The sequence below is a fragment of the Oncorhynchus masou genome, chromosome 15 (assembly GCF_036934945.1).
Source record: "Oncorhynchus masou masou isolate Uvic2021 chromosome 15, UVic_Omas_1.1, whole genome shotgun sequence".
NCBI classification, from domain to species: Eukaryota; Metazoa; Chordata; class Actinopteri; order Salmoniformes; family Salmonidae; genus Oncorhynchus; species Oncorhynchus masou.
In genome coordinates, this window is record NC_088226.1 from 502,125 (window position 1) to 574,213 (window position 72,089).

Below are 72,089 nucleotides of genomic sequence, written 5' to 3' on the forward strand. Positions count from 1 at the left end.
GATTACATACTGTATAGTTGGTGTTTGAACCGTGATTTATTTGTTATTTTAGGCAGGCTAGTTAAAGTGCACTGTGCAAAAATGTTATCATATAATGCAGCGTTGCCTACAGAGCGTAGGCCTGGTCTCTTACCTATGATCATACACGACCCGACGACGAACTATTTGAGAGCGATGTCCCTAACCTTTCACCTAGTAACCGAGTATTCTTCAAAACGTTCAATAGCGCTTTAGCCACTACCAGGCTTGTATACAAATTAGAATCGCCACCACACGCTGTTGAGTTCGTTGCAAGGATAACATTTATCATTTGAAATATTGCTACATTAATACGTATCTAAATGTTACAACAGTTTAACTGTCACCGCACCAAATTGCTATTAGAACGACGCCTCTCATGTAACAATGCATCAATTTATGAACATCAAATACATAGCCTACGCGCTCTAAAGAATTCCGAAACAGATTCACTAAATGATGGAATGACTAGACAGTTATTGGATACTTATCTATTTGTAGTAGCCGAAATATAAGAACCACAGTACTATGTGCTCCATATTGAATGTTATTGCATTGCGACGAACCCCAACAGCACCGCCCAAATAGTATCGCCCTTTCTCAGTGAACTCAGCGATTAGCTCCTCATCGAATTACCGACCCAATCCCATTGGCCGATATTATGATGACGAAGGAGAATCCGCCTCTTGGCCCGCCTGTTTCAGGTTCACTTCATCGAGTTGACCAATGATTGCAAGTGTTGCTACATATTGAGACTATTAAATCATATTCAGACAAATACTGTGTACTGTATACAGATATCCTACTGAAACGATATATGTATGTGTATACAGATATCCTACTGAAACGATATATGTATGTGATGCAAAAAGCCCTGATCTATTCTCTACTTTGTCATACAGAGGCTCTCAGGTAGGCTATACTTTATTTATGAGTCAAATAGTTTTGACCTCTACAGTAGCCTAATTCGTTCTACAAATGTTGAAATTAAACTTTGTGAAGGAGCAGCTGTTTATTTTGAATCACAATGAAGCAATTCCATGCCGCAATTTAAAGTAAACATAAACATTACAACAGTCTGGTGGGTTACAACAAAGATAATCTATTATATTGACAAGAGAGTCAAGTGGTCGATCTCACAATGGAAATACATGTCCTCAAAGATGGAGAGCAGGTGCGGGAGGCGAGATCAGGTGGAACCATTCTAGCCAATGAGAGGGCAGAAAAAGCGTGCGAACAACAGGCATAACTGATATAAAGATATTGCTGTTCCAAAGTTGCCGAAATACCAGGTGTAACAACCTAACCATTACAAAACGTAAGCCTCATGTAACAAATTAGCAATTACATTTTTGTTGTTGACCATATTTGACACTGGCATTGACCATTCAAAAATGCATCACTTCGTGGTCTTATTTTCATGGAAAGATTTTGGACGGAGTAAACCCTGTCGCTTTGCCTCTTCTTCACTGTTTAGAAGCATTTCAACACAAATACTGTAGTACAAATTAGAGACTGATAAGCTTGCAGGTTTTTACAGGTCGCTAAACTAAGTGAAACATCTCTAATGTGTTTATGAGTTGACCAACTCATGACTGCCAACTGCCCTTCTGCTATGAGTACATGTCCACATTCTTGTACTGTAGGCCTATGCATTGATGTGCAGTATCTCAAACCTGTTTCACTTGGTGTTTTTTAGTTCTCTCTTCACTCAGTTCATCACAGAGAGTGTATCCACAAATGGGAATATCTTTACACACATTCATGGTTCAATGTAGTCCAATCCCCTGTCTGCGTGAGGCTGTAGTGCAGGAGCTGCTCTGTGTCAGGGTGGACCTGGAGTCTGGCTGGAGGACGCGGAAGACCCTGCGCAGCACAGCCCGTCTGAGCAGGATGTAGACCCAGGGGTCCAGGATCTGGTTCCAGGTGGCCATGCGGAGGCCCAACAGAACCAGCTTCTCTGACTGACGTACTGTGTGGCTGGAGCCTCGCCCGCCGCGGCAGAACTGACCCACCAGCAGAGAGATGGAGATCTGGTGATGGTGGACAGGAAAGCCACTATGTTAGGGACATAAAGACCACTGTGGGTCATTGAAAGGCACACTGTATATGAGACAGGCCTGAATAAATGAGGTGAATATGTTGTATCCTACTATTAATTTTAGAAACACTTATGTGTCTGTGTTTAAACAAGCAAAAGCCTTGTTTACAATATGCAGGTTACCAATGTTAAACCATCTACAGTATAAACAAGGTCAAATGTCAGTGGAGGCTCTAGCTACTCACTAGAAAGGGGCTCCAGCACACACAGGACACCATCGTGATCACTGTCAACTGGGCCATCATCTCTACATCCAGCGAGCGTAGCGGAGAGGAGGAGGTTCTTCCATATCGTCCTGGTGCTGCTGTAGTGTTTGTCCTGATACCCTGGGAGCTGAGCCTGGCCTGCAGCAGAGCCAGCCCGCTCAGGGTGTTACAAATCAGGGAGAGGCTGAGCGCCATGAGCCCCAGGCCGGAGAAGGTGAGGGCCAGGCTGGCGTCAGCCGTGGAGAGCGGCCCATGGACTGTCAGAAAGCACCAGGTACCAGGGAATTGGGTTGTGTAACTACCCACGTCCACCAGGGGGAGCCCGGCCAGCAGCAGGGCTAGGGAGGACAGCAGGAGGACAGCCAGACGCATGTGGGCCACCGTGATCAGGGCAGAGTGGAGGAGGGGCTGGGTAATGCCCATACACCGCTCCACGGCCATGGCACTGCCCAGTAATAGAGGGCACAGGCCGAAGAACACCAAGCTGGCACCGAACAGTTGGCAGAACATCCCGGCAGGCTCGGTGGTGTCACGCATTCCTGCAGCCACCCTGTGCCTCCGACTCTGACCAAGGTGCAGATGGAGGGCAAAGGCACCAGGGATCAAATTACCAGCCAGGTCGGTTAGCAGTAGAGCCCCCACTAACAACAGGAACGGAGCTTTGGCCCGATGTCTGAAGCGTACATAGGACTTGGCCAGGATGCCCAGGGCGCTTAGGTTGGAGAGGCCACCCAGGGTCATGGTGAAACAGGACAATCCAAAGGAGGGAGGGTTGATGAGGGGTGGCAGTGTGGTGGCATTCAGGGTCTGGATGGATGGACAGGGGCAGGAGGAGAAGTTGAGCTCTGGGAGGTGGTGGACAGAGGGAGAGGAGGGGGCAGAGACGGTAGCCATGACGTCATAGAGGAGCAAGGAATATTCAGCTTCAATACCATCTGCAAAGAATGAGCGATATTAAGTTGAAGACTGGTTCAAATGTTTGTAAGCAAACAGTACTTGAGTGTTAGATCTATGTAATCCAGCCATGTCTCATAGACTAGATGTAACATAGTACATGTAAATCCAGGGCACACAAATTTGTATCATATGTTACGTTTGGTATGGGTACATAAGACAGATGATTGCTTAAGTTGGGATGGATGGGTGCATGTATAACGCAAATGTCTAGCAACCCAAAGGTTCCGAGTTTGAATCTCATCACGGACAACTTGAGCATTTTAGCTAATTAGTAACTTTTCAACGACTTACTACTTTTTAGCTACTTTGCAACTACTTTGTTAGCTAACCATGCCCCTAACCATAGCCCTTTTAGCTAACCCTATCCCTAACCTTAACCCTTTAACCTAACTCCTACACTGAACCCTACCCCTAACCTAGCTAACGTTAGCCACCTAGCTAGATTTCACAAGCTAACATACTTTTAGCAAATTCATAACATATTGTATATTTTGTACATTTGTAACATAGTCCCTTTTGCAAATTTGTGACATAATAAGAATTGTAATTCGTAACATATATGAAATGGGTGATGGACATCAACAAATGAATGATACCATACGAAACTAAACATATACTAAATGGAGTGTCATGGATTTACGTGCAGAATTATACTAAATGCTCTGAGACCAGATTGTGTAATCAGTTGAAATAGGACAGGGATGAGTACTGGCGTGACTTTAGAGACAATTTGAGAATCTGAGAGTCAGACTTACATAAGGCCATTGATCAGTTAATTTATTTTTATGTTGAATTGTCAAAATGAAATGTCTCTTCAAAGGGAAATTCATTTTCTGCATGACTACAACTTAGTACTAATTTAATTTAACAAAACTCCTAGATATCTCAAGTGCACCTGTGTGATTACGAGCATTCCCTTTGAGGCACATTGAGTGATTATGTGTCACAGGTGGTCTGTGTAGGACTCTTGAGGATTTTAACTTTGCATTAGAACAGACCCTGATTGCACTGAAAAGTCTGTAATGAGACACTAATGGAAACTTGCCTGGTGCTTCTTTGCCTCTGTGCCCGTTCAGGAACCATATCCAAACATTTACAGTGCTTTCGGAGAGTACTCAGACCCCTTGACTTTTGATTACATTTTCCCCCTCATCAATCTACACACAATACCCCAAAATGACAAAGCAAGAACAGGTTTAGATTTTTTTGCTAATTTATTATAAATAAAAAACAATATGTTTACATAAGAATTCAGACCCTGTACTCAGTACTTTGTTGAAGCACCTTTGGCAGCGATTACAGCCTCAAGTCTTCTTGGGTATGACACTACAAGCTTGGCACACCTGTATTTGGGGAGTTTCTCTCATTATTTTCTGCAGATGCTCTCAAGCTCTGTCAGGCTGGATGGGGAACATCGCTGCACAGTTATTTTCAGGTCTCTCCAGAGATGTCTGATCAGGTTCAAGTCCGGTCTCTGGCTAGAGACTTGTCCCGAAGCCCTTCTCTCCCGATTGCTCAGTTTGTCCAGGTGGCCAGCTCTAAGAAAGATCTTGGTGGTTCCAAACTTTTTCCATTTAAGAATGATGGAGGCCGCTGTCTTCTTGAGGACCTTCAATGCGGCAGGCGGTTTTTTTTTTGTTGGTACGCTTCCCCAGATCTGTGCCTCGACACAATCCTGTCTCGGAGCTCTACGGACAATTCCTTCGACCTACTGGCTTGGTTCTTGCTCTGACATGCACTGTCATCTGTGGGACCTTATATAGACAGGTCTGTGCCTTTCCAAATAATGTCCAATCAATTGACTTTACCACAGGTGGACTTCAATCAAGTTGTAGAAACATCTCACAGATGATCAATGGAAGCAGGATGAAACTGAGCTAAATTTTGAGTCTCATAGCAAAGGGTTCGAATACTTCTGTAAATGGTATTTAGGTTTGTTTGTCTTTTGCAAAAAAAATCTATAAACCTGTTTTCACTGTGTCATTATGGGGTACTGTGTGTAGATTGATGAGGAAAAATTATAATTTTAGGATCTGGATGTAACTTAATTAACAAAATGTGGGAAAAGTTGAGGGGTCTGAGAGGGATCTGAATACACCTCTCTGGGAAGAGGAAGGGCGGGGGTGTATGCTTCATGATTAACGACTCATGGTGTATTCATCAACATACAGGAACTCAAGTCCTTCTGTTCACCGGACCTATAATTCCTTACAATCAAATGCCTGCCATTTTACCTACCAAAATAATTCTCGGCAGTAATAGTCACAGCTGTGTACATTCCCCTCAAGCAGACACCAAGACAGCCATCAAGAAACTCCATTGCAAACTGGAAACCATATATCCTGAGGCTGCATTTATTGTAGCTGGGGATTTTAACAAAGCAAATTTGAGAACAAGGCTACCTAAATTCTACCAGCATATTGATTGTGCTACATGCATGGGCAAAATCCTCGATCACTGCTACTCTAACTTCCGCGATGCATTCAAAGCCCTCCCCCACCCCCCCTTCGGCAAATCTGACCACGACGCCATCTTGCTCCTACTGTCTTATAGGCAGAAACTCAAACAGGATGAACCAGTGATGAGAACCATTCAACGCTGGTCCGACCAATTGGTAGCCACGCTTCAAGATTATTTTGATCACACGGACTGGAATACATTCCGGTCAGCCTCAGAGAACAACATCGACCTATACGCTGACTCGGTGAGTGCATTTATAAAGAAGTGCATTGGAGATTTGTACCCACTGTGACTATTAAACCCTACCCTAACCTCGGCCTCCCGGGTGACGCAGTGGTCTAGGGCACTGCATCTCAGTGCTAGCTGTGCCACCAGAGACTCTGGGTTCGCGCCCAGGCTCTGTCGCAGCCGGCCGCGACCGGGAGGTCCGTGGGGCGACGCACAATTGGCAGAGCGTCGTCCGGGTTAGGGAGGGTTTGGCCGGTAGGGATATCCTTGTCTCATCGCGCACTAGTGACTCCTGTGGCGGGCTGGGTGCAGTGCACACTAACCAGGTCGCCAGGTGCACGGTGTTTCCTCCGACACATTGGTACGGCTGGCTTCCGGGTTGGATGCGCGCTGTGTTAAGAAGCAGTGCAGCTTGGTTGGGTTGTGTTTCGGAGGACGCATGGCTTTTGACCTTCGTCTCTCCCAAGCCTGTACGGGAGTTGCAGCGATGAGACAAGATAGTAACTACTAACAATTGGATACCATGAAATTGTGGAGAAAAGGGGGTAAAATTAAAAAATTACAAAAAATAAAACCTACCCTAACCAGAAATTGTGGATGGATGGCGGCATTCGCGCAAAACTGAACCATGGAAAGAGGTCTGGGACTATGACTTCCCTCCGCAAGGAGATCAAACAAGTGAAATGCCAGTACAGGGACAGCAATTCATCGGCTTAGACACGAGACGTTTGTGGCAGGGTCTACAGGAAATCACTGACTACAAAAAAGCCAGCCACTACAAGAAAGCCAGCCACGTCTCGGACACCGACGTCTCGCTTCCAGACAAACTAAACACCTTCTTTGCCTGCTTTTAGGATAATACAGTGCCACCGTCGCGGCCCGCTAACAAGGACTGCCCCCCAATCCTTCTCCGTGGTTGATGTGAGTAAAACATTTAAATGTGTTAACCCTTGCAAGACTGTCTCTTATTCATCCATTTACATTTGCGTGTACAAGGTAGTCGTTGTGAATTTGTTAGATTACTTGTTAGATATTACTGAACTAGAAGCACTAGAAGCACAAGCATTTCGCTATACTCACATTAACATCTGCAAACCATGTGCGTGTGACGGCATCCCTAGCCTCGTCCTCAGAGCACGCACAAACCAGCTGGCTGGTGTGTTTATGGACATATTCAATCGCTCCCTATCCCAGTCTGTTGTCCCGACAACCGCCGAGACATCCATTCTACAACAACATGAATAAATGTCACTGAACTACCCACGACAGAGAGAAAGAGAGAGAGGACGGAAACTCTTCAACAGAAACTAACTTTTCAGCAGAGATCCCGACGACACACCTAGCGTAAATATATATATTGATTGCAGTTGTTCCCGAATGAGTGAGCGTTCTTGTGCAAAGGATTAGCATTTTAATTGTTATAATTATCAACTGTGCGTTGTCTTCTCAGTTGACCCCCACTTCCCTTTTGTACAACAAGCCGCCATGCCGGTTTAGCCCACTAGGGCACATTCTCCTATCATTTCTTGCAACCATTTTTACTTTGTTTGTTTGTTTATGCATTTCTGTGAATTACTTAGTTAGTATATATATGATTTAAGACAATTGATGTATGTATGACTCATGTTGAAGACTGGGTTCGTGCAGATAACCAACACTTTACGATGGTTGGAATGAGACTATTGTGAGGTAAAGTAAATAATTCATTAATTCGAAGACTAATTGATCAGATATAAAATATCTGAAAAGTTATATTAGGAAATTATAACTTTGTAATCTAAATATTTTCCTTGGTGCCCCGACTTCCTAGTTAATTACAGTTACATGATTAATCAGTTTAATCGCGTAAAACTAATTACAGAGAATCTTTGATAAAAACTAGAAGTCTTCATTTAATGATAGTAAAGACACGACACATGTATATACGGTATTTTATACCATCTATTACACCTTGTCTATGCTGCTCCACCATCGCTCATCCATATATTTATATGTACATATTCTCCTTCACCCCTTTTAGATTTGTGTGTATTAGGTAGTTGTTGGGGAATTGTTAGATTACTTGTTAGATATTACTGCACTCTCGGAACTAGCAGCACAAGCATTTCGCTACACTCACATTAACATCTGTTAACTATGTGTATGTGACAAATAAAATTTGATTTCATTTGAAAGCACTATGTATGCATAGTTACACACACCAGGCATGCACGCACACACATCGAACATGATAACTTCAAGCCTGCCCTCAAATCTTTGCCTTAGTGTCACTCTGCACTCTCCATGCATACATATCCTTTTTCCAAGGTCCTCTAAGAGCACAGCTTCTGTATTTGTTGTGACAGAAATGACACATGACAAGACCCATGGGGCACCCTGGGAGCAGATAGCCGTGCGAATGGGTGATGATTACTCATCATCACAGAACTGAGTACTAGTTTTATGGTTTGGCTGATAAAAAAGAAAGACAGAAAGTCTCACACTCTAAATACTGTATGCTCCCAACAATGGAATGGGTTAACCTGATAACCAAGGATGATTTTTGGGGTCTGATTTTAGTGACAGCTGTTTTTGCTGAATAGTTACAGGCCAACAGACTGGTTTGTGGAGGTTGTTTTCAGCCCTTGCTTTGTGTATGCTTAGTCCTTGAGTAATGTTAGTCTTTTCCTGCACATCCTAGTCTCTTGCAGGGAGCATCGGGCCACATTAATGAATTGACAGACAAGTTAGAGAGATTGTTTCCGTTCCATTTATTGTAAATATGGACAACCAAATACTTTACGAGTAACTTTGATGCCACCTCTATACATCAAAATAACAAAAATATATCTCTTTAAAAATAAAGTGGTTTATAAGGTCACAATCCTACAATGACGACCATGTATGGTAAAGAAGTAAGATAGAAGGTTATCTCTCCAAATAAATGTACATTTTTTATTTTATTTAACCTTTATTTAACTAGGCAAGTCATTTAAGAACAAATTCTTATTTACAATGATGGCCTAGGAACAGTGGGTTACGCCTTGTTCAGGGGCAGAACAACATATTTTTACCTTGTCACTTCAGGGATTCGATCCAGCAACCTTTAGGTTACTGGCCCAATGCTAGAAAGGACAACCAAATATGACTAAAAGTAAGTTAGATGTTCTCCATACATAGAAAACACACAAAATAGTTTATTATTTAAAAAACATATGCTTTTGGTGGAAAAATACAAAAATGTGGATCGTTCAAGTGAATCAATTTGGCTATTTCAGACAAAATATGACTTAATTTCAAATGTGTATACATGACATGATATTTTCCATCTCGTGTACATGCTTGTGATCCATTTTGATGTAATTCTCATTTTATTTCACAATTGTGTTAATACACATACCATTGAAGCACAGAAAAAAAATGTTCTACAAACTTGAAATTCAAAAAAATATATATTTTCATAATCAGAGGCCTATTAAAAGTATTTCTGAAGGGGAATCATTTGCATTTATAATTTTTAATTTTGATATATGCTTGGGTCTCAACAGGTTAAAGAAAGAGAGTGAAAAACAGATTGCTTACAGGGTACTTCTGAGCTGCTCAGAACAGAAAATTGATGCAGGGTTATTGCTCTGTGCCCGTAGTCAACACTTGAATGAGAAGATTACTGATCTCATCATTGAACATGGCCAGCACTCAAGTCTTCATTCATTTCCTCTACAGTCTGCTAGTATAGCTGCCCAATCCACTTCATCCATGCTAGCCTGACAGAGGATAATGATGTTTCACACTCATGAGCCAGCTCTTTTCAAACAGAAAATTACAAATTGCATCCTTCCTTACCTTTCCTTCCTTCCTTCTGCTGGGGTAAAATTACACCTGGCACAATACAACAAAATGACATCTCCAGGTGGGCATAGGAATAATCAGTAGCTTTGTTAACTTGCTGGATAGCTTTTTTTCACTGTATTCCTTTATCCCTCTTTCTTTCTGCTGCAGTTTTTTGCACCCTCTCTGTCACTCCCCTCCCCCTTCCTTTAGACGCTTCCTTGCCAATGAAGGTATATCCACGGAGGAACCAAGGTGAATATAAAGCTGAACATTTCAACTTGAGAGAGTAAAAGTAAAACTGACAAAGAACCTCCCTGATTATAAGACCACATGCTTCATGTTAGTAGAGGCAGGGCAGTGACAATGACCTAAGAAGAGCCGTTAGTCGTCATGTCATCTGAAGTGAATACATTACGTGATTCTCTTTACTGCGTTGTGCTCCTGTTTGAATCACAGTACACAAGTGCTCCCTATCAAACCCAACTGCAGATGCAACCATGCTATAACAACTGCAAACACATCTCCCCCCTCACAAACTTGAGAAGAGCTATAGTAGCTAAAATACATATGAAACAGATGGGGGTTCAAATATTATGTAGGGTATTTCGCTTACTTTCAAAGACATTTTGAAGTAACTATTTTTATAGTTTTTCTTTGAAAATAGAAGTAGTTGAATATTGGAATGTATTTAGAAATACACTATTTAATTAACATAATAGAAAAATCCACATAAAAATCATTACATTTAGAGATATCTGTTATTTTGTATGTCTCAATCCAACATATCTGCCTATGTTGTCCTTCCGCATCTGCAGTGGAAAGTGGCAGAGCTACAGTGCTGTTTGTCAGACCAGGAGACATCCCTAAAACGGGTCTTCTCAAGAAACTGTCTGTAGCTTCTGAACCGTTTGGGCTACAAACTAATATGACGCCACTGTGGAAAGGGTAGGCTCTTCTGAAGGTAACCCATACAAATTCATGGAAGTATGGAGGTAATTTTGTGCCAACAAAAATAAGGGGTTAAATATGTGTCAAAAAAACCCAGATATCTCCTAGATATAGGACAGACACTTCAAAACCGTATTTCTTATGATTTATTTTTTTGGCTCTCTTTTCTTTCATTTTTTGAATGTGTTATTCAATGCGTTTCCATGAGCTATAGTAGTAAAGGCCAAATTCAATATTTTATCAAATCATTTTTTAATATATATTTTATATATACTTTCAACAATTCTAAATCAAATAGCTAAATGATCCATAGTATGACCATCTTAAAACAATTCCATATTTTGGCTTAGTAACCCCCTCCCCCATTTTGATTGATGAGATGACAGTAAATTAGAACCTCATTGTGGCATAGCGAATTAAAATAATTGAACCAATGTTTTGAATATTTTATTAAGCAATTGCATGCCTAGTGCCAACATGATTATTATTATTATTATTAATCACACTTACCTTACACAATCAATCGGGCATGGTTCTTCATATGAATGTCACTTTGTGGAATGATACAGAATGCAGGATTTATGGATGAGGTGTGAAGGTCTTACCCATCCGATACCCAAATCAGCCTCTCTTGTCTGCAGCTGTGCCAGCATGGGTCTGTCAAACTCAATTCTGCAGGCAGAGGACCACCGTCTCTTCTCTCATTACCATAGTCCAGTCACCGAGACACTCATTGTGACACTCGTTTCCTCTCTTTCTCTCTGAGTCTATATCTCCTCTCTCTCTCCACTCTCTCTCCCCCTTCCCACCCCCCTCTCTGACTCTTCTGATGCTTTTATGTGATCTTCGCCCAAAGGACCTGCATAATCTTCTCTCTTAGCCCCTCTCTGGGTGTCTGAGCCCTCCTACTGTCCATCTATTTATAATTCTCACATATTTTCTCATGTTTTCTCTTTATCACAGACATCATCACCAGGATGTTCTGCCTAATAAAGTCTCTGGTCTGTCTGTGATAACGATTATAAGTAACAGTTGGGCTGCAGGGGGTCAGATGTGTGGCTGTGTGGTCCTGTCACCTTTTTGCCTCCACTAATAATTCTAATTGGTTTCAGTATAAAAAGGCTGTCAAGTCAGATATTAGATACATTTTTCAGTCCAGTCTCTTCATAGCTGCTCAGGCAATTTTCTAAGATACAATATAATTTAGGGAATAATACAGATTTGTTTTAATGGTAATATTTTAGCTGTTTCACAGTAGTACTATGTGAGGAGAAAAGTTCAAAGATAAAATAGCTTCTTCATGGGAAAATTTTTGATTGGTAGATATTAGATAATTGGTAGACAATTACATTTCAAAGGGAACTGTAGAGCACCCATAATTAAAAGTATAAAGTATCAGATAAAACAATTAGCAAATATTCAAAACCACCTTCAGACCATTTACTAGACAGAAAATATTTATTTGTATTAATTTTTTCCACATAAAATCTTTAAATGTTTTGTTAATTTCTTTACAGGTCTGGTAGGTAACATAAAGATAAGGCTAGGTAAAGAAAAACGGTACAGTCCCGCTACATTCCAGCTGAATCTCTTGGTGATAAAGCCATTTAATTTCTCTTTGTTTTCTGTCCCTGAGTAGCAGTCTAGCTCAGAGGAACGTGATGATGTCTCCTCCTGCATGCACTTCAATTGGCTGTGCCTGAGAGGATTTTGGGTGAGACGCAGCGGTTCCATATTCTCCACCAGTCTCCAAGGCACCTGTGGGGAATCCTGAGAAAGAACAACAAAAAAAAACCAGTTAGCATAGCAACAAAAGACAGAGCAGCAGAGAGAGCCACTCCTGACTGGGGAAATCATTTGAGCTTACAGTTAATTATCCTACCTCCTTCCGTGAAGTTTAGAAATAAGCAGTCACCTTGAATGTTCAACCTTAAAGGAGCAATCTGGAGCCAACTGTAAATGAACAAACCACTTTGTTAATGTTTTAAAACCTCTTAAGGATCCAACTTTTTAAAATGTAATTTTCACCTAAAATGACATAACCAAATCTAACTGCCTGTAGCTCAGGACCTGAAACAAGGATACACATATTCTTGATACCATTTGAAAGGAAACACTTTAAAGTTTGTGGAAATGTGAGATGAATGTAGGAGAATATAACACATAGATTTGATAAAAGATTATACAAAGAAAAAAACAAATATTTTTTTTGTATTTCTTTTGTACCATCATCTTTGAAATGCAAGAGAAAGGCCACAATATATTATTCCAGCCCAGGTGCAATTTAGATTTTGCAAAGTTTTAGATTGATCCAATGAACCATTGCATAACTGTTCAAAATGTTGTATCAAGACAACCCAAATGTGCCTAATCGGTTTATTAATACATTTTCAAGTTCATAACTGTCCACTCTCCTCAAACAATAGCATGGTATTATTTTACTGTAATAGCTCCTGTAAATTGGACAGTGCAGTTAGATTAACAAGAATTAAAGCTTTCTCCCCATATCAGATATGTCAATGTCCTGGGAAATGTTCATGTTACTTACAACCTCATGCTATTCATATTAGTCTACGTTAGATTAACTGTCCCGTGGGGCTGTGGGGACACACACACACACCAATCCTGTAGAGGTTAACTAAGAATTGCCCTGCGATTTGGGGTATATAAATCAAATAGGTGTATCCAATTTTTGCTGGCTTTATGACTGGCTTAAAAAGCAACCCATCTATTTTCTACACACTGACGCTTTTTTAATGGAAATGTGATTCTATCTTGTTGGTGCCCTGTGGTTGTTGTTGCTGGCGCTGCTGAAATCCTTGATGCAAGGAGTCACTTGCCCACATCTCTGGCAGTATTCATCCAGAAACCTGTAGTGTACAAGAGACATCCATTCCATTCAGTCCTGCCCTCCATGTGTTCACCCACAATACAGCACAATGACGTTTTGAAAAGGTCTGTCCCACTGCGCACCAACTGGTTGAATCAACATTGTTTCAATGTCATTTGTCAACGTATTGTGTCAATCAAACAAGACATAACAGTCACATGATTTGCACAGCAAAAAAACATGAGCAAGTAGGGAGGGATTGATACAGCAGTTCAAGATACAACCATTGAGAGATAATATTACAACCCAACAAAGGTCTTCGATGGTAGAGATGCACTAAAGCTTATGTAGCTGAGCCATGCAGCTTAGCTGTGGACTTCTCTAGAATAACAATGTTTAAAAAAGTATACTTTCCAGGAACATTGAAAATAAGTATTTGGATCAAACCACTTTTTTTTAAATTGCATTTTTTTGGCAGCAGTTATGGCACACATGAACAATTTCATCGAATCCAATAGAATGTCAAAATGAATTCCTAGTAAAACAGACGAGGCGACTTATATACATTTACCTCTATCAAGGTTTGAAGAAGGTATTTAATGTATGTCCAGAGGTCAGAGACCACTGAGCATTCCCCAAAACACATGTACAGTATCTCAGTATTCACACCCTTCTTTTTTCCCACATTTAGTTGTGTTAGAGCTTGAATTCAAAATATGTGTTTTGTCACTAGCCTACACATAGTATCCCATATTGTCAAAGTGGAATTATGTTTTCAATTTTTTTAAACAAATTCATGAAAAATGAAAAGCTGAAATGTATGGAGTCAGTACATATTCAACCCAGTTGTTATGGCACGCTTATTTACGTTCAGGAGTAAGAATCTGCTTAACAAGTTACATACTAAATTGCATGGACTCACTTTGTTTGTAATAATAGTCTTAATGACTACCTCATCTCTGTACCCCACACATACAATTATATCTACGGTCCCTCAGTCGAGCAGTGCATTTCAAACACATATTCAACCACAAAGACCAGGGACGTTTTCCAATGCCTCGCAAAGAAGGGACTTATTGTTCATGGGTTAAAAAAGCAGACATTGAATATCCCTTTCAGCATGGTGAAGTTAATAATTACACGTTGGATGGTGTATCAATACACCCAGTCACTACAAAGATACAGGCGTCCTTCCAAACTCAGTTGCCGGACAGGAAGGAAACCGCTCAGGGATTTCACCATGAGGCTGATGGTGACTTCAGAACAGTTACAGAGTTTAATGGCTGTGATAGGAGAAAGCTGAGGATGGATCAACAACATTTTAGTTACTCTGCAATATTAACCTGACAGAGTGAAAAGAAAAAAGCCTGTACAGAATCCAAAACATGAATCCTGTTTGCAACAAGGCACTAAAGTAATACTGCAAAAACAAATGGCAAAGCAATTCACTTTTTGTCCTGAATACAAATTGTTATGTTTGGGGCAAATCCCATAAAACATATTTTCTGTAACGGTTCTCCTCGCCATCTGAGGAAGAGTAGTCAAGATCGGAACTGAACACTGAATAACAAAACAACAAAGAGAGTGAACGAAACAGTCCTGTAAGGTGCAAACACACAAAACAGAAAACAACTACCCACAACCCATAGTGGGAAAACAGGCTGCCTAAGTATGGTTCTCAATCAGAGACAACGATTGACAGCTGCCTCTGACTGGGAACCATACCAGGCCAAAACCAGAAATACAAAACATAGAACAAAAACATAGAAAAAAGAACATAGAATGCCCACCCTAGTCACACAATGGCCTAACCAAAATAGAGAATAAAAAGCCTCTCTGTGGCCAGGGCGTGACATTTTCAAGCATAGTGTTGGCTGTATCATGTTATGGGTATGCTTGTAATCGTTTAGGACTGGGGAGTGTTTCAGGATAAAAAATAAATGGAATAGAACTAAGCACAGGGAAAATCCTAGAGAAAACCTGGTTCATTCTGCTTCCCACCAGACACTGGGAGATGAATTCACCTTTCAGCAGGACAATAACTTAAAAAACAAGGCCAAATCTACACTGGAGTTCCTTACCAAGAAGACAGTGAATGTTCCTGTGTGGCCGAGTTACAGTTTTGACCTAAATCTACTTGATACTTGATATTATGGTAAGACCTGAAAATGGTTGTCTTGCAATGATCAACAAGAAATTTGACAGAACTTGAAACATATCGAAAATAATAATTGGCAAATATTGCACAGTCCAAGCGCGGACAGCAAGTTACCCTGAAAGACTCACAGCTGTAATCGCTGCTAAATGTACTTCTACAAACTATTGAATCAGGGGTGTGAATACTTATGTACATTTGATATTTCAATATTTCATTTGCAATACATTTGCAAAAATGTCTAAAAACATATCTTCACTTTGTCATTATGGGGTATTGTGTGTAGATGAGTGAGAGAGAAAAAATCTATATAATTCATTTTGAATTCAAACTGTAACACAACTAAATATGTAATAAGCAAGGGGTATGAATACTGAATCAAGAGTGCAACCATTGAATATACAGTATTATCATCCAAGTTTTATTCAGAAGTGACAATATGGTGTATAATTATGAGAACATTGTTCTACATCACCTTCCAGTTCACCTGTTCTCCAAATTATAGGAGCAAAGTGTTCCAGATGGAAGTAACCGCAGGTGCACCTTTTTCGGTCTAGTTAAGTTTGAAGGAGAGAGTGGAGATCAGGCCAACAGATTTGGGAGTATTCAAAAGAGTCTCATCCAGGGGGTGTGTGGTGATAAGGGAATCCCAGGTACTCCTTAGGCTTTTAGAGCAGAGCGGAGCCTAAGGTTAAAAAAAGAAAGAAGGAAGTTCCTGGGAGATTATATAATTATTTGAGGTCTTGAAAAGTTTGAAGACCTGAATTGTCAAAGTAATTATTTCTACTAGACCATTGACGAAAAAACAAGGGTTTTGAGCCTGATAAGATTAGGCTATTATTCCTGTGAAAAGGGAATGAGATCATGAGATGTCTATTGGCCTTTCTCCACATCCACTCCATTAGCAATTATTGGACCCATTTGGAGACAGAGAATAAGTCTTGTCGTCTAATGGGTTTTATTAAAGCCTCTTCGATTGGATGCCTTGTGGCTTGATTAGTAGGATCCAGAAAAGTAAAGTAATATAATTGAAAGGTAGTTAAAACCATTCATTTAAACAGTTGACTTGAGGATAGAAATTTAAACTACAAGATTATGTCATCATGGTACCGAGTTTTCTACATAGACAATCTGTAGAAACAGGCCAGCCTGCTCCTCTCCTCTCTACTTCTACCTAACTTCCCTTCACAGTCCCTTCAATTTCCCTTCAGTCCCTTTAATTTGGCTGCTCAGCTTAAATATTCCTCACTTATCAAAGCCCTGCCATTTCCAACCAATCAGAGCACTTGGAAATGTGCATCTGGACACTGCACCCGCCCACTCGGGTCAGAGTGTTATCGTCTTCCAAAGGGGGGAAGTACACAGGGGGTACCGGTACAGAGTCAATGTGCGGGCGCACCGGTTAGTCAAGGTAATTGAGGTAATATGTACATGTAGGTAGAGTTATTAAAGTGACTATACATAGATAATAACAGAGTAGCAGCAGCGTAGAATGGGGGGGGGGGGCGCAATACATATAGTCTGGGTAGCCATCTCATTAGGTGTTCAGGAGTCTTATGGCTTGGGGGTAGAAGCTGTTTGGAAGCAGAGAGAATAGCGTATGACTACTGTGGCTGGAGTCTTTGACCATTTTTAGGGCCTTCCTCTGACACCGTCTGGTGTAGAGGTCCTGGATGGCTGGAAGCTTGGCCCGGGTGATATACTGGGCCATACGCATTACCCTCTGTAGTGCCTTGCGGTCGGAGGCCGAGCAGTTGCCATACCAGGCAGTGATGCAACCCGTCAGGATGCTCTCGATGATGCAGCTGTAGAACCTTTTGAAGATCTGAGGACCCATGCCAAACCTTTTCAGTTTCCTGAGGGGGAATAGGTTTTGTTTTGTCGTGCCCTCTTCACGACTCTCTTGTTGTGCTTGGACCATGTTAGTTTGTTGTTGATGTGGACGCCAACGAACTCTCAACCTGCTCCACTACAGCCCAGTCGATGAGAATGGAGTCGTGCTCGGTCCTCCTTTTCCTGTAGTCCACAATCATCTCCTTTGTCTTGATCACGTTGAAGGAGAGGTTGTTGTCCTTGCACCACACGGTCAGGTCTCTGACCTCCTCTCTATAGGCTGTCTTGTCACTGGAAACTCTCTGCTGTGCTTCCCTTTGTAGTCTGTAATAGTTTGCAAGCCCTGCCACATCCGGCGAGCGTCGGAGCTGGTGTAGTACGATTCGATCTTAGTCCTCTATTGAAGCTTTAACTGTTTGATGGTTTGTCGGAGGGCATAGAGGGATTTCTTTTAAGCTTCCGGGAATAGAGTCCCGCTCCTTGAAAGCGGCAGCTCTAGCCTTTAGCTCAGTGCGGATGTTGCCTGTAATCCATGGCTTCTGTTTGGGGTATGACCCCATGTTGTAAGTGTAATGCCATTTCCCATTTATTCATGTACATGTGTATATTGCATAGTTATACCCCTTAACTAACACTGTTTACATGTGTGCATATATTTCCCTTATAGAACCACAACAGTGAGAATTGAAGTCATTTGGATTACCACACATAAATAACTTTGAGGGTATCTGCTGTGTCTGTGTGATTTTTTTTATTTTTTTATATTTTTTTTACCTTTATTTAACTAGGCAAGTCAGTTAAGAACAAATTCTTATTTTCAATGACGGCCTAGGAACAGTGGGTTAACTGCCTGTTCAGGGGCAGACCTTGTCAGCTCGGGGATTTGAACTTGCAACCTTTCGGTAACTAGTCCAACTCTCTAACCACTAGGCTACCCTGCCGCCCCCAGTTGTGTTGATTACCAAGTGTTCAGTATGGGCCTCAACATCATGTTCTGACCGGACAGCACTATAGTGGGCAAAACCAAACCAATCAGTTATAAGTACATAGCGGGTAAGGGAATTCACAGCCAATGCTCAGAAGGGTGAGGGAATACCAGCCAACCGTTTTTACTCAACACTTGTATAAAATATGTTGAATTTCTACTTTTGAAACAACGTCAGATCTTCAATGTTATACCCACTATCAGAAAAAAAATAGTCTGGAAAGCACCACCTACTGGACATTTCTACAGCTATCCCTTTGACCTCCTTTCCAGAGATTTAACAGAGCCCTGCTTAGATTTTATATTTGTCACTCACTACCACCAATGTGCTATCACGAGAATGATTATTGAGAGATCTCTTAATACCTAAATAGATTTACTGTTGCTATCAAAGTCATTCCAAAGGGTAGGGTTAACAGAGCAAATGAAATGTAACCAAACTTCATAAAGCATTATCATCAATGATACTATTTAGGCCTCTAGCGTTTGTGAAGTCATCAACAACTATTGTTTGAATTCAAACCAGGGTTTAATTAAAACTAGACAATACATATAGGCATAGGGTTTCAAGCTTTGGTTGATTTCAAATTTAATCTACGAGTTAATAATTAACATGTTGGATTCATGTCTTTTCTGCAGCCAAATGACCAAATCATCCTCTAGTGGCCTCATGGGTGGAATGTTATTGATATTTTAATAAACATAAACCATTTTTAAAGTCCGAAAATCCGGAGTTTCTTTGTCGAACCGTTATGTTATATTTCAGTCTTCTGTGATGTACAGTTGAAGTGGGAAGTTTACATACAGTTGAAGTGGGAAGTTTACATACAGTTGAAGTGGGAAGTTTACATACAGTTGAAGTGGGAAGTGTACATACAGTTGAAGTGGGAAGTGTACATACAATTGAAGTGGGAAGTTTACATACAGTTGAAGTGGGAAGTTTACATACAATTGAAGTGGGAAGTTTACATACACTTAGGTTGGAGTCATTCAAACTCGTTTTTCAACCACTCCACAAATGTCTTGTTAACAAACTTTAGTTTTGGCAAGTCGGTTAGGACAACTACTTTGTGCAGTATACAAGTAATTTTTCCAACAATTGTTTACAGACACAATAAACACCATGGGACCACGCAGCCGTCATACCGCTCAGGAAGGAAACGCGTTCTGTCTCCTAGAGATGAACGTACTTTGGTGCGAAAAATGCAAATCAATCCCAGAACAACAGCAAAGGACCTTGTGAAGATAGTGGAGGGAACCGGTACAAAAGTATCTATATCCACAGTACAATGAGTCTGACATAACCTGAAAGGCCGCTCAGCAAGGAAGAAGCCACTGCTCCAAAACAAAGTCAAGACATTGGAGTGTTCATCACGAAGCCCTGACCCCAATCCCATAGAAAAATTGTGGGAATAACTGAAAAAGCATGTGCGAGCAAGGAGGCCTACAAATCTGACTCAGATACACTAGCTCTGTCAGGAGGAATGGGCAGAAATTAACCCAACTTAATGTGGGAAGCTTGTGGAAGGCTACCCGAAACGCTTGACCCAAGTTAAACAATTTAAAGGCAATCTACCAAATACTAATTGAGTGTATGTAAACTTCTGATCCACTGGGATTGTGATGAAAGAAATAAAAACTGAAATAAATCAGTGATAACAGTGATAACACGTTAAGTTGTTTTATAAATAGAAAATATCTGACATTGTATTCCAATTTGAACTTTGTTGTTCTTTAAATGGTTGAAACCACATTGATAACATATTTTGATGACAACTACACCAAAAATCAAACATTGTTTTTCAACTGGAATTTTGTTGTGCTTTTAGATGGTTTTTAGATGGTTGATAACACATTGGGAATTCCACACACTTCTGGCTGTCTTTTTGAGTGGGTGAATGAAGGCTGAAATCTCATGGATCAAAGTTTCAACCAAATATTACACACATTTCCACGTTGAAATTATGAAGGTTTGCCCAGTGGGGTGGTTGTGTTCCATCTGAACAGATGAAAAAACTAACAGCAGAGAGAGAAATGAACAGCAGAGAGAGAAATGAACAGCAGAGAGGGAAGTAAGTGCTTCTGTATTCCTATCCGTCTTCTGCTCTGTATGGGACCCCTGGCCAGATGAATAGCACTAACACAAAGGGCAGTTGGAGTTGGAGAGAGGGATAAAGGAGGATTGGAGAGAAGGGTAAATACAGGGAGATGAAAAGAGAGAAAATTGGGGTTGCAGGCTTTGATAATGACCTTCATTCAATGATTTATATATGCACTCTAGATGACTGACAGGGGGCGCTGTTTTGAGCCTATCTTGGCACTCCCCCACCATTGTTACAAATATTTTGTAAGCTAAAGAAAGGCATTTATTTATGTCTAAAAAATGCATTTATGTCCATGTTTATTATATTATAGACACCTTAATGCATAATTTGAAATTATATTATGTGAGCTAAACATAAACATTTAAAATTGTAAAAATATGTTAATGCATTGTCCTTAGTATCCTTTTTTAGAAGGAACTGCACTTACTGACCCCACTACAACAACAATGACCAAAAGCGCCCTCTAGTGGCCTCGTGGGTGGAAAGTTATAAATATTTTTCATGATTTAATAATGAATAAACATTATTTCAAAAATCCCGCTTGAAAATCCGGTGTTTCTATGTCATTGTGTTAACATTTTGGCTACGAATAAATCGACTTCTAAAAAAAAAGTGCAAATATTCTGCGCAGAACATTATGCACATTCGGTTTCTACAGCCTTTGACCTTTACAACAATGTATAACATGTCCTGTTCGGCTGAAGTATTATGACATAGCAGACATAGCATGTAGGCGTATCCCTCCCTATGCAGTGATTTAGCGTGTGCCCGTCACACACCAAAGTATTGCACACGGCTTGTATGCTGTGCTTTTGTATCTATTTGGTAAGCAATTGGATAGGTCTTTGTCATTCAACAGTGCCATATTCAGTCTATCCTTATAGTATTTCAGTCACATATACATGGCCAGTACTGCTCATCCTCCTCCAAAATGATTTGACCCTGACAGTTGCTGTTCAGCATGGAGGCTTGTTTTGGTGGAAGACGCATTCAAGCAAGCAAGGGATGGCCTTATTCTGCTGGGTAGACACTTGTAAGTAGCAACATTGGATATGTTTATTGATTATTGGTGTTATTGTTATAGCTAGAATGTGTAGTTATTGCTGTAATTGTTAGTTACATAGTGCATTCAGGATTCATAGAACACCATTGTATCCGGTAACATAAGACACATTATAATATGAACACAAAGTTCAGATTGAAATATATTATGTAACAAAATGTGTCTGACATGTAAATATGGAATTCTGTCAGCTCTGTTTATGACATTTATTTTGGTCACAGAAAATGTATAACATTATCGCCAGAGAAAATTTAACTAGAGATGCTAGTCTGCCAAGAGGCTCAACTAGCAATTCCATGACTTCCTGTAAATTGTGCTTGCGAAATGAAGATTCAGACAGAAGTCAATGGAAAATAGTCACGTTCTAAACTACAGGAAGTAATATTATTTTGAGTAAAACTTGAGCATCATGTTTTTCTATTTAGTTTAGCTCGCACAAGTCGGAGAATCTTATATCGACTACTTTCCATTCCCTGTCCACTTTCATAAAAAACATGTTCAATATGAATTGTTCAATAGCATAAGCAGTTTGAAGCACATTTGATTGGAAACAAGTTGCTGTGATAATGTTAGGCCTGTCTGTCTTAGGGCTGGCGAAGGCTACAACACATTTTGGGGCTGTTTTGCTTCCGCTGGTACCAAAAACCTAGTTGCCTCTGCCAGCAGGCTGAAACTTGGCGGCAAGTGGATCTTCCAGAAGACGACGACCCCAAGTACACATCAAAATCTACAAAGAAATGGTTAATTGACCACAAAATCAACATTTTGCAATGGCCATCTCAGTCTCTGGACAAGAAACCAATTGAACACCTATGTTTTGAATTGAAGAGGGAAGTCCTTAAGAGCAGACCGAAGGACATCAAGGATCTGGAAAGATTCTGTATGGAAGAATCTCAAAAAACATTATAGAAAAAGGCTAAGTGCCATTATCCTCGCAAGGGGAATTATTTATTTTTTATTTCACCCTTTTGAGAACAAGTTCTCATTTACAACTGTGGCCTGGCTAAGATAAAGCAAAGCAGTGCGACACAAACAACACAGAGATACACATGGGATAAACAAACGTACAGTGAATAACACAGTGTAAAAATATATATTCAGTGTGCGCAAATGTAGTAAGATTAGGGAGGTAAGGCAATATTTAGGCCATAGTGGCAAAATAATTACATTTTTACATTAACACTTGAGGGATAGATGTGCAGAAGATGATGTGCAAGTAGAGACACTGGGGTGCAAAGGAGCAAAAATAAATAACAATATGCAGATGAGGTAGTTGGGTGGGCTATTTACAGATGGGCTGTGTACAGGTGCAATGATCGGTAAGCTGCTCTGACAGCTGGTGCTTAACGTTAGTGAGGGAGAAATAAGACTCCAGCTCGTTCCAGTCGTTCCAGTCATTGGCAGCAGAGAACTGGAAGGAAAGGCAGCCAAAGGAGGAGTAGGCTCTGGGGATGACCAGTGAAATATACCTGTTGGAGCGCGTGCTACGGGCGGGTGCTGTTATGGTGACCAGTGAGCTGAGATAAGGCGGGGCTTTACCTAGCAAAGACTTATAGATGACATGGAGCCAGTGGGTTTGGCGACGAATATGTGTCACGCCCTGACCTTAGATATCTCTGTTTTCTTTATATTTTGGTTAGGTCAGGGTGTGACTAGGGTGGGTACGCTAGTTTTTGTATTGTCTAGGGTTTTTGTATGTCTAAGGTTGTTGTAGGTCTAGGGGCTTTTGTATTTCTATGTTGTCCTGATATGGTTCTTTTTTATTTTTTTTATTTTTTTTATTTCACCTTAATTTAACCAGGTAGGCTAGTTGAGAACAAGTTCTCATTTGCAACTGCGACCTGGCCAAGATAGAGCATAGCAGTGTGAACAGACAACACAGAGTTACATATGGAGTAAACAATTAACAAGTCAATAACACAGTAGAAAAAAAGAGAGTCTATATACATTGTGTGCAAAAGGCATGAGGAGGTAGGTGAATAATTACAATTTTGCAGATTAACAATGGAGTGATAAATGATCATATGGTCATGTACAGGTAGAGATATTGGTGTGCAAAATAACAGAAAAGTAAATAAATATAAACAGTATGGGGATGAGGTAGGTAAAATTGGGTGGGCTATTTACTGATAGACTATGTACAGCTGCAGCGATCGGTTAGCTGCTCAGATAGCAGATGTTTGAAGTTGGTGAGGGAGATAAAAGTCTCCAACTTCAGCAATTTTTGCAATTCGTTCCAGTCACAGGCAGCAGAGAACTGGAACGAAAGGTGGCCAAATGAGGTGTTGGCTATAGGGATGATCAGTGAGATACACCTGCTGGAGCACGTGTTACCTACGGGTGGGTGTTGCCATCGTGACCAGTGAACTGAGATAAGGCGGAGCTTTACCTAGCATGGACTTGTAGATGACCTGGAGCCAGTGGGTCTGGCGACGAATATGTAGCGAGGGCCAGCCAACTAGAGCATACAGGTCGCAGTGGTGGGTTGGTATAAGGTTCTTTAGTAACAAAACGGATGGCACTGTGATAAACTGCATCCAGTTTGCTGAGTAGAGTGTTGGAAGCTATTTTTTAGATGACATCGCCGAAGTCTAGGATCGGTAGGATAGTCAGTTTTACTGGGGTAAGTTTTGCGGTGTGAGTGAAGGAGGCTTTGTTGCGGAATAGAAACCCGACTCTAGATTTGATTTTCGATTGGAGATGTTTGATATGAGTCTGGAAGGAGAGTTTACAGTCTAGCCAGACACCTAGGTACTTATAGATGTCTACATATTCTAGGTCGGAACCATCCAGGGTAGTGATGCTAGTCGGGCGTGCGGTTGCGGGCAGCGAACGGTTGAAAAGCATGCATTTGGTTTTACCAGCATTTAAGGGCAGTTTGAGGCCACGGAAAAAGTGTTGTATGGCATTGAAGCTCATCTGAAGGTTTTTTAACACAGTATCCAAAGAAGGGCCAGAAGTATACAGAATGGTGTCGTCTGCGTAGAGGTGGATTAGAGAATCACCAGCAGCAAGAGCGACATCATTGATGTATACAGAGAAGAGAGTCGACCCGAGGATTGAACCCTGTGGCACCCCTATAGAGACTGCCAGAGATCTGGACAACATGCCCTCCGATTTGACACTGAACTCTATCTGAGAAGTAGTTGGTGAACCAGGCGAGGCAGTCATTTGAGAAACCAAGGCTGTTGAGTCTGCCGATAAGAATGCAGTGATTGTCAAAGGAAAGCATGGCCAGCCATAGAAAAATGCTTATTGAAATTCTTGATCATCGTAGATCTATCGGTGGTGACAGTGTTTCCTAGCCTCAGTGCAGTGGGCAGCTGAGAGGAGGTGCTCTTATTCTCCATGGACTTTACAGTGTCCCAGAACTTTTTGGAGTTTCTGCTACAGGATGCAAATTTCTGTTTGAAAAAACTAGCCTTTGCTTTCCTTAACTGCCTGCAGTCCACCACATGATGTTTTTGTGCTGGTTAAGGGCAGTCATGTCTGGACTGAACCAAGGGCTATATCTGTTCTTAGTTCTACATTTTTTGAACGGGGCATGCTTATTTAAGATGGTGAGGAAAGCACTTTTTAAAGAATAACGAGGCATCCTCTACTGTTGGAATGAGGATGGTGCACAAAGTATTTTCTAACAATTATTTCTTTAACATATTTTTCTGAGCAATTTTATTTTCATTAAAAAATATAATTTTCTATTTTTTTAGCTTACATTCTAGCTCAGTATTTGTATTATTTATTTTATACAGTCTGTTTTCCTCGTCTTTATCAAGGTTTCCAATAATTTGAGGTGACTGTTTATAAGCAATTATAATAAATCAAGGTACTTGATTTCTAATTTCCTGTTTTTATACCGTGTGACTCTGACTCGCAAACCCATTGAGGCTCTAAATAACCTGCTGAAATGACCTTTGTCAGTTTGTCCCTTATCTCAGAAGATGCAATCTGATGGAGACTCTATCCCCACCCATTCAGAGTTTGGCGTCTGTACTAAAACAAACAGTTCTGAACCAATCAGAAACCTTTTCAAAACAATTCCACATCAGATTCTGGTAGACTACACATACGGCAGTTGCCTTTATCTAAAACAGAGACAAAACATTTCTTAGATATACAGTACCTTGAACCACATTTAACTAAATAAAATCAAGCTACACAGATACAAAATATTTTCATATTTTATTGAATTAAAATATTGCATGGCAAATAAAGTCTAAAACAGAGAAGTTACAGTACAGTGGTAAAAGCATGCCATTTCCCAGTAAAAAAAACAATCATATAAATTATCTTTACTAAGAAAATATTTACAATGATTTTCATTTGTCCTTATTTGACAGGATGCACACCTTACTAGAAACAATAACAGTCATGATCATGAATTCTTGTACATTTTTTGGTTGATCTCTTTTGAGATACAATTATAAAACTATATACACAAAATATACATTTCAATCTGACATGATTTCAATCTGACTCTCGCAACTCAACCTTTGATGGTTATGTTTTAATCAATAATTGTTTTAATAAAACCATGATAGTTTATGACTATTTTTTTTATATTTTGTTGCTTTCATGTTTATGTATTTTAAGATCAGAGAAAGTACCTGGATAATGCATAATGTAATAATCCAGTTGTCCCTGGTTAAACCATGCAGGACGAGTCCACTCTTCTACAGTAGGAGGGGGGTTTCTCATCAGCAATATATAATCCAAAGAATTTCAAGGTTGGAAAAAGACACATGAAACTGTGAATAGGAAAATCAGTGTAAAACAATAAATAACTTTTTTATCGTTAATCTTTGGAGTTTTAGCTTAAAATAATATCCAGGCCAGCCCAATGAGAAAGTACAGTAATATTTACAGAATCTTAAAAAAAGTGCACAATACTGCTTAAAGCGAAATAAAGGTGTCACAAAAAAAACAGACATCAACCATCCCATCAATCTTTCCTGGTCCTTTTGTGCTCTTTTGGCAAGACAGCACAAACAGATCTCAGACCAGGCAAGCATTAACTTATGCCTGTCATTAAACCAGGGTGATTATGGTTTTATAAAACTCCCAGGTGTTGCTAGGAGGTCACGAGGTTGGGCATAATGGGGTCATGTCCAGCAACCAGCGTCCAGTCCCCTAGATCTGAGACTCTCCCGTGTTCTGTGTGCTCTTGGATGTCTGGGGGACACAGACAGAGAGAGGGCAAAGACAGATAACAACATCAATCAGTTGCTTTTTGATCAGACTCTCATCACAGTCCTTCATTATTAATGCACAAGTGGCTCTGCTGTCTCTCTTTCACTCGCCAGACAAAATGCTTCACTTAACACCTTCCTCACCCACCTCATTATCTTTAGGGAGCTTCAGCTCTGGCCCAGAATCACACGTTTGCCTATTTTATGGAAATCATCAAAAATGACAGTTCTTTTCCTCCTTTGTTGTGCTTTGAAAGGTTTTTAAAATTGCCTTTGAGCAATCTCACTTGAAGGAAATGACTAGACTGATCACACCTCTGCTAAGGCCTGGACATGATGTCCCAAACCATAGTCAATAATGATTAGCAATTAAATTAATGGACTGATTAATTAAAGATGTCTCTGGGTGGGAAAAGACATGAGAATTTTACAATGCGCTGTAAAACAAATGTTCCAAATTGGCCGTTAACCTGATAAGTGGGTGCCCTCTGAGAAATTGAGATTGAAGTACTCTGAAGTTTGGAAGTTTGCACATTTGACTTGTATCTAAATATTCTAAATATGCTTATTTCCTTTGTATAATACAGTGAATGTAATATTTTATCCAGAACTTTAACTTGCAGATCAGCCTTAATAATATTACAGATTCTGGGTTCTATCAAGCAAATTTGTCTAATTTCTAATCCCCCTAATATTATTATAATATTTTTTCAGCACTATCAATCCTCCCCTGATTGGAGAAAACTAACAGCCAACAAGACGTATTCTACTGCTACTCACAGCTATCTTCGCTCACATATTCAGTACACTCTAATCTTAATTCCAACCCTCCGTTGTCCACAGACTAACCCATCTTTCCTAGTACAATACCCTTTGACTATTTCCTTTTGCAATACATCCTTCTATTTTACTGTGATGGGTCTTGAACCTCTCTATTTGTACCCTTTCTACTAAGATTACTCAAAAGATAAATACTTTACCGAAGAGTGTAATCATATTTCCCATCGATTTATCGTGGTTTTTCAGATCTCCTAACAGTACAGTTTGTAGGTCCATCTGAACAGCGATATGACTTACAGTGGTTTGTGAAAGTGTTCACCCTCCTGGCACTTTTCCTAGTTTGTTGCCTTGCAACCTGTAATTAAAATTGATTTGTTGGGGTTTTGTATCATTTGATTTACACAACGTGCCTAGCACTTTGATGATGCAAAATATTTTATTTGTGAAACAAACAAGAAATAAGACCAAAAAAAACAGAACTTGAGCATGCATAACTAACCCCCCCCCTCCCCCTCTTGGGATCGGTCTCTATAAGCTTGGCACATCTAGCCACTGGGATTTTTGACCATTCTTCAAGGCAAAACTGCTGCAGCTCCTTCAAGTTGGATGGGTTCCGCTGGATGGGTTCCGCTGGTGTAGGGCAGTCTTTAAGTCATACCACAGACTCTCAATTGGATTGAGGTTTGGGCTTTGACTAGGCCATTCCAAGACATTTAAATGTTTCCCCTTAAAACACTCAAGTGTTGCTTTAGCAGTATGCTTAGGGTCATTGTCCTGCTGGAAGGTGAACCTCCGCCCCAGTCTCAAATCTCTGGAAGACTGAAATAGGTTTCCTTCAAGAATTTCCCTGTAATTAGCGCCATCCATCATTCCTTCAATTCTGACCAGTTTCTCAGTCTCTGCCGATGGAAAAACATCCCGACTGCATTATCCTGCCACAACCATGCTTCACTGTGAGGGTGGTGTTCTCGAGGTGATGAGAGGTGTTGGGTTCGCACCAGACATAGCGTTGTCCTTGATGGCCAAAAAGTTCAATTTTAGTCTCATCTGACTAGAGTACCTTCTTCCATATGTTTGGGGAGTCTCCCACATTCCTTTTGGCGAACACCAAACGTGTTTGCTTATTTTTTTCTTAAGCAATGTCTTTTTTCTGGCCACTCTTCCATAATGCCCAGCTGTGTGGAGTGTACAGCTTAAGGTGGTCCCATGGACAGATACTCCAATCTCCCTGCTGTCGAGCTTGGCAGCTCGGCAGGTTATCTTTGGTCTCTTTGTTGCCTCTCTGATTAATGCCCTCCTTGCCTGGTTCGTGAGTTTTGGTGAGCGGCCCTCTCTTCTCAGGTTTGTTGTGGTGATATATTCTTTAAATGTTTTAATAAAGGATTTAATGGTGCTCTGTGGGATGTTCAAAGTTTCGGATATTTTTTTATAACCCAAACTTGATCTGTACTTCTCCACAACCTTGTCCCTGACCTGTTTGGAGAGCTCCTTGGTCTTCATGGTGCCGCTTGCTTGGTGGTGGTGTTGTAGACTCTGGGGCCTTTTCGAACAGGTTTATATATATATGGGGCGGCAGGGTAGCCTAGTGGTTAGAGCGTTGGACTAGTAACCGGAAGGTTGCAAGTTCAAACCCCTGAGCTGACAAGGTACAAATCTGTCGTTCTGCCCCTGAACAGGCAGTTAACCCACTGTTCCCAGGCCGTCATTGAAAATAAGAATGTGTTCTTAACTGACTTGCCTGGTTAAATAAAGGTAAAATAAAAAAATAATACTGAGATCATGTGACAGATCATGTGACACTTAGATTGCACAGAGGTGGACTTTAACTAATTATGTGACTTCTGAAGGTAATTTGTTGCACCAGATCTTATTGAGGGGCTTCATATCAAAGGGGGTAAATACATATAATCGCACCACTTTTCCATTTTTTATTTTATTATTTTCATTTCTCTTCACCAATTTGGACTATTTTGTGTATGTCCATTACATGAAATCCTAATAAAAATCAATATAAATTACAGGTTGTAATGCAACAAAATAGGAAAAATGCCAAGGGGGATGAATACTTTTGCAAGGCACCGTAACAACCACTCCTGGACCTGACTCCAAAACCGAGCCACTGAAGGACAGCACCAAAAGAGATCTGTTTGTGTTTCCTCATGACAGAGTCTGCACAGGGCTGACTGTTCATTGTGTCATATATTGAGGACTTTGTTTGTGGCGTCCATTTATTGTTTTGTATGTCAGTTCATAAACCTGATTCAAAGGTATTGGGACATCAAAAACCTGTTCCCAACTATCTTGAATTTTATGCTGTATAGTTGTCAAACCTCTCAACCCTATATTGAAACTGGTACATTTTATGATTTATACCTGTCATTTTAAGCCATGCATGGTTTTTCGTTGGAGGCAGACAAACAAATTAATTTCTTTCTGTTTTGAGTAATTGTCTCTTCCATTTTTGTGGCAGAGCTACAATGACTTGGTTATACTTCTGTATTTATCTCCATACACATTTGTTAATTTCTTGTGTGACATAATTTTACCGTCCTTAGTTACATGGTCATTCATAAACATGATACCTTCCTTCTACATTTCTTCCCCCCAAAAAGCAGTACATTGGAGTTTAGACATATTATTTTCTGTAATATTTGTTCTGCCTCTTCTGGAGGATGAAATGAGTATTTTGACCAGCTCTGTATGGCTTCATTTAAAAATAAGAATACTTTAAACAGGGCTACGTTATCACTCCGCCAGCAATGGTTTGTTTTAATCAGTAGAAAAGCAAAAAGCTCACTTTGACATTGGATGTGCCTCTTAGTATCCATCTGGAAAACCAGTTTGGATTTAAATATCATTTTGGTGTAATAGAGGCTTTAAGAGAGAGGTTTAATATCCAAACTCATGTTCATTATAGAAATATAACTTTATCAGGTTTGCCATTAAAATTAAAATTCTCACATGACTTGAAAAAGGACCCTCCTGAAGCCATTAGTAAATATATCAACTGAGATATCAATACAGAATGAACCAGGGTAACTTTCCCGTAGATGGACAGGTGTTTCCCTCTCGAACATTTAAGGATCATATCTATTTTGTTTTCTATCGAAGTTAAGAGTTCCACGATCGTTCAACTTTTCTGGTATATGTACACCAAGCACAAACTTCACCCATTTAAATCCGGAGGCCACATGGCAAAGATAAAGTTTAGAGACCCAATCCATAATATAATACACTGATCATAGGTGAGTTTCGCCCAGAGAAACTGTCCAGGTCCTCAATAAGGTTGAAGGTTCAAGATTGAGGACTCAAGAACATCTTGAATCATTGGCGTACATTGAAACTTTTGTCTCTAATTCATAAATGTTTTGCCCCTTAAACCGGCAATATGTAACTTTTTGGGGGACCAAATTCACAAAAAAGTGGGTTATCGATCTGTCATTCTCATTAAAAGCAACTCTAAGAAGCGTTACATCTGTTCTGTGAGCTATTTCTATGCTTCCCTTTCTTAAGTTTAGTTTTTGTGTCTTTTAATTTCAGTTTTGTACACCAGCTGAAAGTACAATATGTTTGTTAATGGAACATATATCACAGTGGATTAGATGGCTCAAGGATGCCCTACACTATGTGCTTGTTTTGTCACATACTAAAATTAGAATTTTAGTAACCAGGAAATGGGGGAGCGATTTCTGCAGTGCAGATTTAATGATGTCACTAGGTCAGATTTTTACAGCTAACAGTTCAATGGCTATAACAAATACGTTGTGACAGAGGGCACATTGTTTTACTCCTCTTGACTATTCAACATTCTCAGAGAAGTAATTTATTTATTATTTTGCATGAAGAATTGTTGTACATTACTTTTACCCATCTTATGAGAGATTCTGCAACAACAACAAAAAATCCAGGCATTTACACAGATTCTAGACAGGATAAAGGGCTTTCTCAAAATCTGCTATAAAGATTAGACTTGGATTCCTTGCATTCCCGTAGTTTTCCATTATTTCTAGTAGTTGTGTAATGTTGTCTCCAGTATATCCTCCTTTTAAGAATCCCGTCTGATCGTGATGAATAATGTCTGGTAGGAAATTTTTAATTCAAAACATGTTTTTGCATTTTTTTTAAAGATACTGCTTTGTACTGCCTTCCTGGCTCCTGCTTCAGTAAGAGAGTGATCATTCACTCTTTCTGTGTCCGACAGGTGGCAATTAATATATGATTAATTCAAACATAATAGTAGTGGATCTTTCAGTAGTTCATAAAAAGTTGAATATATGTCTATTGGAATGCCATCAAGGTCAGAGGTTTTTCCCATCTGAAAGAGTCAAGTGCCAACCATAGATTGTCTTGTGTAATTAGGCCTTCACAATATTTTTGTTGGTGTCTGAAATAGTTTAACATGATTTTTGGGGGGAGAAAGATATAACAAAACTCATTGTGAAATGAGGTTTGAGGAACTTGACAAGAGCTTGTTTAAAATATGTTTATCCTTTTGGTGAGATAAGAATTTATCCATCTTTGCAACTTTTTCCTTAGGTTGTTTTTGGTTGTGTTTCTATATTGAAGGTTTAGGAAAAATTTGGTGCATTTGTTGCCATTCTCCATCCAATTTGCTCGTTTTTTTAGATAAGTTAAACACGATTTTATCATGAATAAGTTCCTCAAACTCCTTTTAAGTTGTGTATAGATTATTCAGTGCTTCTGCAGTACTAGCTTGATTAAGCCTCCTCCAAGTCTCTCTTACGAGATCCGGGTTTCTGAGCCAATGTCAGACAATTCCAACGTGCCCATAATATTCATAATCTCTATGAGCACCAGAGGGTGATAGTTGGTAGTATGATTTCCTTTACAGTCTACTGACTTACTTAAAACTGTAAGTGTTATTTATATCTAATTAGATTAATATAAATATTTTCAAAGAAGTTTGGATGGTCATTATTCGGTCCATATAAATGTATGAGGTATCTGTTTATCATCAAGTAGTATAATCAAAGCAATCCATCTTCCTTGAGGATCTATTAAAACGTATTACACCTCAAGATCTAGAATTTCTTAGTACATGACAGAAATAGATTTTACCATCCCATTCTTTTTCCATGGTCAGTTCGTCAGAATATACTTAATGACTTTCCTGTAAACAATAAATATGGTTGAACTTTTACTCGCAGAACTTTTATGCAGAACGTTTATGCAGAACTTTTCCTCGTGTTCGCTGTCACTCAAATTCAACAGTGTTGGAGGACATGTACTTGCATCACATTAAAGGACTTTCTGCTCTTTTAGATATTGGCTACTCAATTAGTAAGAGATAATACCTGTGATTTGCTGTTGCTTGACTGGTTGGAGGAAAACTCTGAGTACTTCATCTTCTGTAGTGCACAGATGCTGTCCAGGATCTTGCCATACTCCTCTCTCACCTACAAGGTGCAAAAGAGAGCACTATGAGCAAAGACAGTAGAGAAAGCTGGTCGAGCAGGGGTGGGAGGAAGGGAATAAGTAGACCAGAACCAGCTGTTCGTTCCTCCATTGTTCCTGTCTCTGTAAGTAGGCGTTCCTTCTCTAGTGTGACCATGTTTGAGCATGCGGTAAAGCATGCTCATGAGAGAGAGGGAACGGTCATTTACATAGACAGAACCTTGACCATTTATTTCAATGGTAAACAGCTTTTATGCATCATCTTAATTATCCAGCATAGTTGTTATGAGTCCAACAAGCACATATTTGCCTACCCTTAACTGTAGGCCCTACATGGGGACTATTTATACAATGCTGAATCACTTCACCTAGGCTTTTGTTCGGGGGAGGGTCTTTGACTTGGTCCTTGACATTTGGTTTGGACTGCCAGAAGCTTCCAGAATGATCTTATGTATTGATGAACAATGTTATTTCAGGTTTTTTGGTTCGCGGCCCACTACTGAGATTACATTTCATCCCACCAAGCCCAACAGTTTGGACTCATCTGTACGATGTCCATATTAGAACTGCTTCAAGGACCCTGATTGACAGAGTCTTGAGTCGTGACGTACCTGTTTAGAGAGCAGGCAGTGCATGAGGAACACTAGGACCCCCTGCAGACTGTTGAGGATGGTGAACAGGTATGACATGGCCAGCGTGCTTTCCTCAAACTGGAAACAGCCAAAGATCCACATGGTGCCCAGCACACACAGTTGAGCCACTGCAGTTATGGTGAATGCCCTGTAGGAGGCGACAAACACACAAAGTTAGATCGAGAGCCTTGGTTACAACATGTCATTTTATAGTAAGGCCTGTTTCCCCCCCACATGTTCTGGCCAGGAAAAACAGTGGTCCTTTGTTATGGGCTATAACGCAGCCTGTGTGAGAACGTCCATTTCTTTGCCGGCTCACTTGATTTTGCGGAGTTTGTCAAGGTCAGGGTTCAGGCTGGAGAACTTCTGGGCCAACTTCCACACTGTGATGAGGAAGAAAAACACATTCACCTAGAAGGGGAGAGGGAGATAAGTAGAACTCTAACATGACACAAAACATTGTAAGTCAGAGTGATGAAATTATTCCACCTTTCATCTGTGATACGCACCATGATGATGATACAGACAGGGCCAAAGAAGCTCCAGATGAATCCATCCTCAAGGTTGAGCCAGCAGCTAAAACACACAATGCACACATGTAGACACATGAATACCTGATCTCTATAGTACACAACAGAGAAGGACAGAGAGTCAGACAAATATATATATATATATATATATATAGGGAATCTAGTCAGGAGATGACACTGTCAGGGATCAATGTAGTGGTCACTCACTGGCGCTTGGTTCCGTATCCTTTGGCGTTGGCGAGGGCAGAGATGGCGACAATGACAGCAGGAACGCCGTAGCCCCCCGCCATCATGTAGAGGGGCCTGAAGGTGGTGTTGAAGACCAGGACCACCATCCTGAAGAGCTGCACTCCCTCCAGACACATCCAGCAGAACGCTGACAGGAAGAAGAAGTGAAGCAGCCCAGCCACCACTGCACAACCAGCCTGAGGAAGAGAGGGATGAAGAGTAAGGGAATATAGGGGTGAGAGTGACCGAGAAAACGAAATGACATATACTGTAGATAGTGATAAGGTTCACAATACAATAAGTTACCCACAACTGAACACACAATTGTTGCATACATTAACATTTCTTCCTACTAAAACATTGTTCTCACCACCCACATAGACAGAGTACGTACGCCACATGTAAATTTTACACACATTGTCACATCCTCTGACCTCCCACGCCCAGAAAAGCTCAGTCGAGTTTTCCTTATTCAATCTTGTTCCCGAGGGCAATTCTGCCTCGAGGGCAGAGCGTATGTGATTGGTTGGATGCAAGCTTACCTGGCTCTCGGTGCGTGAGATGCCGACGAGGAAGATCAGGTTGGCGATGAAGAGGCTGAGGCAGAGGTGGAGGTGGATGGTATTGCGGGTGCTCCGGATGGAGCGGATCAGTGAGAAGGTGAGGATGCAGATGAAGAGACACAGCAGGGACAGGGACAGGCCCACCCAGGTGATCAGCTGCAGCTGGAATGTGTCCTGGAGGGAGGAATAGAGGCGAGGATGGCTCATAGGATAGGATGGCTCATGATAATGGCTGGAATGGAGTAAATGGAAACCATATGTTTGATGTATTTGATACTATTCCACTTATTCCACTCCATTACCACAAGCCCCAGTTAATGTGTCACCAACCTCCTGTGAGTCACAGTGACTGACACAACTTTCATGCATGTGTCTTAATAACATAGACAACATACCCCTGGAGAAATAATAATGGAGCCCTATCTAGCCAGGCAAGACACAGAACTAATTTAAAACACAACAATTCACTGTTCTCAAATGAATGCAAGCTTTTTAAAAGCCAAACGATCTCCTATTGCACAATAACACAGAAAGTGAAATGAAACTATTAGAAAAGGCATTGTTCCTGCTCTATCTTACAACAGAAGTACAGCTAGACTAAGAGAGAAATCCCCCTCACCTTGAACTCATAGAGAGCCATAAGAACAGCAAAACTGCTGAGATGGTAGCAGGAGCACACAGTGTGGGTGGCATTGGACTGCACCAGGAAACAGCCTCGATCAGACCAGGTCCCTTCTCCCAACTCATCCCAGTACACACAGGTGTAGTTCCCTTCATCTGACTGGGAAACAACATTCATAATTACCATAGAAGAGAGGTAGAAAAACTATGTTACTCCAGGACACTTCACATAGTGACCATCCCAGAACAAGCAAAGCAGGTTCACTCAGATGTCTGCATAGATCATAGATCTTGAAATATATTGCAGCATATGAAGAAGATTTGATACTGCCACATTCACATAGACCATAATATTGGGATAGAGGGGTAATGCTTTTGCTCCTCACCTCCTTCAAATGGGAGAAGGTGAATGTGACTGGCTCCTTGAGAAAGGATGTGTCCTTGTTACTCATGGTGGCCGTCACCACTTTGGAGTTGATCTGAAAGCTGTGGCCCTCCTGTGCCTGCAGCCCTGAGAAGGAATGGTTGGTGGATGTCTCCAGACCCTTATAGCTGAGCAGGGACACCGTTGCAAATCCTGAGAAAGAAAATGTTTAAGTCTAGGAGTTTGTACACTGTGTACATTCATTTCACATTATATCATTACGTTATAAAGATTGGTTCTGATGATTGTGGTGGGATTATGATGGCAGTGTTGAAGCTGATCATGAAGATGAGGATGATGAAGATGGTAACCTGGGTAGGAGGTGTCTCCAGCAGCAGTCTCCCAGTGGCTGTCTAGCTGAGCGTGTGTAGAGGACAAGGTGAGGGGCCCCTGGGGGGAGGTGGCATTTCTCTGCACCAACAGCTCCACCTCTGAAAGCAAATACATTCACATCTTCACAAACAGGCCGACAGTAGGTGAGATGTTACAACTCTCAGAATGGTTATCTGTTAGAAAGGCAGACTTGTGCGCAGGAAATTATGCAATGAAATGTGACAAATGATTATGAACATATTCTACGAAGGAAGTTATAACAACTTGTCTTCCGTTAGCGGGCTTCAAAAGCCAAACAATCATGGCTGAGTTTATGTTGTCTGGACTCATGGCTGAGTTCAGGATGTTCTCCTACCGGTGTGAGTTTTGAACCTCCTGGTCTCGGGGTGTTTCAGCAGAGGTCCTATAATTCTCAGAGCAGTCTCTACCAGGTCCAGCAAGACACTCACTTCCTTGTTATTTTTCAGAGGCTCGCCAGACAGGAGACTGTCTATAGCAGACAACAGAGTCTACAGAGACAGAGAGAGGTGGGGGAGGAGGGGTACATAGACACAGTCAGAGAGACTGAAACTTTTATTTGTCACATGCACAAGTACAGTGACATTCTTAACTTGCAAGCCCTACGCAACATTGCAGTATTCAATATCAAAATAGTAGAACTGATAAAATAAATCAATGAAATAAAAGAAATAAGAGAAGAAGAAAAGAAGAAGAATAATGTTATATACAGCAGGGTCAGAGCCAATTCCGAAATGTACATCAAATCAAATCAAATGTATTTATATGGCCCATCAGCTGATATCTCAAAGTGCTGTACAGAAACCCAGCCTAAAACCCCAAACAGCAAGCAATGCAGGTGTAGAAGCACGGTGGCTAGGAAAAACTCCCTAGAAAGGCCAAAACCTAGGAAGAATCCTAGAGAGGAACCAAGCTATGACCAGTCCTCTTCTGGCTGTGCCGGGTACATGACTATATATTTGGCATACACTAACCCCAATGCTATGTTTAGAAGTCATACAGCGAAAGGAGGCTAGTTTCCATTATAAGCTAGAAGTACCATCAGTCGTTGTTTCCCTGCATGTATCCTTTCCATATGTATCCTTGCATATGTCAACCTCTATGATGGATGCCTGGGTTATAATGAGCCTCAAATATAAGTAAGGGCCTCAAAAATAAGTAAGGGCCTCAAATATAAGTAAGGGCCTCAAATATAAATAAGGGCCTCAAATATAAATATATAAATAAGCAGTAGTACCTCTAGCAGGGCCTCTCCATTGACTTGTTCTGCTGTATTACTCTCCCTCAACTCCAGACAACTGGTCCTCATCAGGGCTACAGCATCCTGCAGACCTGGGATGACCTGAGAACGAGGGATGAGTAGAGAGAGGAGGAAGTTCGTCTGTATATTGTTCTGCAGATACCTGTAGGTGTGAATCATTACACTGTCTACTCATGTGGCTTACCATCTTAAGATGCTTCTCGCTCGCAAACGTGTCACAGTTCAACTCTGTGGAAAGAGAAGAGATGAGTGAAAAAGGCATCTTAAATGAAACTATTGATGAGACTATTGATGACAATGAAATTAAGTGATGACAACTTCATCATGCAGTGGAAGTATTGCAATTCGAATGTTGAAACAGCTCCATCTCAATGAGAATGATGATCTATAAATGTGATTCTCACCTGTACATCTCCCCTGCGGGTTTCCGTAGTTGGTGAATCCTGAATGACAAGCACACCGATGGCTACTGTTGGTGGCATTATAGCACGTTCCATTCCCTCCACAGATAAACTTATTTATTTTACACAAGTCTACAAAGGAATGACAGAAAGCACAGGTGACATTTTCACAAGATGTTCAGATCTACCTGAAACCGATCAATCACATAATATCATTTACACATTCTGGTCATAAAGAAATTAGTATCTGGTGCTTCATAAGGAAGAGGAGCAATTGGGCAAAATACATCAAGGGGTATAGATAAAAAATTATTTAATTTTCTTAAAATTCCCAGGTTTTCCCCAAATCCCAGTTGGACGATTCCTGAAATTAGCAGGAAATCTGGAGGCCTCCAACCAGGATTTCTAAACCCATCCAGGGTGATAATACAATTCCTCCCATACCTTTAGCACCTTGAGCATCCTCACTGTCTGTGGTTGCTGTCTGGTCTGTGGTGGCTTTCTGATCTGTCATTTCCTCACACGATTCTCTATTCCCTGTGAATTGAGCTTTGCCAGACTTCAGGCCAAACCCTGGATTGCAGACACAGGAGTAGTTGCCTGGTGTGTTGACGCACTGTGTATGCTTCCCGCAAATTGTGATGTCGTCCACACACTCGTTTCTATCTACATGTGGGTAAAAACGACCATTAGGAAAAGGAAACTCTCACCATTTCATACAGGATGACATCCTGTATATGCCTGATATGCTCTCTGGATGTACTGTACACATCTTTTGATATTTAGTGATAATCCCTAGTTTTCTTTGGCATCTTACCTTCACACGTGTCTCCTTGGCCAAATATAAATCTTTTCACTCCAGTACTGGTGAGAAAGCCCTCATTGCAGATGCAGAAGTAGGACCCTAAAGTATTGTTACACTCTGCATTGGGACCACAGGGGTCCTTATTCTCCAAACACTCGTTGATGTCTTGAGGCACAGAGAAAGGAATAGTCAGTCACACCTCAAATGCAAACGTAGAATATACACTGAACAAAAATATAAACGCAACATGTAAAGTGTTGATCCCGTGTTTCATGAGCTGAAATGTTGTGTACACATTTGTTTACATCCTTGTTAGTGAGCATTTCTCCTTTTCCTAGATAATCTGGCATATCAAGAAGCCGATTATACAGCATGATCATTACACAGGTGCACCTTGTACTGCGGACAATAAAAGGCCACTCCTAAATGTGCAGTGTTGTCACACAACACAATGCCACAGATTTCTCAAGTTTTGGGAGAGCGTGCAAATGACTTCAGGAATGTCCACCAGAGCTGTTGCCAGAGAATTTGTTTATTTCTCTACCAAAAGCCACCTCCAATGTTGTTTTAGAGAATTTGGCAGTACTTCAAACCGGCCTCGCGATCGCAGACCACATGTGGCGTTGAGTGGGCGAGTGGTTTGCTGATGTAAACATTGTGAACAGAGGTGGCGGTGGAGTTATTGTATGGGGAGGCATAAGCTACGGACAACGAACACAATTGCATTTCATCTATGACAATTTTAATGCACAGCGATACTGTGACGAGATCCAGAGACCCATTGATGTGCCATTCATCAGCCGCCATCACCTCATGTTTCAGCATGATAATGTACAGCCCCATGTCGCAAGGATCTGAACACAATTCCTTGAAGCTGAAAATGTCCCAGTTCTTTCATGGCCTGCATACTCACCAGACATGTTGAGCATGTTGGGAATGCTCTGGATCGACATGTACAACAGTGTGTTCCAGTTCCCGTCAATATCCAGCAACATTCCACAGGCCACAATCAACAGCCTGATCAACTCTATGCGAAAGAGATGTGTTGTGCTGCATGGGGCAAATGGTGGCCACACCAGATACTGACTGTTTTTCTGATCCACGCCCCTACCCTTTTGTTAAGGTATCTGTGACCAACAGATGCATATCTGTATTCCTAGTCATGTGAAATCCATAGATAATGGCCTAATTTATTTATTTCAATTGATTGATTTCCTTATATAAACTGTAACTCAGTAAAATATTTTAAATTGTTGCATGTTGCGTTTATATTTTGTTCAGTACAGTATAGTCACGATAGTGAATAAGTGTATGGATTCCAAAATTGCAGCAGTGCTGTGATCTCTGGCCAGGACTGCAATGTATGTAAATGCTATAAGGTAACTAAAAAAGAGAGTTGTTTACCTTTACATGTTTCAGGTGAGTCAGCTGTGAAGTTAATCAGCTGTGATGATGATCTGAACCCAGGAGCACATTGACAGTAGAAGCTTCCATTGGTGTTGATGCATGCTGCATTCTCACCACAGATATGTGGTGTTTCAGTGTCATTGTTATAGTCATCACTAGGAGGATTACACTCATTCTCATCTGGGGTCAAAGACAGAGGCATTGAGAAAGTGTGAAGAGAGGTAGAATGGTTGGGGAATGGGAATGGTCATTCAATATATAAGAGAGATATACAGTTGAAGGCTGAAGTTTAAATACACCTTAGCAAAATACACACTCACAATTCCTGACATTTAATCCCCTGTCTTAGGTCAGTTAGAATCACCACTTTATTTTAAGAATGTGAAATGTCAGAATAATAGTAGAGAATTATTTATTTCATCTTTTATTTCTCACATCACATTCCCAGTGGGTCAGAAGTTAACATACACCCAATTACTATTTGGTAGAGTTGGCTTTAAAATGGTTTAACTTGGGTCAAACGTTTCGGGTAGCCTTTCACAAGCTTCCCACAATAAGTTGGGGGAATTTTGGCCCATTCCTCCTGACAGAGCTGGTGTAACTGAGTCATTTTTGTAGGCCTCCTTGCTAGCACACGCTTTTTCAATTCTGCCCACATATTTTTGTATGGGATTGAGGTCAAGACTTTGTGATGGCCACTCCAATACCTTGACTTTGTTGTCCTTAAGCCATTTTGCCACAACTTTGGAAGTATGCTTGGGGTCATTGTCCATTTTGAAGACTCATTTACAACCAAGTTTTAACTTCCTGACTGATGTCTTGAGATGTTGCTTCATTATAGCCACATAATTTTCCTACCTCATGATGCCATCTATTTTGTGAAGTGCACCAGTCCCTCCTGCAGCAAAGCACCCCCCCCCCCAACATGATGCTGCCACCCCTGTGCTTCACGGTTGGGATGGTGATCTTCGGCTTGCAAGCCTCCCCCTTTTTCCTCCAAACATAACGATGGTCATTGTGACCAAACAGTTATATTTTTGTTTCATCAGACCAGAGGACATTTCTCCAAAAGTACGATGTTTGTCCCCATGTGCAGTTGCAAACGGCAGTCTAGCTTTTTTATGGCAGTTTTGGAGCAGTGGCTTCTTCCTTGCTGAGCGGCCTTTCAGGGTATGCCGATATAGGACTTATTTTTTACTGTGGATATAGATACTTTTGTACCTGTTTCCTCCAGCCTCTTCATAAGGTCATTTGCTGTTGTTCTGGGATTGATTTGCATTTTTCGCACTGAAGTACGTTCATCTCTTGGAGACAGAACGCGTCTCCTTCATGAGAAGTATGACGGCTACGTGGTCCCATGGTGTATATACTTGCGTACTTCAGGCATTTGGAAATTGCTCCCAAGGATGAACCAGATTTGTGGAGGTCTACAAGTTGTTTTCTGAGGTCTTGGATGATTTCTTTTGATTTTCCCATGATGTCAAGCAAAGAGGCACTGAGTTTGAAGGTAGGCCTTGAAATACATCCACAGGTACACCTTCATTTGACTCAAATCAGAAGCTTCTAAAGCCATGACATAATTTTCTGGAATTTTCCAAGCTGTTTAAAGGCACATTCAACTTAGTGTATGTAAACTTCTGACCTACTGGAATTGTGATACAGTGAATTATAAGTTAAATAATCTGTCTGTAAACAATTGTTGGAAAATTACTTGTAATGCACAAAGTAGATTGCCAAAACAATAGTTTGTTAATTAACAAGAAATGTATGGAGTGGTTGAAAAACGAGTTTTAATGACTCCAACGTAAGTGTATGTAAACTTCCGAATACAACTCTATATAGAAGATATAATACAAGACAGACATGTACATACCAATGCAAAGTCTCCCAGTTTTAGAGAATCCTTGAGGACAGCCTGATGCATTTTCCATCAGCAGGGCAAGGTGAAGAGCTGCAGAGTAAGCAACCGGCAGATTCTCCAATAAGTTGTCCCATTATCTTATGGTCAGTGCAATCCTGGATACTTGGAACATCCCTACCCTAAAGCCTATCCCTAACCTTAACCCTCACCTTACCCTAACCTTCACCCTTACCTTTTTACATTTCAAATTCAATATGGTAGGGACGTCCCAAGGATCCTGGATAGCACAGAACATTAATGGTATTGGGGGAGTGCCCTGAACATGTTTAATATTGACAAGTACATGACAAAACTACTTGTGTAGAACCAACCTTTGACTATGATTGTAAGGTTGTAACATGAATCAGTTGGAGAGGTTTCAGGCACAGACACTTGCAGCAATAATTTGTAAAGGTTTAAAAGGTTTATCTCTCTCTGTTCAAAAAGGTATACCCCCTATCTGGATTTCAGCAGATTGTTCCTACGGCAACTGTGCTCACAGGATATGCCCATTGTCACGTTCTGACCTTTATTTCCTTTGTTTTGTATTTATTTAGTATGGTCAGGGCATGAGTTGGGTGGGCAGTCTATGTTTGATTTTCTATGATTTGGGATTTCTATGTTTCGGCCTAGTATGGTTCTCAATCAGAGGCAGGTGTCATTAGTTGTCTCTGATTGAGAATCATACTTAGGTAGCCTGGGTTGTACTGTTTGTTTGTGGGTGATTGTCTATGTTGATGGCTTGTTTCAGCGCAGCTCGCATTAGCGTCACAGTTATTTTGTTTACTGGTTTTTGTATAGTGTTTCTGTGTTCAGTTTTTCTTTAGTTAAAACATTCAATATGAACACATACCACGCCGCATATTGGTCCTCTGAACCTTCTCGCCTCTCCTCTTCAGATGAAGAGGAGGACGACTGTGACAGAATCACCCACCACAACAGGACCAAGCGGCGTGGTAAACAGCAGCTGCAGCAGCAGGAGAAGGGACAGCGACGACAGCAGCGGCAACAGCAACAGCGGCGCAATGAGGAATGGACATGGGACGATGTATTGGATGGCAAGGGTTGCTACACATGGGAGGAGATCCTGGCGGGAAAGGATCGCCTTCCATGGGAACAGGTGGAGGCAGCGAGGAGAGCAGAGGCAGCCGGAGAGAGGAGCCGGCGATATGAGGAGGCAGCACGGCAGTGCAACAGGTACGAGAGGCAGCCCCCAAATTTTTTTGGGGGGGAGGGGCAGACGAGGTGTGGTACTAAGCCAGGTAGCAGACCTGAGCTCACTCCTCGTGCTTATTATAAGCAGCGCATTACTGGTCAGGCACCATGTTATGCGGTTAAGCGCACGGTGTCGCCAGTACGTGCCCATAGCCCGGTGCGCTATAGGGCAGCCCCCCCAAAAGTGCCATGCGAGTGTGGACATCGAGCCAGGGCGTATGGTGCCTGCTCAGCGTGTCTGGTCGCCGGTGTGCAGTTTTGGTCCAGGGTATCCTGCGCCAGCTCTGCGTGCTGTGTCTCCGGGGCGCTGGGAGGGTGCAGTGTGTCCTCTGCCTGCGCTCCGCTCGTGTCGGGCAAATGTGGGAGTGGAGCCTAAGGGAGAGGTGCGTGTAGTAAGCACTAGATCTCCCGTGCTTACCCACAGCCCGGTTCAACCTGTGCCTGCACTCTGGAGGGTCCGGGCTAGAGTAGTTGTCCAGCCTGGGGAAGTGGTGCCAAGGTTGCGCACCAGAGCTCCAGTGCTCCCCCACAGCCTGGTCCTTCAGGTGCCTCCTCCTAACACCAAGCCTCCTGAAGGTCTCCCCAGCCTGGTGGTTCCTGTGGCAGCCCCACGCACCAGGCTGTCTCTCTGTCTCCTCCCTGCAGGTGGTCCTGTCTGTCCGGCGCTGCTGCCGGAGTCTCCCGCCTGTCCGGCGCTGCTGCCGGAGTCTCCCGCCTGTCCGGCGCTGCTGCCGGAGCCTCCCGCCTGTCCGGCGCTGCTGCCGGAGCCTCCCGCCTGTCCGGCGCTGCTGCCGGAGCCTCCCGCCTGCCCGGCGCTGCTGCCGGAGCCTCCCGCCTGCCCGGCGCTGCTGCCGGAGCCTCCCCGCCTGCCCGGCGCTGCTGCCGGAGCCTGCCCGGCGCTGCCCGGAGCCCCCGCCTGCCCGGCGCTGCTGCCGGAGCCCCCCGCCTGCCCGGCGCTGCTGCCGTAGCCCCCCGCCTGCCCGGCGCTGCTGCCGGAGCCCCTCAGCCCAGAGGCGCCAGAGCACCTCAGCCCAGAGGCGCCAGAGCCCCTGCCCCTCTGTTCCGAGCCGCCGCCCCTCTGTCCCGAGCCGCCGCCCCTCTGTCCATTGAGAAGAGTTGCCATGGTTAGGAAGCCACGGAGGCGGACAATGAGGCGGACTAAGACAATGGTGAAGTGGGGTCCGCGTCCCGGGCCAGAGCCGCCACCGCGGACAGACGCCCACCCAGACCCTCCCCTATAGGTTAAGGTTGTGCGGCCGGAGTCTGCACCTTGGGGGGGGTACTGTCACGTTCTGACCTTTATTTCCTTTGTTTTGTATTTATTTAGTATGTTCAGGGCGTGAGTTGGGTGGGCAGTCTATGTTTGATTTTCTATGATTTGGGATTTCTATGTTTCGGCCTAGTATGGTTCTCAAACAGAGGCAGGTGTCATTAGTTGTCTCTGATTGAGAATCATACTTAGGTAGCCTGGGTTGTACTGTTTGTTTGTGGGTGATTGTCTATGTTGATGGCTTGTTTCAGCGCAGCTCGCATTAGCTTCACAGTTATTTTGTTTACTGGTTTTTGTATAGTGTTTCTGTGTTCAGTTTTTCCTTAGTTAAAACATTCAATATGAACACATACCACGCCGCATATTGGTCCTCTGAACCTTCTCGCCTCTCCTCTTCAGATGAAGAGGAGGACGACCATGACACCCATAATAACCCCTGAATTGCACACGGCTGTCCGGATGTTCAGACCCATTTTTACCAGGAAGCCGTCACCTGGCATGGGACTGTGTGATAATGACTGTAAACCTTCTCAGTCTCTATGATAGTAAATGGGTAGTCAGTCCATTGTGGTAATGGGTGGAGAGAAGAGGCAGCAGTAGTGTGGAATGTTGTGGTCACAGAGAGTCCTCTAAAATGACGTGTAGGCACTGTTTAAGTTCCACTTTTATGGTGCTCTCTGTTTCACTCTAACTAGTAAAAAATATTAAGAAAAAACGTTTTTTAAATAGTGTAACTTTCATTGAGGAACCATCTGTCAAGCAATGTTCTCTGATACAGTAGCTTTGTTCTCTCCCTTCACAACCCTCCATTTATCCTTTTCCACTCCATCTGCCAACCAGACTGACACTAACTTTCCAGCTGCTACCATTGAACTGAGTAGCAGAATGGATCTACCGTGTTTTCCCTCCACAGATAACTGTTTTGCCAGAGTGTGACAGTTGACATCATGGCTTGTCATTATTCTACCCTTAGTTGCCTCTCAAGGCTTATAATCTATTGCCCCTTGCATAGCTTTCAAGATGGCGCTGATAGACATGGTCACCCTGTTCATGTTATTTCTCACCTTATTAGCTCAGAACGTCCTTTGCATTATTACATACAGTCAGAAATAACTTTTGAATATTAGAGCGGCGGTAACTTTGATCCTTTGTTTTTACCCCCCAAGGCAATTCCACTTATCCCAGTGACTGCTCCAAGATGCTGCCGGGGGAGGCGTTAATACCACAAACTGCTCCCGAGTACAGTACTCGCTAATGTTCAGTCCCTGGACAATAAAGTAGACAGGTTTAGGGCGAGGATCTCCTTCCATACTGTCCCCTTCCATACAGCCAGCTGTACGTCGCAAAGACAGGAATAAAGAACTCTCCGGGAAAAAGAAAGGCAGAGGTGTATGATTAACTACTCATGGTATGATTGTGGTAATGTACAGGAACTCAAGTCCTTTTGTTCACCCGACCTAGAATTCCTCACAATCAAATGCAATCTGCATTACCTCCAGAGAGAATTCTCTACGGTCATCATCACAACCGTGTATATTCCCCCTCAAGCTGATACCATGACGGCTCTCAAGGAACTACACTGGACTTTGTGCAGACTGGAAACCGCATATCCCGAGGACGCATTTATTGTAGCTGGGGACATTAATAAAGTAAATCTGAGGAAAACACTACTGAACAGCTCAGACACGAGACCTACAGTGGGGCAAAAAAGTATTTAGTCAGCCACCAATTGCGCAAGTTCTCCCACTTAAAAAGATGAGAGGCCTGTAATTTTCATCATAGGTACACTTCAACTATGACAGACAAAATGAGAAAAGAAAATCCAGAAAATCACATTGTAGGATTTTTAATTAATTTATTTGCAAATTATGGTGGAAAATAAGTATTTGGTCACCTACAAACAAGCAAGATTTCTGGCTCTCACAGACCTGTAACTTCTTCTTTAAGACGCTCCTCTATCCTCCACTCATTACCTGTATTAATGGCACCTGTTTGAACTTGTTATCAGTATAAAAGACTGGTTTGAAGAAATAAACTGTGGGAGCAATTATTAGGAAATGGAAGACATACAAGACCACTGATAATCTCCCTCAATCTGGGGCTCCACGCAAGATCTCACCCCGGGGGGTCAAAATGATCACAAGAACAGTGAGCAAAAATCCCAGAACCACATGGGGGGACCTAGTGAATGACCTGCAGAGAGCTGGGACCAATGTAACAAAGCCTACCATCAGTAACACAGTACACCACCAGGGACTCAAATCCTACAGTGCCAGATGTGTCCCCCTGCTTAAGCCAGTACATGTTGAGGCCCGTCTGAAGTTTGCTAGAGAGCATTTGGATGATCCAGAAGAAGATGGGAGAATGTGATATGGTCAGATGAAACCAAAATATAACCTTTTGGTAAAAACTCAACTCGTTGTGTTTGGAGGACAAAGAATGCTGAGTTGCATCCAAAGAACACCATACCTACTGTGAAGCATGGGGGTGGAAACATTATGCTTTGGGGCTGTTTTTCTGCAAAGGGACCAGGACGACTGATCCGTGTAAAGGAAAGAATGAATGGGGCCATGAATTGTGAGATTTTGAGTGAAAACCTCCTTCCATCAGCAAGGGCATTGAATATGAAACGTGGCTGGGTCTTTCAGCATGACAATGATCCCAAACACACCGCCCGGGCAACGAAGGAGTGGCTTCGTAAGAAGCATTTCAAGGTCCTGGAGTGGCCTAGCCAGTCTCCAGATCTCAACCCCATAGAAAATCTTTGGAGGGAGTTGAAAGTCCGTGTTGCCCAGCAACAGACCCAAATCATCAATGCTCTAGAGGAGATCTGCATGGAGGAATGGGCCAAAATACCAGCAACAGTGTGTGAAAACCTTGTGAAGACTTACAGAAAACGTTTGACCTCTGTCATTGCCAACAAAGGGTATATGACAAAGTATTGAGATAAACTTTTGTTATTGACCAAATACTTATTTTCCACCATAATTTGAAAATAAATCCATTAAAAATACTACAATGTGATTTTCTGGATATTTTTTCCTCATTTTGTCTGACATAGTTGAAGTGTACCTATGATGAAAATTACAGGCTTCTCTCATCTTTTTAAGTGGGAGAACTTGCACAATTGGTGGCTGACTAAATACTTTTTTGCCCCACTGTATGTGGCAGGGACTCCAGACAACCACGGATTATAAAGGGAAAACAAGACGTCTTACTACCTGACAAGCGAAACACCTTTGCCCGCTTCAAGGGAATCACAGCGCCGTGGACTGTAAGCTCTCGTTCTCTGTGGCCTACATGAGTAAGACATTTAAGCATGCTAACGCTCGCAAGGCTGCCGGCCCAGATGGCATCCCTAGCCGCATCCTCAGAGCATGCACAGACCAGCTGGCTGGAGTGTTTACGGACATATTCAACCTCCCTATCTCAGTCAGTTGTCCCCACTTGCTTCAAGATGTCCACAATTGTTCCTGTACCCAAGAAAGAGGAGGTAACTAAGTGACTATAGCCACGTTGCACTCACTTCTGTCATCATGAAGTGCTGTGAGAGGCTAGTTAAGGATCAAACCTTACCTGACAGCCTAGACCCACTGCATTTCGCATACCGCCTCAATAGATCCACGGATGATGCAATCACCATCCCACTGCACACTGCCTTATCCCATCTGGACAATGACTTATGTAAGAATGCTGTTCATTGACTACAGCTCAAGCTTCAGCACCATAGTACCGTCAAAGCTCATTATTAAGCTCGGGGCCCTGGGTCTGAACCCCTACCTGTGCAACTGTGTCCTGGACTTCCTGATGTGCTGCCCCCAGGTGGTGAGGGTATGCAATAACACCTCCAGTACACTGATCCTCAACACAGGGGCATGACAAGGGTGCGTGATCAGCCCCCTTGTGTACTCCCTGTTCACCCATGACTGCATGGCCACGTTCGTCACGTTCGTTTGTAGATGACAAAACAGTGGTAGGCCTGATACCAACAATGACGAGACAGCCTACAGGGAAAGGGGTGAGGGCCCTGGGGGAGTGGTGCCAGGAAAATAACCTGTCAATCAACTTCAACAAAACAAAGGAGCAGATTGTGGACAGCAGAGAGAGCACACCCCCATCAACATCGACGGGACCACAGTAAAGAAGGTGAATAGCTTCAAGTTCCTTGGCGCACACGTCACTGACAATCTGAAATGGTCCACCCACACATACAGTGTGGTGACAAAGGCGCAACAGTGCCTCTTCAACCTAAGGAGGCTGAAGAAATTCGGCTGGGCCAATAAGACCCTCACAAACTTTTACACATGCACCATTGAGCGCATCCTGTCGGACTGTATCACCGCCTGTTACGGCAACTGCACCGTCCACAAAGACAGGTCTCTCCAGAGGGTGGTGTGGTCTGCCCAATGTATTACATTTTATTTTATTAGATACTTCTAAATTCTAAAGAATTTGACATAAAAGGTTACAGCCATTGAGACACTAACTAACCAAATGCACCTAAAGAGGGATAGTTGCCTCACCTCAATTAGCCACCCCTTGCAATGTGTCATCAAAGACTTCCTGTCTTCTTCACGGCAGCGAGAAATCACACTGAATGTTATCACCTTGCTGTGATGTCATGGCAACAAGGATATTTTTTTTTCTCTCAGAAAGTGCATGTGTGTGCATACATGTGTGTGTTTTTGTGTTTGTGTGTGTACATAAACATGTGTGAGTTTCAAAGACCATATGGGTGAGGGGTGTGAGTGTTATCAGACTGTGGGGTGCTTCAGTGGAGATCAGAGTATAGATTAGAGGTCTACCGATTAGGACCAAAAAAAGCAGATACCGATTAATCGGCCAATTTAATTTATTTGTAATAATGGCAATTACAACAATCCTGAATGAACACTTTTATTTTAATATAATACATCAATAAATTTAGCCTCAAATAAATAATGAAACATGTTCAATGTGGTTTAAATAATGCAAAAACAAAGTGTTGGAGAAGAAAAGCTAAAAATGCTAACATTTAAGTTCCTTGCTCAGAACATGAGAACATATGAAAGCTGGTGGTTCCTTTTAACATGAGTCTTCAATATTCCCAGGTAAGAAGTTTTAGGTTGTAGTTATTATTGGAAGGCTTTGATAGGCTTGAAGTCATAAACAGCTCAATGCTTGAAGCACAGCGAGGAACTGCTGGCAAACGCACAAAAGTGTTGTACCACTGCTCAGTCAGACTGCTCTATCAAATGTCAAATCATAGACTTAATTCTAACATAATAACACAGAAATACGAGCCTTAGGTCATTAATATGGTCAAATCCGGAAACTATCATTTCGAAAACAAAATGTTTATTCTTTCAGTGAAATACGGAACCGTTCCGTATTTTATCTAACGGGTGGCATCCATAAATCAAAATATTCCTGTTACATTGCACAACCTGATGACAACATTATGACAACCTTATGTTATAATTACGTAAAATCCTGGCAAATTAGTTCTCAACAAGCCTGGCGGACCAAACTGTTGCATATACCCTGACTCTATGTACAATGAACGCAAGAGAAGTGATACACTTTTCCTAGTTTAATATTGCCTGCTAACTTGGATTTCTTTTAACTAAATATGCAGGTTTAAAAATATATGCTTCTGTGTATTGATTTTAAGAAAGGCATTGATGTTTATGGTTAGGTACACTTGTGCAACGATTGTGCTATTTTTGCAAATGCGCTTTTGTTAAATCATCCCCCATTTGGCGAAGTTGGCTGTCTTTGTTAGGAAGAAATGGTCTTCACACAGTTCGCAACGAGCCAGGCAGCCCAAACTGCTACATATACCCTGACTCTGTTGCACAGAACGCAAGAGAAGTGACACAATTTCCCTAGTTAAAAGAAATTCATGATATCAGGTAATATTAACTAAATATGCAGGTTTAAAAATATATACCTGTGTATTGATTTTAAGAAAGGCGTTGATGTTTATGGTTAGGTACACATTGGTGCAATGACAGTGCTTTTTTTGCGAATGCGCTTGTCAAATCACCCGTTTGGCGAAGTAGGCTATGATTCAATGATAAATGAACAGGCACCGCATCGGTAGTCAGCCTGCCACGCAGTCTCCTCGTGGAGTGCAATGTAATCGGCCATGATCGGTGTCCAAAAATGCAGAATACCGATTGTCATGAAAACTTGAAATCGTCCCTAATTAATCGGCCATTCTGATTAATCTGTCGACCTCTATTATAGATACCACTGTTAATAAAGGCCAAGGAACAGAGTCTAGGATGAAGAATTGGGAGAGTGTCTCTCTCTGGCGGTCTCTCTGTCTACTGCTAATTCCTCTGAATGTGCTCCTTCAGGCTTTTAGTCCTCAGATTCCCAAAAGTCATTCAGTGTTATGACAACGGTCTGTCCTTTAGGTTCCATTCAGTTCTGATGCGTGTCATTGTTTCCATTTGAAGAGCTGTGTCCCTATTGCTCTGTCTTACTCAATGAACCAGTAAAAAGTACTTGCTGATTTTCCACTTACTGGAAATAAGTTATAAATGCTAATGCCGTAAAAGGGATTCCACAAGGAAGCAAGACAGATCTATTAGCCACATGTAAAATAGTTGCAATCAACTGAACAACTCAACAATTTCAACAGGCTATTAACAGGATTTTAAATGGATTCCAACCTTTGCACACACAATGGCACGTGGTGTAAAGTAGTTAAGTAAAAATACTTTAAAGTACTACTTAAGTAGATTTTTGGTGAATCTGTACTTCACTATGTATATTTTTGACTACTTTTACTTCACTACATTCCTAAAGAAAATAATGTACTTTTTACTCCATACATTTTCCTTCACACCCTAAAGTACTCATTGCATTTTGAATGCTTAGCAGGACAGGAAAATGGTCCAATTTCCACCCTTATTAAGAGAAGATCCCTGGTCAGCCCTACTGCCTGGCGGACTCACTAAGGACAAATGCTTTGTTTGTACATGATGTCTGAGTGTTGGAGTGTTCCCCTGGCTAACCATACATTTTTAAAACAAGAAAATTGTGCCGTCTGGTTTGCATAATATAAGGAATCTGAAAGGATATATACATTTACTTTTGATACTTAAGTACATTTAAAACCAAATACTTTTAGACTTTTACTCATGTAGTATTTTACTGGGTGACTTTCACTTTTACTTGAATAATATTCTATAAAGGTACCTTTCATTTTCCTTAAGTATGACAAATTGGGTACTTTTTCCACCGCTGACTTCAACATTCCGCTTTACTTAATAACATTTTTCAGTTGTTCCGAAATGTAGTTTCAGTTTCTGTCAGAAATTATGTCTAATGCAATGTGAAAGTAGCCTGGTCCCAGATCTGTTTGTGTTTGGCATGTGACCATGACCATAGGGGTTGTCAAGACAGTAAGAACAGATCTTGGAGCAGGCTAAGCTGAGAGGTGTTCAACCCTGTAGTGACCTCTTGTGAGACCCTGATCATGATGACCTGCCGATGAATTTGCACGTTAGCATTTCAGGCAAATCCTAATTTAAGTCAAATTAACACTTAGTTATGCTTTGATATCAATGGGAGACTAAGTGAAATTTCAATTCAAGTTATGATTTGCCTCTTCAAGTTCAACAATCACGTCTTTTACTTTACTCTTCATCTAACCATCCCCGACCAAACATAAACACTGTCTGATTTAGTGCTTACTCTAAAAAACACACAACCTTCTCCATGGCAACATGACTTCTGTGTAAACAGTTTACAAAAAGGACTCACCCAGAATCAGGAGATGCAGTCTGCCTGTCATGGTGAAGAATAATCTCACTATCTCTTCTATGAGAATCACAACGCACAAGATTAGACCAGGGCTGAAACTCTGCCCCTATCTGAACGGTCTATTCAAAAGTGTGATAAAGATCCGCCTTCTCTTCTTCTCAGGAGTTTCTCAGCGTTGTTTTACTGAAGACAAATGTCACCCGTATCCATCAACTCAGTCAAGCTTCTGTCTCGTACATTGAGTTCTGCTGACATCACCAGATGAGAGAGAAAATGACAAGTAGTCACTGTGCTCTCATCACTTGCCTAGAACTTTCTGTCTCTGACTCGCTCTCCTTCTGTTCCACACTGTGTGTTTGGCTGTGGTGGTCTGGGCTGTGTCTGGCTCACTGACATACTAAGAGGTTTCTGTGCAGAGTTTCAGTTGAGCTGCTGGTGTTGAGTCACGCCCATGAGACAGTGAGGGGGGGAAATGAGGTTGGAGAACGAGGAGGGGGGTTTTGCAACTGCTACTATTGATTTTTTTTTTTATCTCTGCTCTTTAGGGTTCCATGACAACAACACAACCTAAACTGGCCTCTCTCTCTTTCTCTCTCCAATTTAAGGGGCTTTATTGGCAAGGGAAACATTTGTTTACATTGCCAAAGCAAGTGAAATAAGTGTGTACTCTCTGTTTAGGGCCAAATAGCATTCTAGTTTGCTCAGTTTTTTTTGTTAATTCTTTCCAATGTGTCAAGTAATTATATTTTTGTTGTCTCATGATTTGGTTGGGTCTAATTGTGTTGCTGTCCTGGGGCTCTGCGGGGTGTGTTTGTGTTTGTGAACACACTCTCTCTCTTTTTCTCTCCCCAAAGGAATGGAGACATTTCAAATGTCATATTACGGATATATACTGTGCTGTAATGATGTGCAAATAGTTTCCACCCCTCTCTTTCTATCTACAACCTTGTTTTCCACTTCCTCCACTCTATCAGACTGTATGGTCTAAATTGAATCAGACATTAAGGAGTCTGGGTAGTGAGACTGTTCATTGTGATACAGAACACTGCTTGGACACACTCCCATAGGCTGTGGTTGTCTATTAATGGTGGTGATGACAAATATATGGTTCTCTCCTTTTCGTCTTTGAGCAGATGACGTCTGTTCATACTGATAACAATGTAACAATGTAGTGTAATGTACAAAGCTCCCAGTGGAATCCATTAACAATGGACATTAAAAACAAGTCATTTTCTTTTTGGGAACTGTGCGTAAATCAAATATTTCGGTTTAAAGTAAACATTTTATTTTAAACTTTTTTTCTTTTTTTTAAAGTATAGGACAGCACAATTTAGCTTTTGAATGACATAAAGCAGAATAGTCATCCACACAAACCACAGGATTACCACAAGTTTAGAACGTGTGCTTTATTTGGTCCACACAGAAAATGCACATTCAACATTTTACTCAAAGGAACAATATCATCATCATCGCTGTTGTGTCACAATCATAATCAATTTCTCTAGGATTTTAACTATTAATGCCACTATTCTATTTCTTAAACATTCGTTGTCATTCTATAACACATATTCAACAGTATATCAACTGTACTTCTGCTAGTCTTGCTAGTACAGTTATGATTTGTCTTAGAAGAGGAAGAAGGAGGGCTGAGTGCAACGTGGCGTTTCTGACAACGTTATAGAGACACAGTGTTCTTTTTGGTTATGGTGTTGTCAACACCTTAGTGGCACGCCTCACCACTGTAGATACTTCATTTGATGACAGGAAATGTGGTTGAGGAAGTACAGATGAGCTTTGTAATTGACATAAATTAATTGAAAACCCACACTAACACACGGTTATTTGAACAGTATTCCACTTTTCATGTAGCCTCATTTTGACCAACCTATAAGGACACAGGGCGTGACCCAGATGCAGACACGGGAGGCAGATGATTTGAGTCTCTGATACTTATTAGTTTCCAAGGGGCAGGCAAGAGACTGGTCGTGGACAGGCAAAAAGATCACAATAAGGTCAGAGTCCAGGAGGTACAGAGTGGCAGGCAGGCTCGAGGTCAGGGCAGGCAGTATGGTCAGGCAGGCGGGTTCAGAGTCAGGGCATGCAAGGGTCAAAACCGGGAGGACTAGCAAAAGAGAGAATAGAAAAAGCAGGAGCACGGGAAATACACACTGATTGACTTGACAAGACGAACTGGCACAGAGAGACAGGAAACACAGGGATAAATACACCGGGGAAAGTAAGCGACACCTGGAGGGGGTGGAGACAATCACAGATCAGGGTGTGACACAGCCTAACCACCAATCAAGCAACATGATGGACTATTTTACATCTTATCCAGAGCAATTTACAATTTACTCAAAACAAATGATATAGATTTACCAATAATGGCTGGTGATGCCAAAAAGGCTTTTGACCTTCTTGAATGGCCTTTTCTATTCAAAACATTAGAAGCTTTGAACTTTCCAGCAAAAATAATACATAAAAAAAATACATATTATATAAATGTCCTAAAGCAAAAAATATACACAAATAATACATACTCGGATGAAACTGCATTAGAAATTGTCACAGAACAGGTATGTCCTCCTATTTGCAGACGGCATCCTGCTATCCTGACATCTTCCAGAGAGAGAGAGAGGAGGCCACTTTAGGTCGTGTTGTTGTCATGGAACCCTAAAGGGCAGAGATCAACAGCATGACTAGGTAATAGGAAATACATTTATTTCCATGACAGCATTAAAAGCAATTTTGGATTGACCAATGTAGATATTTTCAAATACATGCAACTTAAAACGTTTATATTACGGAATCTTTTGGATATCAGAGTAATGTTGAGGGAATCGTATTTCTGTGAGAGAACTATATTTATATGATCTACAAAACCTTGCAGAGAGCCAATCCAACTATCCAATCTCTTTAAAAAAAATAACTGATATTGCTACAAGATGGAGGAAATATTGGATACTAACTAATGCTAATGGGGCCTTACCTCCCATCTTATAACTCTTAGCTCCCAATAAATGTATATAGGGTCTGTTCGTACAAGTATAGCTCTGTCTAATTTGGGTCTTTGGGGTGAGGACATTTGGGTGACGGGTGGGAACGGCCATTTGGAATACGCCAGTGTTCCTCGCTCCTAAACAATAGCACAGGCATGGAGCTCTGGTGACCTGTGGACCTAGTGGTGACAGACAACTGGCATGGCCTTGACTAGATTCGTTCTGGTGCCCAGGGAGGAGCAGCAGTTTTGCTGTACTGTGTGACTAGAATCTGACCTGGGCAAGACTTTAGTGGTGCCAACAATGGATCAAAGAATTCATCAAGATTCCTAGTGTGGGTCTGTTGTACGTACTGCCCGTAGGCGCCAAGGATTCTTATGGTAGTGATGAGTGAACTCTGGCTAAGTTACACTGTCAAATGATACTGTGAACTAATGCAGAGAAGATCAAACAGATGCAGTTTTGAGATATTTGAGCAGGTGGGGCATGGCATGTCCTTGACTAGATTAGTTCTGGTGCCCAGGGAGGAGCAGCATTTTTTGCTTTAGGACATTTATATAATATATATATTTTTAAATGTATTATTTTTGCTGGAAAGTTCAAAAACCATTTTGAAATAACAATTTGATAACCTACCATTTATCCCTCACAAAATAATCACTGCCAATAATTAAAAACACAAAGAATCGCTTAGTGGGCAGATGTACTTCCTCACAGTCACAATGAGTATGTACACAAAGCCTTTGCTTTAGATAATGTAGGTCTTATACATAGGATTACAACAGTATTTAGCCTGCTGTACATGTTCTGGACCCTACAAGAAAAGAAGTGGAGCACAGATGTATAAATAGTCCACCACAGACTGTATTCAGAGCTGACGTTAAAGCCAGTCAGTGAGACTGGGCTACAGTACCAAGGAAAAGAAACATTTTCACTAAACACACGAAAACCCTAATTCATGTCACATGTCATGTCAGATTAAAGTTTGCCCCTCTGTTTAACCCTTTGAGTTTACCCTTCTTGCTTCATCATATTACCCCAGACTTGGAACAATGGGCATGTTCACCATAATAACCTGACTGATTGTAATGCATAACCACTGGGCACTGGGCATCAGTTCAACGTCTAGTTTGAATTTACATTTGGTTGAGCTGTCAACTATTGAATTGAATGTGAATTCCACCCTGTCATCGGTTAAAAGTTAGGTGAAAAAAATACAAAATTCCCTTACGTTGATTCATTTTTGAAAACCCAATCAGTTTTTGGGGGTTGAAATGACATGGAAACAGCGTTGATGCAACCCGTTTCTGCACAGTGGGTAAGTGGTTTGTCACTGATCTTGGAGTGGTTTTTATGGGTCAATGTACATTCACTTCACAGACCAGTTTATTCTGTCCCAAAGGTCCTCCTCTAGCCATTCAACACACACAATTCCACACAGTCCCGTTATATGCGAGCGAGCCAATCACAGGCCAATAGATATGATCTTGGCACGGTTCCAGCTCATCCTGATGTCTCCTCAACCCTTTTCCTGTTCCTGCAGATGATGAATAAATTAGACAAATGTTTGGGCTTTATTTCGGATCTATTTGTTTTTTATTGTGTTTCTTTCTAAAGGCTCAAACAATCGAGACAGCCCTCAAACATGGGCTGCCTGTCTCAACTACTTCCTGACCTGGACCAGACCAGGGGCCTGACTGGAGCCGGCACAGCATCTGGAGAGGAAAGTGTTGGGTTCATTAGGGCACACCCCATGAAATTGTTTTGCAAACAGAAAATGAAAACAAGTGTTTTTGACCCACTTAGTCACATAAAATATAAGTAATATGACATACTGTTCAAATAACATAACATACGCAAACTGTTTTAGATTGAACAGAATCAATCAAAAGTCATTACAAGATAACAAAATGATCTAATAGCTAGTGTAGATCATCTCTTCACAGCTCGCTCGGTGACTTCCTTGCTCTGTTACTCTACGCCAGCCTTTTATAAAGCAGAATATATTTAACTCAGTCCTGAAAACCACCCTCTCATAACCACATCCCCTTATAAAACACAAGCTGTTGCTCTGCAACCAATGAACTGTTGAGTTGCAAACAATAACATAACTTTTGCATCATGTCAAGCATTACAGCAGCACCACCACAAAGCTGATATACTGCACTAGATAGATTATTAGGTTTTGATTACTTTCTTAATGGAAAAAAATATGTTAAAATGAGACAACCTTGCCTGTCCACAATGGAAAGTGGCACTCTAACACCAGTCTGAGGTGGTTGACCACAGCTTCAGGACTTTCACCAGTGTGTGAACAACGTGGTACTGCTGGCTGTACAGTACAGTGTGTAGGCAAAAGGGTACCGACCCTGGTCCCACTGTTAACCAGCCCCTGAATAGATAGCCTGGTCCCACTGTTAACCAGCCCCTGAATAGATAGCCTGGACCCACTGTTAACCAGCCCCTGAATAGATAGCCTGGTCCCACTGTTAACGAGCCCCTGAATAGATAGCCTGGTCCCAATGGGGTTGGCAAGACAGCGCAAACAGATCTGGGACCAGGCTATTGTATAGATACCCTGATGGTGATATAATAGGTTCCATTTCCTAGCAGCTGCTTTAGGAACGCTTTAAAATCTGCTGCTTCATGTGTCAGGGTATGGATAGTGAGGTAGAGAGACGTTGGTTAGGTATTTAAAAACACATTTTTCAACAAAATCTTTCATTTTATGAAGCCTGTCCTATTTGTGGCTGAGCAAACTTTTCTTTCCGGAAATCATGATCTACATTTTTTTATTTATAGAATTTTAACAATTGCATTGAGTCTCTTTCACACGCTCTCCCCATCTAAGCACTCACCCCTCCCTCCTCCTCTTCTCTTTTCCATTCAGCCTTCAACGTCATCGTAACGGTTGGAAGGGTAGGCCTCTATTAGAGTCCTGTCATTTGTTTTTATCTGCCAACACCGCTTCCCTCAGACACCATTTATAGGATTCACAATGTATTCACTTGGCCAGGCATCTTGCTTAGACATTTACAAACCTCGCCATGTAACTCTGTTTTTGTCGCACTGTTTTCCTTTATCTTGGCCAGGTCTCAGCTGTAAATGAGAACATGTTCTCAACTGGCCGACCTGGTTAAATAAAGGTGAAATTTAAAAATAATAATAATAAGATGTGAAACCTGGTAAATAATTTGAAAGGATAGTATGAGGCAGTATAGGTTATGTATAGTATGACAGGCAGTATAGGTTATGTATAGTATGAGGCAGATTAGGTTATGTATAGTATGACAGGCAGTATAGGTTATGTATAGTATGACAGGCAGTATAGGTTATGTATAGTATGACAGGCAGTATAGGTTATGTATAGTATGACAGGCAGTATAGGTTATGTATAGTATGTCAGGCAGTATAGGTTATGTATAGTATGAGGCAGTATAGGTTATGTATAGTATGACAGGCAGTATAGGTTATGTATAGTATGACAGGCAGTATAGGTTATGTATAGTATGACAGGCAGTATAGGTTATGTATAGTATGACAGGCAGTATAGGTTATGTATAGTATGACAGGCAGTATAGGTTATGTATAGTATGAGGCAGTATAGGTTATGTATAGTATGTCAGGCAGTATAGGTTATGTATAGTATGACAGGCAGTATAAGTTATGCATAGTATGACAGGCAGTATGTTAGTTTTACCGATCGCTACCCGCACCTGCCCGCCTGTCCAACATCACTACTCTGGACGGTTCTGACTTAGAATACGTGGACAACTACAAATACTTAGGTGTCTGGTTAGACTGTAAACTCTCCTTCCAGACCCATATCAAATATCTCCAATCCAAAGTTAAATCTAGAATTGGCTTCCTATTTCGCAACAAAGCATCCTTCACTCATGCTGCCAAATATACCCTTGTAAAACTGACCATCCTACCAATCCTCGACTTTGGCGATGTCATTTACAAAATAGCCTCCAATACCCTACTCAACAAATTGGATGCAGTCTATCACAGTGCAATCCGTTTTGTCACCAAAGCCACATATACTACCCACCATTGCGACCTGTACGCTCTCGTTGGCTGGCCCTCGCTTCATACTCGTCGCCAAACCCACTGGCTCCATGTCATCTACAAGACCCTGCTAGGTAAAGTCCCCCTTATCTCAGCTCGCTGGTCACCATAGCATCTCCCACCTGGAGCACACGCTCCAGCAGGTATATCTCTCTAGTCACCCCCAAAACCAATTCTTTCTTTGGCCGCCTCTCCTTCCAGTTCTCTGCTGCCAATGACTGGAACGAACTACAAAAATCTCTGAAACTGGAAACACTTATCTCCCTCACTAGCTTTAAGCACCAACTGTCAGAGCAGCTCACAGAATACTGCACCTGTACATAGCCCATCTATAAATAGCCCAAACAACTACCTCTTTCCCTACTGTATTTATTTATTTATTTTGCTCCTTTGCACCCCATTATTTTTATTTCTACTTTGCACATTCTTCCATTGCAAATCTACCATTCCAGTGTTTTAATTGCTATATTGTATTTACTTTGCCACCAAGGCCTTTTGTTTGCCTTTACCTCCCTTATCTCACCTCATTTGCTCACATCGTATATAGACTTGTTTCTACTGTATTATTGACTGTATGTTTGTTTTACTCCATGTGTAACTCTGTGTCGTTGTATTTGTCGAACTGCTTTGCTTTATCTTGGCCAGGTCGCAATTGTAAATGAGAACTTGTTCTCAACTTGCCTACCTGGTTAAATAAAGGTGAAATAAATAAATAAATAAATAAATACTATGACAGGCAGTATGGCTATAGGTTATGTATAGTAGTACAGGCAGTATGGCTATAGGTTATGTATAGTATGACAGGCAGCATGGCTATAGGTTATGTATAGTATGACAGGCAGTATGGCTATAGGTTGTGTATAGTATGACAGGCAGTATGGCTATAGGTTATGTATAGTATGACAGGCAGTATGGCTAAAGGTTAAATATAGTAGGACAGGCTATATGTTAAATATAGTAGGACAGGCAGTATGGCTATAGGTTAAATATAGTAGGACAGGCAGTATGGCTATAGGTTATGTATAGTATGACAGGCAGTATGGCTATAGGTTATGTATAGTATGACAGGCAGTATGGCTATAGGTTATGTATAGTAGGACAGGCAGTATGGCTATAGGTTAAATATAGTAGGACAGGCAGTATGGATATAGGTTAAATATAGTAGGACAGGCAGTATGGCTATAGGTTAAATGTATAGTATGACAGGCAGTATGGCTATAGGTTAAATATAGTATGACAGGCAGTATGGTTATATAGTATGACATGCAGTATGGCTATAGGTTAAATATAGTATAGTATGACAGGCAGTATGGCTATAGGTTATGTATAGTATGACAGGCAGTATGGCTATAGGTTGTGTATAGTATGACAGGCAGTATGGCTATAGGTTATGTAAACTATGACAGGCAGTATGGCTATAGGGTATGTATAGTATGACAGGCAGTATGGCTATAGGTTATGTATAGTTTGACAGGCAGTATGGCTATAGGTTATGTATAGTATGACAGGCAGTATGGCTATAGGTTAAATATAGTAGGACAGGCAGTATGGCTATAGGTTGTGTATAGTATGACAGGCAGTATGGATATAGGTTAAATATAGTAGGACAGGCAGTATGGCTATAGGTTGTGTATAGTATGACAGGCAGTATGGATATAGGTTAAATATAGTAGGACAGGCAGTATGGCTATAGGTTATGTATAGTTTGACAGGCAGTATGGATATAGATTAAATATAGTAGGACAGGCAGTATGGCTATAGGTTAAATATAGTATGACAGGCAGTATGGCTATAGGTTGTGTATAGTATGACAGGCAGTATGGCTATAGGTTATGTATAGTATGACAGGCAGTATGGCTAAAGGTTAAATATAGTAGGACAGGCTATATGTTAAATATAGTAGGACAGGCAGTATGGCTATAGGTTAAATATAGTAGGACAGGCAGTATGGCTATAGGTTATGTATAGTATGACAGGCAGTATGGCTATAGGTTAGGTATAGTAGGACAGGCAGTATGGCTATAGGTTAAATATAGTAGGACAGGCAGTATGGATATAGGTTAAATATAGTAGGACAGGCTATAGGTTAAATATAGTAGGACAGGCAGTATGGCTATGGGTTAAATATAATAGGACAGGCAGTATGGCTATAGGTTATGTATAGTATGACAGGCAGTATGGCTATAGGTTAAATATAGTATGACAGGCAGTATGGCTATAGGTTATGTATAGTATGACAGGCAGTATGGCTATAGGTTATGTATAGTATGACATGTAGTATGGCTATAGGTTATGTATAGTATGACAGGCAGTATGGCTATAGGTTATGTAAACTATGACAGGCAGTATGGCTATAGGTTATGTATAGTATGACAGGCAGTATGGCTATAGGTTATGTATAGTATGACAGGCAGTATGGCTATAGGTTAGGTATAGTAGGACAGGCAGTATGGCTATAGGTTAAATATAGTAGGACAGGCAGTATGGATATAGGTTAAATATAGTAGGACAGGCTATAGGTTAAATATAGTAGGACAGGCAGTAAGGCTATAGGTTATGTATAGTATGACAGGCAGTATGGCTATAGGTTATGTATAGTATGACAGGCAGTATGGCTATAGGTTAAATATAGTAGGACAGGCAGTATGGCTATAGGTTATGTATAGTATGACAGGCAGTATGGCTATAGGTTATGTATAGTAGGACAGGCAGTATGGCTATAGGTTGTGTATAGTAGGACAGGCAGTATGGATATAGGTTAAATATAGTAGGACAGGCAGTATGGCTATAGGTTGTGTATAGTATAACAGGCAGTATGGATATAGGTTAAATATAGTAGGACAAGCAGTATGGCTATAGGTTGTGTATAGTATAACAGGCAGTATGGATATAGGTTAAATATAGTAGGACAAGCAGTATGGCTATAGGTTATGTATAGTAGGACAGGCAGTATGGCTATAGGTTGTGTATAGTATGACAGGCAGTATGGATATAGGTTAAATACAGTAGGACAGGCAGTATGGCTATAGGTTATGTATAGTATGACAGGCAGTATGGCTATAGGTTATGTATAGTTTGACAGGCAGTATGGATATAGATTAAATATAGTAGGACAGGCAGTATGGCTATAGGTTAAATATAGTATGACAGGCAGTATGGCTATAGGTTACTTATTGTAGGACAGGCAGTATGGCTATAGGTTATGTATAGTTTGACAGGCAGTATGGATATAGGTTATGTATAGTATGACAGGCAGTATGACTATAGGTTAAATATAGTAGGACAGGCTATAGGTTAAATATAGTAGGACAGGCAGTATGGCTATAGGTTAAATATAGTAGGACAGGCAGTATGGCTATAGGATGTGTATAGTATAACAGGCAGTATGGATATAGGTTAAATATAGTAGGACAAGCAGTATGGCTATAGGTTACTTATTGTAGGACAGGCAGTATGGCTATAGGTTATGTATAGTTTGACAGGCAGTATGGATATAGGTTATGTATAGTATGACAGGCAGTATGACTATAGGTTAAATATAGTAGGACAGGCTATAGGTTAAATATAGTAGGACAGGCAGTATGGCTATAGGTTAAATATAGTAGGACAGGCAGTATGGCTATAGGATGTGTATAGTATAACAGGCAGTATGGATATAGGTTAAATATAGTAGGACAAGCAGTATGGCTATAGGTTATGTATAGTAGGACAGGCAGTATGGCTATAGGTTAAATATAGTATGACAGGCAGTATGGATATAGGTTAAATATAGTAGGACAGGCAGTATGGCTATAGGTTATGTATAGTATGACAGGCAGTATGGCTATAGGTTATGTATAGTTTGACAGGCAGTATGGATATAGATTAAATATAGTAGGACAGGCAGTATGGCTATAGGTTAAATATAGTAGGACAGGCAGTATGGCTATAGGTTATGTATAGTTTGACAGGCAGTATGGATATAGGTTATGTATAGTATGACAGGCAGTATGGCTATAGGTTAAATATTGTAGGACAGGCTATAGGTTAAATATAGTAGGACAGGCAGTATGGCTATAGGTTAAATATAGTATGACAGGCAGTATGGCTATAGGTTAGGTATAGTAGGACAGGCAGTATGGCTATAGGTTAAATATAGTAGGACAGACAGTATGGCTATAGGTTACTTATTGTATGACAGGCAGTATGGATAAAGGTAAAATATAGTAGGACAGGCAGTATGGATATAGGTTAAATATAGTAGGACAGGCTATAGGTTAAATATAGTAGGACAGGCAGTATGGCTATAGGTTAAATATAGTAGGACAGGCAGTATGGCTATAGGTTATGTATAGTATGACAGGCAGTATGGCTATAGGTTATGTATAGTTTGACAGGCAGTGTGGATATAGATGAAATATAGTAGGACAGGCAGTATGGCTATAGGTTAAATATAGTATGACAGGCAGTATGGCTATAGGTTACTTATTGTAGGACAGGCAGTATGGCTATAGGTTATGTATAGTATGACAGGCAGTATGGCTATAGGTTAGGTATAGTAGGACAGGCAGTATGGCTATAGGTTAAATATAGTAGGACAGACAGTATGGCTATAGGTTACTTATTGTATGACAGGCAGTATGGATAAAGGTTAAATATAGTAGGACAGGCAGTATGGATATAGGTTAAATATAGTAGGACAGGCTATAGGTTAAATATAGTAGGACAGGCAGTATGGCTAAAGTTAAATATAGGAGGACAGGCAGTATGGCTATAGGTTATGTATAGTATGACAGGCAGTATGGCTATAGGTTATGTATAGTAGGACAGGCAGTATGGCTATAGGTTAAATATAGTAGGACAAGCAGTATGGCTATAGGTTAAATATAGTAGGACAGAGAGTATGGCTATTGGTTACTTATTGTATGACAGGCAGTACATAGAACAACACCAGTGGCTGTTCACATAGAGATGTGACCTTAGAAGTACTGTATTCGACACAGCCAGCTGTGTTTAAACCATAGGCACACAGCAATCAGCTGTAAATTTGCACACAAACATGGTTTCCTCTTGGACTTTATCCACCCTCCCACACAGGAAAGTGTGCTGAGAGATTGAGTGGGTCAGCTATTGTATCTCTCTGTCTGTTTCTGGACTCTGTCTCTGGATTGCAGAATTGCTTTTTTTACAAAGTGAGACAGAAGATGAACTCAGAACATAACATGTGTCAGAATACAGAAAATGAGTCAGAACATCAAGTGTGGCAAAGATTCATGATGAACAATGACTGATGGTTAAAGTAGCTAATTAGCTAAAATGCTAAAGTTGTCCTTGATGAGATTCAAACACACAACCTTTGATTTTCTAGATGTTCATGTTATACGCCCACCAATCCACTCCGAACAACCACCCTCCTTTCGATTTTGCCTCAAGTGACCTTCTGTCTTCTATAACCATACCAAACATAACATATATTACTAATTTGAGTTTCCCGGATTTACTTTTACCATGTTACGTCTAGTCTATGAGTCCAGGCTGGAATTCATGGTTACTAGTTGGCACAGCCCAGTCCTAGCTCAGACTGCAATGTTGACTGATTTTATGGATGAGCATGCTCTGTAAAACAAACAATATTGTAGCAAGTTTGCTTGAGGATTGTGGGTAATTGAGAATTCCTGTACATTATTTCACAAAGCATTGTACCTGTAATGTTGATCCTTTTTTATTCTGACTGTATTACTTGCTAAAATCCATATATGAAATACAGTATTAATCTCCCTTATGAATTCATTTTTCTCTGCTCAATAAGTGTTAGAGAACATTTCTTAGTGTGGGGACTTTCTATGATGACTTCAAGAGAACAGAGGCCAGTAACTTACAGGAAGTTGACTTTCTAAAGGTGTTGATGGGAGGATGTGAATTCTCTAAGTGGGAGATTCTGTTCATTTAAACCAATAACCAACGACCGGCTTAATGTTAACATGAAATGCTGGATTTTTTTTATTTATAAATGCTGACAGACAATTTGTTCGTCTGACTGTAACGGCTTTCTTTATGTGAAGGAGAGTCGGACCAAAATGCCGCGTGGCTATTGAGATTCATGTTTAATGAAACAAAGGAAACACGAATCAAAACAAAAACGTAACGTGAAAACCGAAACAGCCTAAACTGGTGCAAACTAACACAAGACAGGAACAGGAACAATCACCCATAAAATCCAACACCAAACAGGCTACCTAAATATGGTTCCCAATCAGAGACAATGACTAACACCTGCCTCCGATTGAGAATTACATGTGTAATTACACTGACAGGGTTGCTAACTGTAACAACTCATAGTTACAGTGTAATAACAACATGTAACTGGTAGTAATTGAGGTATGTAACTACCAAGGTGTAACAACTCATAGTTACAGTGTAATAACAACATGTAACTGTTAGTAATTGAGGTATGTAACTACCAAGGTGTAACAACTCATCGTTACAGTGTAATAACAACAGGTAACTGTTAGTAATTGAGGTATGTAACTACCAAGGTGTAACAACTCATAGTTACAGTGTAATAACAACATGTAACTGGTAGTAATTGAGGTATGTAACTACCAAGGTGTAACAACTCATAGTTACAGTGTAATAACAACATGTAACTGGTAGTAATTGAGGTATGTAACTACCAAGGTGTAACAACTCATAGTTACAGTGTAATAACAACATGTAACTGGTAGTAATTGAGGTATGTAACTACCAAGGTGTAACAACTCATAGTTACAGTGTAATAACAACATGTATCTGGTAGTAATTGAGGTATGTAACTACAAAGGTGTAACAATGAATGCTTGTTACAAATGGGCATGTTTCCACTAAATTCACCAACTTAGTGTCTCGCTTCTTCTCAGCTGCATACAGTTACAACTGTCACAAAGGTTGTGACCCCTTGTGGATGCGCTGGGTATCTGAGAGACTAGAGCCTATGCTCAATAGGCTCGAATTACTTATCCTTGAATGTGCACTGTTCAAACGATGTCTCCACACAGTGTTGTTGCTGGCACTTGCCCCCAAAATAAAGGGTACCAATTGGGTTGACTTGGTTGAGCAGGTAAAAACAGATTAGTAGGTCAACCTCACTGACTGGGATCTAATATGGGTGGCATCCCAGATGTGGAAAAATACTCTATTTCAAAGCATTGTACATGTAATATTTGCCTAAGTACAATGTAATTACGAGTTGCTACACAGGCTATAACTAGTTAAAATGAAGTGTACCTTGAGGGTTACTTACTTGTAATAAATGTACTTATACAGTACATTACCCATCTTGACAACCTGGCCCTCATTTGAAAGCTTCTGGTAGTTTCACTTTATTTCGCAATAAGGTACAGAAATGAAGTGAAACTTCCAGAAGCTCTAAAAATGAGGGCCAAGTTGTCAGGATGCAGTGACATTTGAAATAATGTGTTTTTCCTCATCCGGGATGGCAAAGTTAGTTAACCCAGTTGGTAGACTTTATTTTGTTGGCAAGTGCTAGCAATAACATTGCGTGGAGATATTTTTTCAACATTGCACATTCATGGCTAAGTAATTGGAGCCTATTTAGCATAATCTCCCAGACACCCAGCGCATCCATGAGGGGTCACAACCTTTGTGACACAAAGAAACAAAACACTAAGTTGGTGAATTTAGTGGAAACCCGTCCATTTGTAACAAGCATGGTAAACAAGCATTCATTGTTACACCTCTATAATTACAGAACGCAATTACTGCCAGTCACATGTTGTTATTACAGTGTAACTTTGTTACAGTTAACTACAAAACTTGTTACAGTGTAATTTCACATGTAATTACACTCTAATAAGGACCCTATAAAAGGAAATGTTACCGAACATGACATTTACATTTACATTTAAGTCATTTGGCAGACGCTCTTATCCAGAGCGACTTACAAATTGGTGAATTCACCTTATGACCATCTAATGAAACAGGCGCACATCTATCAAACTCAATTTATACCCACCTCCACAGTGGTGGAAAAGGTACTCAATTTATACCCACCTCCACAGTGGTGGAAAAGGTACTCAATTTATACCCACCTCCACAGTGGTGGAAAAAGTACTCAATGTATACCCACCTCCACAGTGGTGGAAAAAGTACTCACTTGTCATACTTGAGTAAAAGTAAAGATACCTTAATAAAAAAAGACACAAGTAAAACTGAAAGTCACCCAGTAAAATACTACTTTAAGTATCTTATTTTAAATGACACCCAACCCATGTGACAACCATCTCCATCTCCCATACAGCACAGTTCATACTGTTGCCTGCACAGATGTGAATTGATGAAGTTATAGCAGTGACAGGCCTGTAAACTGGGAAGGCCAGATTGTTTATTTCAATCAACGCAGTAACGCTAGAGAGGAGAGCAGGATCCAGAAACTCTTATCTGTGGTGTTCACACAGGATGCTACTGCTAGTGTACAAGTAGGGAGGGCCCAAACCTTATGCAACTACTACTGAATCTGATGCCATAAATAAGTGCCGTATACAATAGTCAATGTTCACACTTCTCGTTTGTAAATTCCTCCTGTTGTCCTGTAGTGTAAATTAGTCAATGTGATGACTGAAGGCTGTGAGAAAGTTGTACAGGTCATATGTGGTTCAGGGGTGATACAGTGGAGAGGACAGAACACACAACACAATCAACCCTATTAACATTTGCTTTATTAAAGAATTTTAGGACCATCAATCAGTCATTTACCCAACAGTGTTACTTAAATAGGCAGACTATCAGCATACCAGTTGCTGTGATCTGAAGTGTTGAGTGATTTACACAGGGATGTAGCGACATCTTGTGGACACATAGACGTTTTGCAATGCTTTTCTAAAAAAAAAGTATTGTATATTTTTCACCTTCACATTTGTTCACCGAAAATCTTTCCATTTCCCAACGGAATACAAAAAACGGCAACTGTAATCTCTTACCAGCAGATTACAAACTACTTTTAAAAAACCAGACGATTACTTATTGGATTATGTTTCAATTCAGAAGGATGTTTGCACCTTTCTATATTCTCCATTACATTTAAATCAGCATTGAAAAAAGTTCACATTTTTCTGCCTGAGTCTGACCAGAAGTCAGAGACCACTATGATGACAATGCGTTTGTTTGAACGATCGCAAGAAAATAGTAGGAACATTTTTCTATAGGCAACAGTCCAAGCTATGCCTTCCAATGGTGTGACTGTTGTCAGCATCCACAGATTATGCAATATGAATAAACGCTTGGAGGACGACAGCAGTGGTGTAGCATACGGGAGGAAAGACATCACTTATTATTGATATCTACATAGCGCATTGATGTGAATCACACTGCTGCTCTCTTATTTAGCTATTAGCTTTTTGCACATTATGGATAGTGGTTGTGGATGGCTTCTCACAAATGTATACAGTACCAGTCAAAAGCTTGGACACACCTACTCATTGCAGGGGTTTTCTTGATTTGTACTATTTTCTACATTGTAGAATAATAGTGAAGATATCACAACTATGAAATAACACATTTTGAATCATGAAGTAACCAAAAAAAGTGTTAAAACAACTCAAAATATATTTGAGATTTGAGATTCTTCAAAGTAGCCACCCTTTGCCTTGATGACAGCTTTGCACACTCTTGGTATTCTCTCAACCAGCTTCACCTGGAATGCTTTTCCAACAGTCTTGAAGGAGTTCCCACATATGTTGAACACTTGTTGGCGGCTTTTCCTTCACTCTGCGGTCCAACTCATCCCAAACCATCTCAATTGGGTTGAGGCCGTGTGATTGTGATGTCATCTGATACAACACTCCATCACTCCCCTTCTTGGTCAAAGCCTGAAGGTGTGTCGGGTCATTGTCCTGTTGAAAAACAAATGATTGTCACAGAATGCTGTGGTAGCCATGCTGGTTAAGTGTGACCTTGAATTCTAAATAAATCACTGACAGTGTCAACAGCAAAGCACCCCCACACAATCACACCTCCTCCTCCATGCTTCACGGTGGGAACCACACATGCAGAGATAATCCGTTCACCTACTCTGCATCTCACAAAGACACGGCATTTGGAACCAAAAATCTCAAATTTGAACTCAGACCAATGGACAGATTTCCACCGGTCTAATGTCCATTGCTTATGTTTCTTGGCCCAAAAATCTCTTCTTCTTATTGGTGTCCTTTGGTAGTGGTTTCTTTGCAGCAATTCGACCATGAAGGCCTGATTCACGCAGTCTCCTCTGAACAGTTGATGTTGCGATGTGTCTGTTACTTGAACTCTGTGAAGCATTTATTTGGGCTGAAATCTGAGAAAATTTAGAAAATAATAAAAATATAGAAAAACCCTGCAAGTTTTGACTGGTGCTGTATGTGTATTTTAACCCAATAATGGTTGAATTAAAGAAGTTTAAACTGCAGATCAGTGGGCAGCCAGTGAAAAATGGCTCTTGCAATGGCTGCACAGTGCGGATCAAGGGCCTGATTAATGTGAGGGCTTACAGGGTCTGAATCCCTGGGGCCCAAGCCCATAGGGGGCCCTTGATGCAGAGTGTAGGTAGCCTGCTTCTGCTCTGCTAATCATCAGATGGGGGGGAGGAGAGGAGGTAGGGGGCCCATGTGGGTAACAAGGGGGAGGTTGCCCTGCTATCCCCCACCGCCCTTCGCCAGAGCGAGAGGTCACAGTTCATGGAGCAAAAATGTTTGCGGTTCACCGACAACCCCTGATCCCCCTCCGACACGGCCGACGCACCTGCAACATCCATTAATGGCCATCTATGTAAACTCTAACATTGATTTATCCTGCAATAGATGTTGTTCAACCTTCTAATGCTGCTTAAAGGGAAAGTAATCCCAAAGTAACTGAAAGTAATCAGATTACATTACTGAGTTTGTGTAATCCAAACGTTATGTCACTGATATCAATTTTGGACAGGTAACTAGAAACTGTAACGGATTGCATTTAGAAAGTAACCTACCCAAACCTGCTCCCAACACATTCTCAACTTATTCCCACAACAGAATGCCTTCAAACACATTTTAAATGAAGAAAGTTACATACATAACATAAAAAAGTATACACAATAATGTTATTTCAATACAAAGAAAACCCACAATACTGCCCTCAAAGGCAAAAGCAGTAGCTATGTAAAAAAGTAACTGCAAAATCTGACTTCAAAGTCTTTTCTGTCTAGACAGAGAACAATTTTGGGTACTTCATGATATATTCTGATCGACTTGCTTGTTCTTGTGTCAGGAAACGAAATATCACATTAATCAGAGAATATACCTGGCCATTACAACAGATCAAATATACACTGCTCAAAAAAAATAAAGGGAACACTAAAATAACACATCCTAGATCTGAATGAATGAAATATTCTTATTAAATACTTTTTTCTTCACATAGTTGAATGTGCTGACAACAAAATCACACAAAAATTATCAATGGAAATCAAATTTATCAACCCATGGAGGTCTGGATTTGGAGTCACACTCAAAATTAAAGTGGAAAACCACACCACAGGCTGATCCAACCTTGATATAATGTCCTTAAAACAAGTCAAAATGAGGCTCAGTAGACCCCCCTACAATGCCTGGGCATGCTCCTGATGAGGTGGCGGATGGTCTCCTGAGGGATCTCCTCCCAGACCTGGACTAAAGCATCCGCCAACTACTGGACAGTCTGTGGTGCAACGTGGCGTTGGTGGATGGAGCGAGACATGATGTCCCAGATGTGCTCAATTGGATTCAGGTCTGGGGAACGGGCAGGTCAGTCCATAGCATCAATGCCTTTCTCTTGCAGGAACTGCTGACACACTCCAGCCACATGAGGTCTAGCATTGTCTTGCATTAGGAGGAACCCAGGGCCAACCGAACCAGCATATGGTCTCACAAGGGGTCTGAGGATCTCATCTCGGTACCTTATGGCAGTCAGGCTACCTCTGGCAAGCACATGGAGGGCTGTGCGGCCCCCCAAAGAAATGCCACCCCACACCATGACTGACCCACCGCCAAACCGGTCATGCTGGAGGATGTTGCAGGCAGCAGAACGTTCTTCACGGCGTCTCCAGACTCTGTCACGTCTGTCACGTGCTCAGTGTGAACCTGCTTTCATCTGTGAGGAGCACAGTGCACCAGTGGCGAATTTGCCAATCTTGGTGTTCTCTGGCAAACGCCAAACGTCCTGCACGGTGTTGGGCTGTAAGCACAACCCCCACCTGTGGACGTCGGGCCCTCATACCACCCTCATGGAGTCTATTTCTGACCGTTTGAGCAGACACATGCACATTTGTGGCCTGCTGGAGGTCATTTTGCAGGGCTCTGGCAGTGCTCCTCCTGCTCCTCCTTGCACAAAGGCGGAGTTGGCGGTCCTGCTGCTGGGTTGTTGCCCTCCTATGGTCTCCTCCACGTCTCCTGATGTACTGGCCTGTCTCCTGGTAGCGCCTCCATCCTCTGATCACCTTTGACCTAATATTGAGTTTCTTGGCTCTAGGTATGTTTAACATAGACATGATGTCATATTACAATGAACTGTATGTCCAAGCAAAATAAGCTCTAGTCTACTGCAGAA

At 41.2% G+C, this 72,089-nt stretch overlaps 3 protein-coding genes across 3 annotated transcripts in view; all 3 read right to left on the minus strand.

Moving 5' to 3' along the window:
* Positions 1 to 623, minus strand: part of LOC135555211 (long-chain fatty acid transport protein 1-like) — a 3,596-nt gene extending 2,973 nt beyond the window's left edge. The window contains exon 1 of the mRNA XM_064987539.1: positions 134 to 623. The gene's annotated coding sequence lies outside the window, so the exon portion shown is untranslated. The remainder of the gene's footprint in view (positions 1 to 133) is intronic.
* Positions 624 to 1,787: 1,164 nt separating this feature from the next.
* On the minus strand, positions 1,788 to 3,219 carry LOC135555212 (prostaglandin E2 receptor EP1 subtype-like). Its single transcript, XM_064987540.1, has 2 exons — positions 2,305 to 3,219; positions 1,788 to 2,051 (listed from the first exon to the last, which is right to left on the minus strand). Exons 1-2 carry the CDS (start codon positions 3,217 to 3,219, stop codon positions 1,788 to 1,790), a joined length of 1,179 nt encoding a protein of 392 aa, XP_064843612.1.
* A 22,645-nt stretch (positions 3,220 to 25,864) lies between these two features.
* Positions 25,865 to 52,856, minus strand: LOC135555265 (adhesion G protein-coupled receptor E5-like). The gene is made up of 19 exons (XM_064987576.1): positions 52,450 to 52,856; positions 42,180 to 42,257; positions 40,304 to 40,486; positions 38,912 to 39,064; positions 38,539 to 38,760; positions 38,098 to 38,226; positions 37,878 to 37,921; positions 37,670 to 37,774; positions 36,770 to 36,923; positions 36,393 to 36,512; positions 36,044 to 36,234; positions 35,656 to 35,817; positions 35,016 to 35,210; positions 34,453 to 34,670; positions 34,225 to 34,291; positions 34,035 to 34,126; positions 33,695 to 33,863; positions 32,984 to 33,085; positions 25,865 to 26,871 (listed from the first exon to the last, which is right to left on the minus strand). Exons 1-19 carry the CDS (start codon positions 52,478 to 52,480, stop codon positions 26,830 to 26,832), a joined length of 2,457 nt encoding a protein of 818 aa, XP_064843648.1. The 5' UTR covers positions 52,481 to 52,856; the 3' UTR covers positions 25,865 to 26,829.
* Positions 52,857 to 72,089: the final 19,233 nt, after the last annotated feature.

Coding starts and splice junctions, on each gene's coding strand:
- LOC135555212 (XM_064987540.1), bottom strand. CDS start 3,219: ATGGCTACCGTCTCTGCCCCCTCCTCTCCCTCTGTCCACCACCTCCCA. Junction 2,052..2,304: donor TGTGCTGGAGCCCCTTTCTA/GTGAGTAGCTAG, acceptor CACCATCACCAG/ATCTCCATCTCTCTGCTGGT.
- LOC135555265 (XM_064987576.1), bottom strand. CDS start 52,480: ATGACAGGCAGACTGCATCTCCTGATTCTGG. Junction 37,775..37,877: donor GCGAGAAGCATCTTAAGATG/GTAAGCCACATG, acceptor CCTCGTTCTCAG/GTCATCCCAGGTCTGCAGGA. Junction 35,818..36,043: donor CCTTCTCCCATTTGAAGGAG/GTGAGGAGCAAA, acceptor GTTGTTTCCCAG/TCAGATGAAGGGAACTACAC.